This window comes from Podarcis raffonei, chromosome 1, assembly GCF_027172205.1.
Source record: "Podarcis raffonei isolate rPodRaf1 chromosome 1, rPodRaf1.pri, whole genome shotgun sequence".
NCBI classification, from domain to species: Eukaryota; Metazoa; Chordata; class Lepidosauria; order Squamata; family Lacertidae; genus Podarcis; species Podarcis raffonei.
In genome coordinates this window covers 82518608-82589852 of record NC_070602.1, presented here as the reverse complement: position 1 = coordinate 82589852, position 71245 = coordinate 82518608, and the positions used below count along the sequence as shown (strand labels likewise).

Sequence of the window (71245 nt, the reverse complement as noted above, 5' to 3'; positions counted from 1 at the left end):
ACTCTGTCTAATTGTAGGGCCACAGTCTTCATCTCCCAGGTTTCCAGAGCACCCTTTCCATTGTCAAGCAGACATAAGCCCCGTTCCATGCCCAATAAGCATGGGACCCTTTGGCCGGTGGGGCTGTGGCCAGGTTTTGCCCAGTATCTTCTCTGTGTGATGGGCTTGTGTGAAAAAGCTTCCTCATGGGTCCTTGCTGAAGAGGGGAGGGGAAAGCCTATATAAGGCTGCTTCCCCTGAAGCTCACAGCCATTTTGCTTTGAGAGCTTCCTACCTGCCTGCCCTTGGGTTAGAGCCTTCACATAGCAATTCTGGGTCATTGGTTGAAAGGACCAGAAAGGAATTTCTTTCCTTTTGATTGGCATTTGGTTGGGGCTTTTCTCACCTTTCCCTCAGTGAAATTATGGCTTTCCTTTGTTAGACAGAAGAATGTTGTTTGTATGAAGGCGGAAACGGCATTAGTCAGGATCAACATAGTATAGGGGCGGCCATAAGGGGCCTGAGAGGAGGATTGACCATGGCAATCCCAAGTGCAGGTTCAGTATCTGCCTGGTTGGAATCTGCACCCTGGTCTCCCAGTGAGACCCTGCCTGCGCCATGGCAGTTTCAACATCAGCTGACTCCCATCAAACAGGTTTGGAGCCATCCAAATCCAGCAGATCCAATCCATCAATACGGGGCTTGTGGAATGATGAACTGATCTTGGGACCCAATGCCATGGCAACCCTTGAACTGCCTGCTGCTTTCAATAAAGATTTGGCCTGATTTTATCCCATCACCACTGTACAGTCTGGTTATTTTGCTGTTCTCACGGGTCACATAATGCACCTGCCTGGGCAAGCGCAGGCCATTGTGGACCTCCAATCTCATCATTTGTTAAGACCATAATCATTGTTACCATTTGGAAGCATTGTTCCTAATACTAAATAAAGATTTGCCTTGAGTAATTATTGCTTCCATAAACTTAATGAGTCTCTAAGAGGAATCATATCTTTGTAAACATTCTACCTATAATAACCACTAGTGTATTAATAGATCATCATCACTAACTTACATATCCATCTGGAGCCTGTATCCGTAATAGGTGGATCACAGGGAATTCACCAGTGGAAAACCATGATAAATATAGCTCCCACACATAAGGCTTAATGGAGCTTTTGCTTCAGTTGGGTTTGTAATGCATATGTTAAAATTACATGGGCCAGAATGTTCAAGTACATTGCAGTCTTTATCCTTTCTAAATCTGGAGATCCATGTTTCACGTGTGAAAACCACATCAAATTGCATGTTTCTAGTTGGGTGTGTAGCTACTTGAACAAGCAATATTGTTTATAGTGGTTTATAGTGTTTATAGTGGTATCCACCGCAGCTCTTTTAGATAGGAGTAAATGTTGGATAAGAGAGGCATAGGCAAACTCGGCCCTCCAGATGTTTTGGGACTACAACTCCCATCATCCCTGACAACTAGTCCTGTTAGCTAGGGATGATGGGAGTTGTAGTCCCAAAACATCTGGAGGGCCGAGTTTGCCTATGCCTGGCATAAGAACATAAGAGGAATCTGCTGGATCAGCCAAATGACCCATCTAGTCCAGCATCCTGTTCTCACAGTGGCCAGCTACATGCCTGTGGCAGCATACAAGCAGGCACTTTCCTAGAGTTGCCATAACTCCAAGTGAAATTCAGAACAGAGTTTTTTGGGTGTTTCTTTTTTAGGGGAACAAAAGTTGTGCTTTTTTTTATTCCTGGAAAGTCAGGATGTATGGCAGCCCTAACTTTCCTCTCCTGCATTCAGTTTTTCCATCTAGGTTCAGAAGCTTCTAGCATTAGCATATAAACACTTATACGCAGATGCATTTCTGCTATATCTCTTTATATGAACAAATGCACATTCAGCTGTATTTGCTGCTAGCCTGTCTCTCCTTGAGCAGGTAAACCTATTCTTAGGCTGTACAACTCCAGATTCCATGACTTAAAGCCAGGGTGGTGGCTTACCCATTGTTAATCTGACAAAAATAAAGAGGATGAAGTAGGACACAGGTTCACATAACATTTGCAGGTGCTAATGTGTTTAGATGCAAATCTGGAAATAATTACTACAATTGAAATACAATACATCTCCCCATAGTAGCAAAGACTGTGATCAGGTGGCATCTGTGTCTACTTAGACTGCAGTGCAAGAGCTAACCATTGATAGGCAACCTCAAGGCCTCTGCTGCTTTTTCTTCTTGATTGTTCTTTATATACTAAGCATGTAATTGGTAGCCCTTCAGATTAGAGGGCTGTCCTGGGATAACTTTTCAAATGGAGAACTGTTCTCTGCAAAGTAGAGAATGGCTATCCTACTGACTGCTTTGGCATTTTAAAAAATGTAAAAACTTTAAGATGCCTCGGAGATGAATTTTGTCTGAATTTGTAAGTGAACAAACCTAATCCACGTCTCCCAGAATAATACATAGATCAGAGTGTAATTTTCTTTCTGCTTCTCTGAATTTCACAATACATTTCTTCATAGAAACAAAAACAGGAAAGAAATGTGTGTTTTAGGATAAAATATGCTTTAAAATGCACAACGTGAGATGAAAAAGGTATTTTAAATGCTCATTTTGGGATCAAATAATATTTATATACCGTATGTATTTTGTAATAAAAGTATGTGTATGTATTATATGCAAAAATTCTTTTGTATTTTTAAAAGTAAAAATTGCAAATTAATCTGGAAATGGGATGGGATGGACTTCTGAACCAACATGTAGATATGACTGATGCATCTGTCCTTGGTAGAGGGGGCTGCAACAGGGAGGTGAACATTTTGTGAACTGCCCTGAGATCTTTTAATGAAGAGTGGTATATAAATCTAATAAATAAATAAATAAATAAATGATAAACATTGGTTTGGGAAGGTTCCTTCTACTTGCACCACCATTAGAACAAGCCCTTAAAATAGAAATACAGCAACAATAATAAACTGAAATGCATAATGAATATTAGTAAACAGAATGAAAGTTGAATATCCTGTTCATTATTATATTGGTTTGTTATTCCATAATTGTCCTTTACAATGGCAGTGTCTTCCCAAGCAGTCTCCAAAATGCATCCTTAACCTCCTTGTTTCTCAGGCTGTAGATGAGGGGATTCAGCATGGGCATCACCACTGTGTAGAATAGCGAGGCCACTTTGTCTTGCTCTAGTGCGTACGTGGAGCTGGGTCTCAGATACATGAAGAAAATTGCCCCGTAGAATAAGCTGACAACTGTCAGATGGGATGTGCAGGTGGAAAAGGCCTTGCGCCTGCTCTCAGAAGAATGGATCTTCAAAATGGTGGCCAAGATACAGGCATAGGAGAGCAAGATGATTGCTGTCGTGCCGACGCAATTTATGCTAACCTGTGCAAATATCACTGTTTCGTTGGTGTGCGTATCCGAACAAGAAAGCTGTAGCAGTGGGGGAATGTCGCAGTAATAATGGTTGATCACATTTGGCCCACAAAAGGACAGAGTGAAGGTAAACACTGTATGTAGAACTGCATAAGAATTGCCAAGGAAATAGGAACCAGCTACTAGCCACATGCACCTTTTCCCTGACATTATGATGGGGTAACGCAGTGGGTTGCAGATAGCCACATACCGGTCGTACGCCATCACTGCCAACAAGAGGCATTCAGAACTCCCACATATAACAAACATAAACATCTGAGTTGCACATCCAATGACCCCAATGCGTTTGTTCTCTGTCAAGAGAGTGACTAACATGTTGGGTGTGATGGCTGAGGAATAGTTGACATCCACAAAAGCCAAGTTACTGAGAAAGAAGTGCATGGGGGTGTGGAGGCGAGGGTCTCTCCTGATGAGCAAGATCATCCCTATGTTCCCCACCAGGGTGACAATGTAGATCAGAAGGAACAGAAAGAAGAGGGGCAGTTTCAGCTCCATTCGGCTTGTGATTCCCAGGAGAATAAACTCAGTGGTGCTTGAATGATTCCACACAGACATGTTTTTTATTATAGATTAGCTGCTGGGACAGAAAGAAAGAAAAAGGCTGAGTATCTACTATCTATTTTGAGAGAGCGAAGAAGATGGGAGGAGGGGGTCAGACAATTTCCATCTCCTTAATCCTGCCAGTTGCATATGGTCATTAGGAGCAAATGATGTGCAAGAGGGAGATTTGTGGAACTACACCCTTTGTAAATTCAGGAGGAGATATTTCAGAATTCCCTTCAAATTACAGAATGTTCTATTTTCAGGAGATGCCCATTTATTCAGGGGTAAGCCACACTAGACTCAATGTTATTTACTTCTGAGGCCTGTAAAGATTTCATGTTTTATTTTACTTGGATATAAAGTGCTACTATCACAGAGCCTAGGACTTGCCAATCAGAAGGTTGGTGGTTTGAATCCCCGCGACGGGGTGAGCTGCCATTGCTTGGTCCCTGCTCCTGCCCACCTAGCAGTTCGAAAGCACGTCAAAGTGCAAGTAGATAAATAGGTACCACTCTGGCGGGAAGATAAACGGTGTTTCCATGGGCTGCTCTGGTTCGCCAGAAGCAGCTTAGTCATGCTGGCCACATGACCCAGAAACTGTACGCCGGCTCCCTCGGCCAATAAAGCAAGATGAGCACTGCAACCCCAGAGTCGGTCATGACTGGATCTAATGGTCAGGGGTCCCTTTACCTTTTTAAAGTGCTACTAATTTTTAAAATCCTACACATTTTGCATGAAAACACCTTTTGAAGGTAGATTTTAACTTAGTGCCCTCCTGTAATCTTTTCCAAATGTGGAAACTCTGGTGCCTGTATAATGCTATCTTCCCTACCAAATTACTTCTCTCTTTGTTTTCAGTGAAAAAACCTGATCCACTCACATATTCCTCAGAACACACAAATTGGCTCCCTTCCACCCACACGGAAGTTAACAGGAATTCCAATCTATGCAAGATATGTATTTGAGCATCCAAAAGCATGATCAGCTATGGATTGCAGCATTTTTAATTGTAGCAAATGAGCAAAATCCTAAACTCTCAGCACCATTCTGTCTACCACTAATATCTATTTTAAAGTACTCAATGAATTGCAGATAACAACAACAACAACCAGAGATTCCTAGGACATGTCTCCTGAACACCATTTTCATACTTTAGTAGCTCACCTATGGAATGGAGCCTCAGCAGCATTCAGAGGGTTGAGCTTGGATGAGGAGCGCACAGAGTATTTATTCATTCTCTTGTGAGGATTCCCTATAGGCTCTCAATCACCTTTATGTCTCTTGCTGCAGAGCAGAGAAAGTCACACTAGGTGTGGATGGCTCAGGATTAGTCTATCTGCCTCCGAACTTGGATGTCTGCAGCTGACTAAACTCATCAATTTCACCCGAGCCTTGGGAAAATTCCCCATAACATCAAGCAACACACACACACACACACAGAGAGAGAGAGAGAGAGAGAGAGAGAGAGAGAGAGAGAGAGAGAGAGATGAGAGACCCTCATCAGGGTCCAGACTTGCAAGGGCCTAGAGTCTAAGCTTTCATTTTTAAAAAAATAAAAAGTACAGTGGTAACTCGGTTTTTGAATGTCTGTTGACAAACATTTCAGTTTGCGAATGCCATAAACCCAGAAGTACAGTGGTACCTCGCAAGACGAATGCCTCGCAAGACAGAAAACTCGCAAGAAGAAAGAGTTTTCCATTTTTCGAGGTGCTTCGCCAGACGAATTTCCCTATGGGCTTCCTTCGCAAGACGAAAGCCCATAGGGAAATCTCCGCGGACAGCGGGGAAGCGCAGCGTGTCTTCCCCACTGTCCTCGGACCTCCTCCGAAGGCTGGCGGTGGGGCGGAGAGACCTTCTCCCCCCGCCAGCCTTCGGAATAATAATAATAATAATAATAATAATAATAATAATAATAATAATAATTTATTATTTATACCCCGCCCATCTGGCTGGGGCTCCCCAGCCACTCTGGGCGGCTTCCATAAAAACCAAAAATACAGTAAAATATCACACGTTAAAAACTTCCCTGAACAGGGCTGCCTTCAGATGTCTTCTGAATGTCAGGTAGTTGTTTATCTCTTTGACATCTGCTGGAAGGGCATTCCACAGGGCGGGCGCCACTACCGAGAAGGCCCTCTGCCTGGTTCCCTGTAGCTTTGCTTCTCGCAATGAGGGAACCGCCAGAAGGCCCTCGGCGCTAGACCTCAGCGTCCGGGCAGAATGATGGGGGTGGAGACGCTCCTTCAGGTATACTGGACCGAGGCCGTTTAGGGCTTTAAAGGTCAGCACCAACACTTTGAATTGTGCTCGGAAACGTACTGGGAGCCAATGTAGGTCTTTCAAGACCGGTGTTATATGGTCTCGGCGGCCGCCCCCAGTCACCAGTCTAGCTGCTGCATTCTGGATTAGTTGTAGTTTCCGAGTCACCTTCAAAGGTAGCCCCACGTAGAGCGCATTGCAGTAATCCAAGCGGGAGATAACCAGAGCATGCACCACTCTGGCGAGACAGTCCGCAGGCAGATAGGGTCTCAGCCTACGTACCAGATGGAGCTGGTAAACAGCTGCCCTGGACACAGATTTGACCTGTGCCTCCATGGACAGCTGTGAGTCCAAAATGACTCCCAGGCTGCGCACCTGGTCCTTCAGGGGCACAGTTACCCCATTCAGGACCAGGGAATCCTCCACACCTGCCCGCCTCCTGTCCCCCAAAAACAGTACTTCTGTCTTGTCAGGATTCAACCTCAATCTGTTAGCCGCCATCCATCCTCCAACCGCCTCCAGACACTCACACAGGACCTTCACCGCCCTCACTGGTTCTGATTTAAAAGAGAGGTAGAGCTGGGTATCATCCGCATACTGATGAACACCCAGCCCAAACCTCCTGATGATCTCTCCCAGCGGCTGCATGTAAATGTTGAAAAGCATGGGGGAGAGGACAGAACCCTGAGGCACCCCACAAGTGAGAGCCCAGGGGTCTGAACACTCATCCCCCACCACCACTTTCTGAACACGGCCCAGGAGGAAGGAGCGGAACCACTGTATGACAGTGCCCCCAGCTCCCAGCCCCTCAAGACGGTCCAGAAGGATGTTATGGTCAATGGTATCAAACGCCGCTGAGAGATCCAGCAGAACTAGGAAACAGCTCTCACCTTTGTCTCTAGCCCGCCGGAGATCATCAACCAGTGCGACCAAGGCAGTTTCAGTCCCATGATGAGGCCTGAATCCCGACTGGAAGGGATCCAAATGGTCCGCTTCTTCCAGGCGTGCCTGGAGTTGTTCGGCAACCGCTCGCTCAATCACCTTGCCCAAGAATGGAAGATTTGAGACTGGGCGATAGTTGGCCATCGTGGCCGCATCTAAAGATGGTTTTTTAAGAAGCGGTTTAATAACCGCCTCTTTCAGCGGGTCTGGGAAGGCTCCCTCACGGAGGGAAGCATTCACCACCCCACGAAGCCCATCGCCCAGTCCTTCCCGGCTAGCTTTTATAAGCCAGGATGGGCAAGGATCCAGGAGACAGGTGGTTGGTCTCACTCGTCCAAGCAGCCTGTCCACATCCTCGGAGGTAACAGATTGGAATTGATCCCACTCAACTTGACTAGACAGAACTCTAGCACTCTCCCGCCCCGGCCCTGCTCCCACGGTGGAGTCTACTTCTTCCCGAATCTGAGCGATTTTATCTGCAAAAAACTTTGCAAAATCATTGCAGGAGAACATGTGGCCCATACTGGGCCCCGATGTTGCAGGTGGTTCCGCTAAATTGTGAACCACCTGAAAAAGTCTCCTGCTGCTATTTTCTGCAGATGCAATAGAGGCGGTGAAGAAATTCTTCTTCGCCGTCGCTATCGCCACTTGGTAGGCTCGACGTTGAGCTCTAACCTGTGTCCGGTCAGATTCGGAATGAGTTATCCGCCACCGGCGCTCTAGCCGTCTCAACGATTGTTTCATTGCCCTCAGATCCGTGGAAAACCACGGGGCTGTCCGGGCTCCATGCAATTGGAGAGGGCGCTTCGGAGCCAAACAGTCAATAGCCCTGGTTAACTCCGCATTCCAGCGGGCCACCAGGGAATCAGCTGAAAGGCCATCAACATGGGATAAAGCATCCCCTACCACTCTCTGGAAACCATTTGGATCCATTAAGTGGCGGGGGCGGACCATCCGAATTGGTCCCACCTCCCTGCAGAGGGGATGGGTCGCAGAGAAGTCCAGTTGCACCAGGAAGTGATCTGACCATGGCACTTCTTTCGTTTCGCTTTTACTTAGTGTCAGATCACCAACATCCATAGAGGTAAACACCAGGTCCAAGGCATGTCCGCGGCTATGGGTTGGGCCAGATTTATTCAGGGACAGCCCCATGGAGGCCATGCTTTCCACGAAGTCCCGAGCGGCCCCTTGTAAGGTCGTGTCGGCATGGATGTTAAAATCCCCTAGGACGACCAAGCTAGGTGTCTCCAGGAGAACATCCGCCACGACCTGAAGCAGCTCGGGCAGGGAATCCTTGGTGCAGCGGGGAGGTCGGTACACCAAAAGGAATCCTGTACTGCCCCTATTGCCCAACTTCCAGAACATGCACTCGGAAAACTGGGTCTTCCCAATAGGACGCCTGGTGCAAACTAATGACTTCCTAAAAACCACTGCAACCCCCCCTCCCCGCCCACATGACCTGGGTTGCTGTGCGTAAGAGAAACCTGGTGGACAAGCAGCGGCAAGGACAGGCCCATCTGCTTCATCCAACCAAGTCTCTGTTACACATGCCAGGTCAAGTCCTCCATCCATGATCAAGTCATGGATGGCAGTGGTCTTATGAATCATTGACCTGGCATTGCACAGCAGCACCTTCAGGTCATGTGGGTATCCCTTGCTGATTCTAGTATCCATCCGGTCAGGACCAGACCCGGAGGCAGGAATAGTCCTCAGACAACGACTAAACCTGCCCCCTCTGTAATGACGTGGTCTAGTCTTAGCGTAACTCCTCCTCCTACCCGTGATCACTGAGATCGGTTGCCCCAGTGCATCCCCCCCTGTGGAACATGCCCCAGCCATTTTGTGGGCTGGGGCCCACTCCCCGGCAGCCCTGACCCCTCCCCCTAAGAACAAAATAACACCTTAAACAAACAAACAAACAAAAAACCAATAAAACAATACAAACAAAAAAATTAATAATGTAAAAATTACAAAAACATCAAAATAAATAAAAAATAATAATTCCCCAAGCCCAACCAAACATCCATCCCACCCCCACCCCCCACATACAAAAAATCCAAAAGAAAATTTTTAAAAACATTTTAAAAACACTCTGTGCCCCCCGGCAGTAACAACTGTCCTCGTGAGGCCTGTCAGGCCCTGCCCTGGGCCAGGTGGTAAGTGGCAAGAGCAGGGCCCTCAGGCACTCACTCAGGGGAGTCTTCCTGGGCAGCAGGCAGCAAGCCGCACGCAGTCCTTATGAGGCTTCAGGCCCCGCCCCAGGCCAGATGGTAAGTGGCAGGAAGGAGCAGGGCCCTCAGGCACTCACACAGGGGAGTCCTCCTGGGCAGCAGGCAGCAAGCACCACGCAGTCCTTATGAGGCCCCAGGCCCCGCCCCAGGCCAGATGGTAAGTGGCAAGAGCAGGGCCCTCAGGCACTCACACAGGGGAGTCTTCCTGGGCAGCAGGTAGCAAGCACCACGCAGTCCTTATGAGGCCCCAGGCCCCGCCCCAGGCCAGATGGTAAGTGGCAGGAAGGAGCAGGGCCCTCAGGCACTCACTCAGGGGAGTCTTCCTGGGCAGCAGGCAGCAAGCACCACGCAGTCCTTATGAGGCCCCAGGCCCCGCCCCAGGCCAGATGGTAAGTGGCAAGAGCAGGGCCCTCAGGCACTCACACAGGGGAGTCCTCCTGGGCAGCAGGTAGCAAGCACCACACAGTCCTTATGAGGCACCAGGCCCCGCCCCAGGCCAGATGGTAAGTGGCAGGAAGGAGCAGGGCCCTCAGGCACTCACTCAGGGGAGTCTTCCTGGGCAGCAGGCAGCAAGCACCACGCAGTCCTTATGAGGCCCCAGGCCCCGCCCCAGGCCAGATGGTAAGTGGCAAGAGCAGGGCCCTCAGGCACTCACACAGGGGAGTCCTCCTGGGCAGCAGGCAGCAAGCACCACGCAGTCCTTATGAGGCCCCAGGCCCCGCCCCAGGCCAGATGGTAAGTGGCAGGAAGGAGCAGGGCCCTCAGGCACTCACTCAGGGGAGTCCTCCTGGGCAGCTCCGAAGGCTGGCGGTGGGGCGGAGAGACCTCCTCCCCCCGCCAGGCTTCGGAAGGCTCCTCCGAAGGCTGGCGGTGGGGTGGAGAGACCTCCTCCCACCGCCAGCCTTCGGAAGGCTGCTCCGAAGGCTGGCGGTGGGGCGGAGAGACCTCCTCACTTCGCCAGGCTTCGGAAGGCTCCTCCGAAGGCTGGCGGTGGGGCGGAGAGACCTCCTCCCCCCGCCAGGCTTCGGAAGGCTCCTCCGAAGGCTGGCGGTGGGGCAGAGAGCCCTTCTCCCCACGCCAGCCCTCGGATGGCTGTTCTGAAGGCTGGCGGTGGACCGCCAGCCTTCAGAACAGGTCCGGGGACAGAGGAGAAGCGCAATGTGCCTTCCCCTCTGTTCCCAGACCTGTCCTGAAGACTTGCGGTGGGAGGAGGGTTTTCCTTCCCACCGCCAACATTCAGAATGCTGCTCTGAATGTTGGCGGTGGGGAGGAAAGCCCTTCTCCTCACCGCAAGCCCCGCAAGCTCCGGGAACAGAGGAGAAGCGCAGCGCGTCTTCCCCTCTGTTCCCGGACCTGTCCTGAAGGCTTGCGGTGGGGAGAAAAGCCCTTCTCCGCACCGCCAGCCCGGCAAGCGGTTTCCATAGGAACGCATTAATTGATTTTCAATGCATTCCTATGGGAAACCATGCTTCGCAAGACAAAAAACTCGCAAGAAGAAAAAACTCGCGGAACGAATTAATTTCGTCTTGCGAGGTACCACTGTAAATGCTTCAGTTTTCGAACACGCCTCAGAAGTTGAACATGCCACGCAGCCTCCACTGACTGCAAGATCCGGAGGCCTAGCTGTCGGCTGTCGAGTCCTCGGTTTTTGAACGTTTCAGAACTCAAACGGTCTTCCAGAACGGATTATGTTCAAAAACCGAGGTATCACTGTAAATACCAAGACCTTCTAGAATGTATATGCAACTTTCTAAGCAATTTCTATGAAATGAGTCACCAGGCTGCTCCTGCCTTTCAACGTTTTTAATCAATGTGTGAAGTCAGAGCTGTGATTGATGAATGAGTTATTTGGACACCAAGCTCTATAGCAGTGTTCCCCAAACTTTGGTCTCCAGCTGTTTTTGGACTACAATTCCCATCATCCCAGACCACTGGTCCTGCTAGCTAGGGATGATGGGAGATGTAGCCCAAAAACAGCTGGGGACCCAAGTTTGGGAAACACTGCTCTATAGGAATTCTTGTAGTCCAAAATGGCTGCTGTTTTCTACTTCCCTTTGGTGCACTTTGCTTTCCTGGTTCTGTCTCATTGTCTAAACCACAGAATCTCCAAAGTTTTCTTGGAATCTTAAAAGGGGGCTGCTGGATTGCTGCTCTGATTCATTATAAAGCAGCATCTCTTTTAATTTAAATGTTACAAAACTCTGCAATATATATATATAAATACATGCTCACCCCATTCATTGTATGTACAAAAAAGCGACAAGAAGCACTTAGGACCAAACATTCCCACCTAGCCTTGTCTTGTTTCAAAATAGAATGACAAGTCACATCTTATTATTTATTTATTGCAGCCATTATTGCACAGACTTACACAAACTCTGAATCTGCACCAGGGCCCTAATCTAGATTCCCTGGATTCAGCAGACCTGCCAAAGGATCATCCACCCAAAATCTGATCCCCGATCAATTCAAGGCAGCGGTGCCAGCTCCTGGGGGCTGAGCCCTTTTGCCCTCCCTATATTTTGGGAGTGGGGGCTTCCTCCAATGTCCAAAAAGTGCAGAGGTGAAGCACAGAGACAAGTGTTGCACAACTCCAGCGGTCGACTCATTCTTCTCCTGCTGCTGTTGCAGAGGGGAAGGAGGGTCGAAGTAGCCTCCCATCAGTGGTGGTACCAAGAGGAAGTGGAGGAGAAGCCACCAGCCACTGAAGCTGCATGATCACCATGTTTGGCTCCGCCCCTGACCTCTTGACATCACACATATGTCACACATGCAACACTGGCCTTGCAAGCTTGTGCCTCTGATTCAGAGCTACTTAGGGAGGGCTGTCTTTAAGGGGGTGCAAGGGGTGTGGGGCACCCAGGCGCCTAATTCTGGGGGGTGCCAAATGTATACCTACTGCATACTGGTCTCTCTTGATCGGCAGCAGTGAAAAGGTTGTTATAGGTGAGCTATTTCCCCCCTCCCCCCAAAAAAATTCAGTAACTTTGAGTTCACCCTCCCCCACAAGGTCATCAACTTTGGCTCCCCCCTCCCCAAAAAAGCTCAATAAAAGTTAATTTGGGGGCGGTTAAACTAAATTTGGGGGCGCTGGGCAGATCTTTGCACCCTGGTGGCGCATATGCTAAAGACAGCCCTATACTTAGGGTTTTTAAAAACCTAAGTAAACATATGGTTGGGCAGGGGAGTATCTGCATCTCCTTTTCCCCTCTCCTGACTGAATGAAAGGTCCTGCATGTTTGTTAGTGCAATATGCAGGGTTGAATCCTGCACTTACCATCTGATAAGCAAAACATTCCACTGCGCTCAGTGTTGCTCGTTCGCAAGCACCTGCCCTTAAGGGAAACCCCTTGGGAAGGAGCAATGCCATGCTGGGTTGAATTCTGCACTTACCAGTTGGTAAGAAGAGGATTCCATCATGCAAAGAAGCATGATTACATGGCACATGTTTATCTCAGCAACTCATTTGGAGATATCCCTAAGGATCAAAACTCCTACAGGTAGAATATGAGGCAGAATGCTAGAGGGACAGATACACACATAAAGAGCTTGGAAGCAGTCAGGGGGACCCATTCAGAGTGCATAAAAGAACAAGGAAATGGACACTCTGGTAGGTTGGGCAGCTGGCTACTTTAACCAAGAACCAAATCAGCATTGTTCTAAAAGGGGATAATTTCCATGTTTAAAAAAATGTGTATTCTGTTGTGAATGAGGAACACAGGAGGAGAGTATATTTTTATCCATGAGATGGGGAAGCAATCAGTGCAGAAGTGCCTCAGCATGGTTAGTGGTGGCAAAAAATGGACACTGTCACATTCTTCAGCCACAACTTTGCTCACCTTTCTTCCAGGAAGGGTAAATTTTACCTCTCTGCAGGAAGAGTGACAAGTGCAAAGTATCGCTCAGTTCATAACTATATTTCTTCTGGCACTTTGGGAGTGAATGTGCATTTCTTTATATGAGATATTAGTATTTAACATCTTCGTATATGTAGATAGATACATTTTTGATGTATAGATACAGAGTGATACATCCTTCAGACATTGAGCAGTGCCAGGTGGAATAGCAACCCTTATGGTGAAAAACGGGATTTGTCCAGGAAATAAGAATAGATGTATGATATATATGGAGATGGAAGAACCAGTGTGTTTCTCATTTGTGTCATCCATAAATCTGTTCCATAGGCTGATTCCATTAATCAGCCATTTCTTTTTGTAAAATTCCACACAAAAATGCATTTATATATGTTTTGGTGTATATTTCTATATGTATTCTCTCTCTCTCTCTCTCTCTCTCTCTCTCTCTCTCTCTCTCTCTCTGTGTGTGTGTGTGTGTGTGTTTCTAAATGTACTTTGATACCCTTAAATTGCAGAGAGCAGTGTTGCAAAATTCAGAGAAGTGCAAAAATTATCCAGTCTAAGAAATTCAGAGCAAGTCACAAAAGACGAAATTCCCCAAGCATCCGTTAACAATATGGCCAAGGATCTACTTGCCTAGAGATTCTTCATAAAAGTGTCAGGTGTGTTATGATTCAAGCAAAAACCTGATTGGGAGGTGGCGTTCATGGGGTATCAGCTTTGTTGGAAAGGCAGTTTGAAAAAGCTGCCCTGCTGGCAAGAATAAGGTGCTGCTAAGGAACCATTTCACACTTTATGTAGCAGCACGTCCAATTTTGTCACCTGTGCACTCAAAAGGTTGCTGCAACCAATTTAGTCTCTTCAGTGTACCTGTATGACCATGATGGTTGATGGGGAGGAGGGGTGGCGCTTACATGACCTCTCATCACTGACATCAGTATAGCTTACTGGGAAGGAGAGGTTGGCAAGATATAAATCCACCAACAGGAGTACCAGATTGGCTTCATAGCTGTGTTTGCACCACACCAATCTCCCCACCACCTCACCTCTCCCAGTAATCCACACCAGTCACAGAAGGTTAGGCAAGTGCCACTACTCCTCCACCCTGATCACTTTTGCTGTATGGTGTATTTACGTTTGAATATTTCCCTGCTGTGTACAATGGATATATTGCACACCTTATTCTAAGGAGGAAATACAGAAATGTATCAAAACGGGCAGCATTTCTATTGCCTTCCTGACTTCAAAATGACAAAAAACCCTATAAGGAGACAGAGTTTAAGCTACCCGTGTTCAGTCATAGGGTTTATCTGGTAAGAAGGTCAAGAAATGCTTTCTGAACCCAGGCAAACTCTTAGGGTTGAGGTGGTGGTGGTTATGCAGATCAGAAACACATAACACTTCTCAAACAATGATTTCAGCTGGTGGTGACATTGTGATTGCATGATAATGTTTACCACATCAGAACTGAAAACGGAACACCTACAGAAACAAGACAGTATTTTTAAAAAGTACCCACAAGAAAAATTTATCATCCACATATGCTGAGATAACACTACTGTATGTTTTCTGCCTGTCAGAGATAAGTGAAATTCTCCCCTAATTTAATCATGCCCTGTTTAACCAGATGATCTGATGCGGAATAAATGGCAGATGCCAATCACACCGTGACCACAGTGAAGGAGTTCATTCTGTTTGGACTCACCGACCGCTCGGACCTACAAGTCCCCCTTTTTGTCATCTTCCTCCTGATCTACGTTATCACTGTGATGGGGAATCTTGGGATTATCCTTCTAATCCAGACTGATAGCCACCTCCATAACCCCATGTACTTCTTCCTCAGCCACTTGGCTTTTGTTGACCTCTGCTATTCCTCTGTCATTGCCCCTAAGATGCTGGCAAACTTCTTAGCAGCTAAGAAAACCATCTCGTACTATGCATGCGCAGCACAGTTGGGCTGCTTCCTTACTTTCATGATCACAGAGTGCTTTCTCCTGGCGGTGATGGCATATGACCGTTACGTGGCCATCTGCAATCCACTGCTTTATCAGATCATCATGTCCCAGAGAGTCTGCATCCAGCTGGCAGCTGGCCCTTATGCATACAGCTTCTGTGTTGCCTTGTTCCACACCATAGTTACATTTCGTTTGTCCTTCTGCTCTGCTAATGTGATCAACCATTTCTACTGCGATGACCTTCCACTGTTAGCCCTTTCTTGCTCTGACACCAGCACCAAGCAGATACTGATCTATGCTTTTGCTGGTTTTGATATGCTGTGCTCCCTTCTCATTGTTCTCATCTCTTATACGTTTATCCTCTCAGCCATTCTGAGAATCAGCTCTGCTCAGGGACGACTCAAAGCCTTCTCCACGTGTGCTTCTCACTTGACTGCTGTCACCATCTTCTATGGCACTCTGATCTTTATGTATTTGCAACCTAGTACAAACCACTCTCTAGCAACGGATAAAATAGCTTCCGTTTTCTACACACTGGTGATTCCTATGCTCAATCCTCTGATCTATAGCCTGAGAAACAAGGAGGTGAAAGATGCTCTGAAGAGAACAACAGAGAGAATTGTTGTTGTCTGCTGATGGATATTTAGGACATTCTTCCTAATGTATTTTATTCAAGCCAAGAATGGAATGTGTTGTGTGTATGCTTGGAGTGGCCAAATGGAGGTGATGCTAGAAAGCAACACAGGAGATAAGACGGAAAAGCCTCAATGTAAGGATGGATAGATAAATCAATCTCTTTCTGGTCCATGTCACTTCCACATGTGCTCACTCAAAATGTCATTTAATTCCCTTTCCCCATTAATTTGCTAATATATTTCTTCTCGAAAATCTGCAAGAAAATGTTCAGTCAAATGTGTGCCTCTAAATATATTTTATCTTAAAGTGTACATTTTAATACATTTCAATCATTTCTTTTGAAATGAAATCCATTTCAATAAGGGTTTAGGCCCAGTTCTGACACAGAAACTGCTTTGGTTGCCCTGGATTATGACTTCTGTCAGGAGAGAGACAGGGGAATTGTGTCCCTGTCAGTTGTCCTTCACCTCTCAGTGGCTTTCAATACCTTTGACCATGGTATACTTCTGGAGCAGATGTCCGAGTTAGGGGTGGGTAGCACCATTTTGCAGTGGTTCTGGTACTACTTGGATGGTCGTTTCCAGAGAGGTCCAGAGGATGGCAACACAAGAACAGGCCTTTTCTTCAGTGGCTCCCTTTTGTGGCATGCTCTCCCCAGGGAGGCCCGCCTGGCATCTTCATTACATATCTTTAGGTGACAAGCGAAAACATTCCTCTACAACCAGACCTTTGGCTGATTAACATCCTGTGACCTTTTAAATGTGCTTTTAGAAGTGGGGTTATTGGTTTGGGTTTTTTTTTTTTATTATTATTATTATTATTATTATTATTATTATTATGTATTTTGTGTTCCCACTTTGTATTTTTATGTTTTGAACCACTCTGTGATCTTTGGATAAAGGGCAGTGTACAGATTTATTTATTTATTTTATTGAATTTATATACCACCCTATACCCAAAGGTCTCAGGGCAGTTCACATAACAAAATCAGAATATAAAACCACAAAATATATAAATATATACAGTGGAGCTATATTGACTCCACTGGTGAATTCATCAGTGTACCATCAGTGTATCTCTCATGGCAATGGCATAGCTGGTACTCTGTCAAATCCTACAGTTATTTAGTTTGTGGGTCTCTTTTGGCAATGTATTTATTTTTGAAAAGTATATTATTTTAAAAAGATTAATCAATTCTAAATCACCACATTTTTGGTTGAATCTGCTCCTGCTCGATTAAATGCCTTAGACCAAGGACTCAAGCCATATAAATAATTCAGTTATTGCCAACTTGAGCCCAGTCTTAGGCTGATAAACTATCATCTGGAGCTGAAGGTCTCAGTAACATAGAGGCAAAAGCCACACGTCTCCAATAATAGTATTCATTCAGAAACGTAATTCAGTTTCCACAATTTCCCTCCCTTTTCTTAGGCATTCCTTGATATCCTTCTTTCATTCTGGAAGCTCTTCCTTAATAATTTATAGGAGTTCACGATGAGCAGCTGACCCCAGTAAAATCTGAAGCAACAATAGGTTTACTGGTTGCAAAAATAAATCATGTGACCAGACATAACATATGTAGCATTTCCATTTAAAAATCCATTTATTTGTTTATAGAATTATTTCTACAACATCCTATCATGAACTACAGTGGTACCTCGGGTTGCATACACTTCATGTTACATACGCTTCAGGTTACAGACTCCGCTAACCCAGAAATAGTAACTTGGGTTAAGAACTTTGCTTCAGGATGAGAACAGAAATCGTGCAGAGGCGGCACAGTGGCAGCAGGAGGCCCCATTAGCTAAAGTGGTGCTTCAGGTTAAGAACAGTTTCAGGTTAAGAACAGACCTCCAGAACAAATTAAGTTCTTAAGCCGAGGTACCACTGTATATCAAGATGGAAATCTTCAGAAAGCTTGGGGAGGTTGTCCTTAGTATTGTGTTCTGGAAAGCTTTGTGCCTGACTTGTTTTATCTTTGCAAAAGTCCACCTTAAGGGTTTCTGTAATCTCTTTCTGGTTAGTCCACTGCCAGCAAGAGATAATCCAAGGAAGTGTACACTATGAAAATGCATTTCCCATTTCCTAGAGATTTTTCTGGAGATTTCCATCTTCAAGTGATGCTTTTATCTTTGAATGTAGGATGTGGGATTTTATTAGCCACGTGGTGCTCTTTGCATACGCAGGATCCAATTCTAAAAGGCAATCTGTGTGAAGATTCTGTTTTCATGTACAGATCATCCTTATTGTAATGAGGCATTTCTCTCCATCAGGAATTTGACATCTAAAGTAACCAGCTGCTTTTCAGTTATGTCAAATGGATTAAAATTTGGGAAATAAAAAGGGGAGTCATGAAAATGTAAAATAATAACTTTAAGAGACTAGAGGAGATATTAAATACAGTTGCAGTAGAGAGCTCAATTTCCCTGGAAAGAAAGTTAGTAGAGACTGTAGCATATTTAGGATATATGGTTTTATTTACACATGTGTATAACCTGAGCATAGGATGGAAAGGTTCAAAGCTAATAATAAGAATAAGAATAAGAATAAGAATAAGAATAAGAATAAGAATAATAAATTTATTTATACCCTGCCCATCTGGCTGGGTTTCCCCAGCCACTCTGGGTGGCTCCCAACAGAATATTAAAAACAGAATAAAACATCAAACATTAAAAACTTCCCTAAACAGGGCTGCCTTCAGATGTCTTCTAAAACTCAGATAGTTGTTTATTTCCTTGACATCTGATGGTAGGGCATTCCAAAGGGTGGGTGCTACTACCAAGAAGGTAGTAGTACTGGTTCCCTGTAACTTGGCTTCTTGCAGTGAGGGAACCACCAGAAGGCCCTCGACGCTGGACCTCAGTGTCCGGGCTGAACGATAGAGGTGGAGACGCTCCTTCAGGTATACTGGGCCGAAGCCATTTAGGGCTTTAAAGGTCACCACCAAGACTTTGAATTGTACTCGGAAACGTACCGGGAGCCAATGTAGGTCTTTCAGGACCGGTGTTATATGGTCTCGGTGGCCACTCCCAGTCACCAGTCTAGCTGCCGCATTCTGGATTAGTTGTAGTTTCCGGGTCACCTTCAAAGGTAGCCCCACATGGAGCGCATTGCAGTAGTCCAAGCGAGAGATAACTAGAGCATGCACCACTCTGGCGAGACAATCTGTGGGCAGGTAGGATCTCAGCCTACGTACCAGATGGAGCTGGTAGAAAGATTTTGCCTCCCCATTAGGTTCCCAGGAAGCCATAACTTTGGGTCCAGCACAGAGCAAGGCAAGCCTCAGTGTCTACAGCTTCACCAACCAACATTAATTCCCCTAGCCTACTATGCTCCTTCCTTGGATTGGATGGCATCCAGCCAGGTGAGAAGGGGAAAGTCTAAATGCTCCTGGACACATCTTCATTTGTCACTATGGCAACATATCTTTTCTTAGCAAAAATTTTGCAATGCTAACAAGGCCAGCCAAGGCCATTACCTTAAAAAAGTAACTAGTTTGACTGATTCACCAGGTTTCCTCTTGTAGATTCTAACCTCACAAAGAATGGCAGGTCTGAGAAGGACCAACTAATATCACCAAAACAATAACAATACATTTATCTCAAAGTTGTAATAAATGTTGAGTACAGTGCTGCATCCTGATGGCTCCACAACTGATAGAGAAGAAAACCTGAGAAGAAAACTGAAAATTCCCAAGAAGGATAAACCAAAGAACTAGTGAATTTGAGAATTAAATGCTGGTGATTCCTTAGGATTTTGAGGTACTAAGCTAAACTTTGGTCATATTGTCAGTATCTTCTGGAGATAAAAACCAATAACTAAATGGGAATCAGAAATTTTGTAAAGGACCGAAGAAACCAAACAGCAATAATAATGCATCTAGCATATAATAAACTTCACACATTCATAAGCTTTAAAATTTAATTTCCCTTCTACTTGGACATACTGTGGAGACAACCTCCTTATTTCTTCATTTTTTTGTTCATAGCAAGTGAATGAATAGACATCTAATGTAATAATACTTTCCTCTGCATTAATCTCTTCAGGGCACCTTTGACCTCCTTGTTCCTTAGGCTGTAGATCAACGGATTCAGCATGGGAATCACCACCACATAGAACACAGAAACTATTTTCCCCTGTTCTAGGGACACGCTAGAAGGACGCCTGATGTACATGACAAAGAGTGTCCCATAATAGAGAGTGACAACTGTCAGGTGGAAGCCACATGTAGAGAAAGCTTTGTATCTCGCCCCAGCATTTTTAATTTTCAGGATAGTGAAGAGAATGAAAACGTAGGAGATTAGAATAACAACGAGGGAGCTGATGAGGTTAAAACTGGCAGAAAGTAACATCAGGGTCAGTTTGACATGGGTGTCAGAGCAGGACAGTTTCATGAGAGGTGGGTCAGCACAGTAAAAGTGGTTGATGACATGGGAGCCACAGAAGGTCAGGCGGAAGGTGAATATGGTCTGTATTGTGGCATCTAGGAAAGCATATGCAGAGGGAACTGCCACCAGCCACGCGCAAACCTTCCAGGACATCTTTGTGGTATATGTCAGTGGATTGCAGATGGCAACATACCTATCATATGCCATGACGGCCAGGATGAAGGATTCAGTGAGATTCAGTGCAATGAACAGGTCACACTGTATCACACATCCAGTGAGGGAAATGACTTGGTAGTCTGCTACTAAATTTGCCAACATCCGAGGTGTGACATTGGAGGAATAACAAATGTCCACAAAGGATAAGCTGCTGAGAAAGAAGTACATGGGAGTGTGGAGTTGCGAATCCATCCTGATTAATGTGATCATTCCCAGATTCAACAGCAGGGTCATAATATAAACAAATAAAAACAGCATGAAGAATGGAAACTTCAGTTCTCTACGATTGGTGAACCCCAAAAGAATGAAGTCATACATCATTGTCTGATTACTATCAGCCATCTACACATGTATGATGTCTTCTGAGAAGAAAAAAGAACATACACACAAAGTGAATGCAGACTCATTATTGGATGTACTGATGAAACAATACTCTTCTCTGGTTTTATTCTGTTGTCTCAAACCTCTTCTATGATTGTGTGTAAATTGGGGAAGGAACTTGAGGTCCTATTTTTTAATGCCCCCACCTTTTAACACACAATAAAACTAGCTTGAAGACAACACATTTTGTTTTCTAATAGAACTGGTGCTATCAAAATCTCAGGGAATGCAAGACAGAAAGACAGAATGTATTTTCACACATGCACATAAACAAGCTGATACACTTTGGAAAGGAGAGAATAAGAACATAAGAAGTACTTTGTTGGTCACCCTGACGGATGACCTGTGCAGAGAGGGGAACAGGGAGACTGCGACCTTGCTCCTACTTCTTAATCTCTTGTTGACTTTTCATACTATCGACCATGGCATCCTCCTGGACCAACTCTGGGGAATGGGAATTGGGGACACTCTATTACTGTACACTGGTTCCAATCCTACTTTCAGGACTGAGTCCAGAGAGTAGCATTGGGAGAGTGCTTTTCAGTCCCCTGGCAGCTATGTTATGGGGTTCTGCTCTGTTATCCCCAGTACTATCAATATCTACACGTAGCCAGTGGGAGCAGTCATTCAATGTTTCAGGATGAGGGCCATCAGTATGCTGCTGACACTCACCTCTGTTTCTCCATAACATTAGAATCAGGAGAAGCTGTCCAGTCCCGGCCATTGCCTGGATACAGTGGTGAAATGGATAAGGAAAAACGAACTGATCTTGAATCCTGGCAAGACAGAGGCACTGTGAATGAGGCAGTGTGGTGTAGTGGTTAAGAGCAGTGGGCTCGTAATCTGGTGAACCAGGTTCGCGTCCCCGCTCCTCCACATGCAGCTGCTGGGTGACCTTGGGCTAGTCACACTTCTCTGAAGTCTCTCAGCCTCACTCACCTCACAGAGTGTTTGTTGGGGAGGAAGGGAAAGGAGAATGTTAGCTGCTTTGAGACTCCTTTGGGTAGTGATAAAGCGGGATATCAAATCCAAACTCTTCTTCTTCTTCGTCGTCTTCTTTTTCTTCTTCTGCTTCTTCTTCTGTCTGACAAATTGTTCAGTTGCCTACCCTGGATGGGTTCGTACTCCCCCTGAAGGAGCAGGTTTGTCGTTTGGGGGTGCTCAGTTCCTTTTACCAACTGCAACTGTTTCAACAGCTATGACCATCCCTGGACCAGGAAAGCCTTGCCACAGTAGTTCATGCATTGGGTTACTGAACTCTGTGTGGGGCTTCTCTTGTGCCTAATCCAGAAGCTGCAGTTGCTGGAGCACAAGTGCTGACAGGAGTGCGACCTTGTCAGCAGATAAAGCTGCAGGAAAACCATGGCAACCATTTTGAAATTTGCCAGTTTCCATGCCCTCATAAGGAGCGACTTTGCCAGCAGATTGCGCCCATTTCTAGCCCAAAATAAAAAGGCATAAATGCTTCTGAATGAATTGGCAAGCCTGCAAAGCACTTCACACTGAGGCAATCTGTTTTCTCAAAGTGTTGAATGGGAGAGGAATGAATCTTATCATTGGTGGATACACATCTAGTTGCAAGTGATTTGGAAATGAATGTGACCAGTGCACAACTGCAGTCTTAGTCAACATACCATGCTATAGAAATAAAATTTGCAGAGCCAAAGGCACATTTGGCTAAATGCCTGGATAGATATTAGACGTATCACACCTGAATATAGTTAATGGATGCTGGTAAAACCTACCTCAATGAGAGAAGAGACAGTCCCACAGATTCCTGATAGCACTGACAGCTGCATGAAACAGAAAATTTTATAGTCATCTGTGAGTCAAGGGACAGAATCTCCTCTGTTTCTCTTGTTGTTTTCTAGAACCTCGAGAGTAAAATTACTGCACTCCATAGGATACTTAGTGGCTGCTGTTGACAATGAACATGTGTCCATGCTTTTTCCTGTTTAATTAGACTATTGCATCTATTGATCTAGTATAATTTAGTAGTTAATTTTTTGGCTGAAGATATTAGACTTCCTGTTCTCTTTTACCATTGACGATGTCATTATTTCAGTTCATCACTCATGGAAAAGGAATGAAATGTGAAAGTTTGGTAATAATACCAGGAATAATTGCAGAAGAGAAATCCAGTATTTAAAATAAGAGCTAGTGTAATCATTTATATTAACTGTGAACTCATTCTGAGATTATCAACCCTTATGTGGCTAAAAGGAATCATCCATGCCCAAGAGAGAATTATTGGTAGCCTTGGGGTAACTCCATGATTTGCAGAAGTACAAAAAACAAAAACAAAAATCAGGGGAAGAAGGGACACAAATGTAGCCCAGGAAAGAATATGTTCAATGGACACAGGATGTAGAATCCTTTTAGTGATTAGGTTGACATAAATTCAGTTGGGACCTGTCCTTTTATGTTTTAATTCATGGTCTTGTATATCTGACTTGATTGGCATTTTTGTTAGAGGAATTCCTTTTGTTGATGTTGGTCCAGTCATTTCTTCAATGCATATGCCAAGTACTGTAGCCTTCATTGCACCCCAGAGAATATGAGGTTCGACATTGGGAGAGGCATTGCCAACAAAGTAATTTGTTATAACCATTTGGATTGCCTCTGCAATATCTTGTGGTACAGCAGGAATGTATGCAACCACCATATCGAGTCAGGGATAATGGGGCCCTGTATTTGTAAAGAGGCCTTAGTAGGGGGGTGATCAGATAGAGTCATGGGTTCTATGTTCAATAAAATCAAAATTAGGGAGACAAGAGATTAAAAAGAAAATTCATTCCTGAATAAGAATGAAATTTCAGAGATAAATATGTGTGATAGCTTGCTCTCTGATTTATCTGACACCATGCATTTTTTAGATTGTATCTGTTTAAGAGTGGGAATATACATTTATTTCCAGAATAGCTGCCAAGAGACACATTGGGAAGTCTATCCAAATGCTTACTACAGATAGCATTCAAATTGCCTGCAAAAATAGTTTTATTTTTTTTATTAAAGATTTTCTTGTTTTACAAAAGTGTTTGCAATGTCTGTCTCATATTTTTTTCCCCATGTAACATTTTTACAAATCAGTTTCATTTGTTGAGACATTGGGAAGAAAAGGGGGAAAGAGGTGGAGGGGGGAGATGGGTGGGGGTGGGGTCAGGTGACGGTGTTACTATTTTACTTACTATATGTAGGGTTTGGTGTCAGCGTTGCTTGTGCAGGTTCTTTGTTGTTCACTTGTGTTCCTTTGGTGGTGAGAGAGGTTGGGGTTGGCCTAGGGTGTGGTTGTTCATTTGTGGTTGGCTGTGGTGGTCTTTGTTTTCATGTGTGAGTGGTGTGGGTGGGAGTTTTGAAGGTAACACTCAGGTTCCATTTTACAAATGCTTGCTATGTGAAAATTCACTTTTCTGAACAAAATGAATTAGTATCCATTCCTCACTATATGCACTACGGATTGCATACTCAAGAGTGCATTAGAATTTTTCCAGTAGGAATCAGTGAAAATCATTGACTTGCTATGCAAACAATTGCCTAACAAATGATTTCCATTGTGTTCATAAAACAGGACCAGTGTTTAAACCAATGCAAATAAGAGTGAGGGTACCTAGCATTCCAGCCACACACGGAACCCTTCCCCGTAGGTCCTGAAAATTACAAGATTTGGACAGTGGTTCCCAACTGGTAGTCTGCAGACCCAGGGGGTCCATGTAACCCACCCAGGGGGTCCGTGGCACCATTCACATAACAAAAACTACCATAAAGATATCACAATTTTCAAAAGTAGGGGTCTGTGGCTTGGCTTTTGAAAAATACGGGGTCCACAGTACTTAGCTAACTGGGAAACATGAGATTAGGACATGGTTTTCACAACACCCCTGGACTGCTTATTACCTGGAGCCATATAATGTTTGCTAAGGTATGAGTAGGATAAGAGGCTACTGCTTGTAGCTGCATCATGTGTCTCCTGCAGAAAGAAACAATAAAGGGCTTCTGCCTCCTAATGTACTCAGAGTTCCTCCATTGCTTGATTACATCATCTAAGCCTTGTACCTTCAGTGAAACACTATAGACATCAGCCATGACAAAAGAGGAATCCCATAATGATACACAGGCCCAGGGCAATCACTAAAATCTAATGTGTGTATTCTATAACAAATTCCACATCCCCAAAACTCCCCACCCCAACTATTCCCTCCCCCTCCAGACCCTATCATGCCTAAGCAAGCATCCTCAGAAAGACTAAGGAACTTGTGGTGCAAACAAATGGTTTTCTGGCTTTCAAATGGTTTGTGTATGAGGCAGAGGGAAACACTACATCCACATGAATATAAGGAGCATTCTTTTCATTGTAAAATCCAATAAACCAATAGTAACATTAATACCACCTCACATTAACACCACAAGTTTAATTTCTTGGAGAGCCAAATAAAGAATAGTATATATACAACCAAAATGAGAGGTAACACCAATAGGATAAAGATACTCATTTCTTCATTGTAGTTGATGGTCTCGTGAAGTTGGGGGCTCATGGAGAAAAAGACACCAGGCTAGGTTTGGGCTTCGGTGTTTCTTTGCAGATGTAAGAAGGATTCCATACCTGGTGCTGACTCCAAGTTTCTCTTTTTTCCCAGGAGATTCACAATTTGAGGGTGAAAATGTAAGTCAGAAGTTTCGGAAGAGGCTGCAAAGAGCATCTCACCTACCCATTAGGTGCCATTGCAGTGTGTAAGCAATATGTCCACCCAAACACCCTGTTTCAATTTTGAAGAACTGGTGGATCTGAAAATTAGATGCTGAAGATGAGTGAGAGATACTATGTCGTATTTGGGCCATACTGTCAATATTTTATGGAAATGGAAACAAAAAACCAAAACTGAATTGGAAAAGTGGGGAGGGAAGGAAAAAACCAGACAGCAAGTTGCAAGAACTCATCTACCACATATTAAACACCATAAGCTGTAAAATTTCATATTCCCTCTTCTTCACCATATGGTGGACACATCTTCCTCATGGATCATTTCATTTCATAACTAGTGAATGAATAGACATTTAATGCAATAACACTTTCCTCTGCAATAATCTCTTCAGGGCACCCTTCACTTCCTTGTTCCTTAGGCTGTAGATCAACGGATTCAGCATAGGGATCACCACGGCATAGAACACAGAGACTATTTTGCCCTGTTCTAGGGACACGCTAGAAGGACGTCTGATGTACATGACAAAGAGTGTCCCATAGAAAAGGGTGACAGCTGTCAGGTGGGAGCCACATGTGGAGAAAGCTTTGTACCTCGCTCCGGTATTGCGAATTTTCAGAATAGTGAAGAGGATGAAGGTGTAGGACGTCAGAATAACAGCTAGGGAGCTGATGAGGTTGAAACTGGCAGAAAGTAACATCAGGGTCAATTTGACATGGGTGTCAGAGCAGGACAGTTTCATGAGAGGTGGATCAGCACAGTAAAAGTGGTTGATGACATGGGAGCCACAGAAGGTCAAGTGGAAAGTGAATATGGTCTGTATCATGGCATCTAGGAAAGCATATGCAGAGGGAATTGCCACCAGCCACATGCAAACCTTCCGGGACATCTTTGTGGTATATGTCAGTGGATTGCAGATGGCAACATACCTATCATATGCCATGACAGCCAGGATGAAGGACTCCATAAGCACCAGTGCAATGAAGAGATAACACTGTATCAGACATCCAGTAAAGGAAATGACTTTATAGTCTGCTACAAAATTGGCCAGCATCCGAGGTGTGACATTGGAGGAATAGCAGAGGTCTACAAAGGACAGGCTGCTGAGGAAGAAGTACATGGGAGTGTGGAGTTGGGAATCCATCCTGATTAATGTGATCATCCCCAGATTCCCCAGAAGGGTGATAATGTAAACGACTGAAAACAGCATGAAGAGAGGAAGCTGCAGCTCTCTACGATTTGTGACACCCAAAAGAATGAAGTCAAATACAATTGTGTTATTTCTTTCAGCCATCTACACATTTATAACGTCTTCTGAAAATGAAAGGAACATACATGCAAAGAATGTGAAATCAGACTTATTATTTGATGTGCTGGTGAAGAAATATTCTTCCCTAGTTTTATTATGTGGTCTCAAACCTCTACTGTTTTTGTGTGTGATTCAAGGGAGGATCTTGGGGTCCTTTTTATCTCCATTGTTTTAACACACAACAGAACTAGCTTGAAGACAACATATTTTGTTTCATAATAGACTTTGTGCTACCTGAATGAAAAGGGAATGAATAATAGAAACATAGTTAAAATGCACACATGCACAAACTTATAAATTTGAAAAAGGTTAGTATTATATGAGGGAGGAGACTACACAGAGAATAAGAACACAAAAAGCACCATCTAGTTCAGTATTTTCTTTCCCACGCCTGCCAAACAGATGCATTTAGAATGTGACAAAAAAGTGTGTGAATTTCAAAAAAGAGCCTGAAAGCATACACAACCATAGCACTCCACTCAATATTCCAGAGTCAGAAAAACTACTTTCAACCTAAAATCAAACAGCTTGTCAATAGCTCCAAATTAGATGAAAGGGGAGAAATGAAAACAAGATCGAATGAAAGCAAATGTAAAGTGATTCACACAATGGGGCAAAATATCAACAACTGACATATACAGGAAAGGGTCTGCTGATTATGATGATGACATGGCGTCTTGTGATCATGGTAGAAAGAATTTAGAATGGTAGCTGCATTTGGAATACTATCTACTGCTCTGGCCACACAGTATCAAAAGGGGTATTGTCGATCTGGAAAAGGTGCAGAAAATGCCAGTAAAATGATCACGGGATTAGCAAACCTTTCCTTTAAAAAGTAAGGTGTTCGAACCTCATAGAAAACAGAGAAGAGTGGTGTGGTTAAAGTTAATAAAAATATGCATACTGTGGAGATGGTGAACAGAGACAAGTTCCTAATGTTGTTGTGTAAATAATAATGCTAGCACTCAGGGTCATCCAATGAAAGTGATTGGCAAGAGATTCAGGACAATGACTGCCTTTGAGGATTTCAAAGGCCGTTTCAGTGGGAGATTCATTCATTCATTCATTCATTCGTTTATTGAATTTATATACTGCCCTATACACAGAGGTCTCAGGACGGTTCACAAAAAAAGATTAGACATGTTTGTAATTTTCAGACCAACTACTCATAAAACCCCAGGTGTGGTTGATTATTTTTTACCAACCTCCAAACTGTAAAGCTACAGGGAAAACCACAACAGCTATTCTAAAATTTGACAGGTTCTGTGCCCTCTTTAGCAGATGACTTTGCCTGCAAATCTCATCCATTCCTACCCTAAAATAATAATTAAAAGGTATATTTTTTCTGACTGATTCGCCAACTACTTCAGACTGAGGTCTGTTGTTTTCCCACAGTTCTGAATTGGGGTCCAAACTAAATCTTGCTGTTGTTGGACACATCTAGCTGCAGCTAATTCAGAAACAGATAAGACCACTGCACAGTGGCAGTCTTTCTCAACACACTATGCTATAGAAATAGAGCCCAATGGATGTTAGGTTGAATGCCTCAACTGATATAAGATGTCCCACACCCAAATATAGGCAATGGATGCTGGTAAAACCTACCTCAATGAGGAAATAGGCAATCCCACAGACTCCCAAGAGCACCGGCGGCTGAATGAAGCAGAAGGCTTTATATTCATCTATGAGCCCAGGGAGATTGTCTCTGAAATGGCTCTTCTGCTCTACTTGTTGTCCTCTAGAGCCCTGAGAGTAAAATTACTGCTCTCCATCGGATTCCTGGGAGCTGTTGTTGACAATGAAAATGTGCCCCCTTTCCTGTTTAATTAGATTATAGTGGTATGACCTTTTGAACTAATATGAATCAGAAGATCAGAGATTGCCATCCTGGAATGTGCAGGAGCCATGATGCTTTTGAAGGGTTTCACTGCTGTCTCTGAGCTTTCATACTTCATTTCTTGAAAAAGCAACCCTGTAACCCTCCAAAAATGAAAGTTATAGGACAAAATGTACAGTGAGTGGGTGTGGCTACATTGTATATATATTTTTTCCTACTGAAGAATGTCCCCTGTTGCCATTAGACAGCAACGGGATCAGTGTGTGTGTGTGTGTGTGTGTGTGTGTGTTTGTGTGTGTGTGTAAAACCAATATTGTGTGATTTCCAGAATCAAAACCAACACAACATGCAGTAGCTGATTTTCCATAATAAGCATAACTTTGTTGGGGGTAGCCATATCTCTTTTGCTTTTTCTGGCTACACTCCCCATGGCAGCCATTTTGTCTTATGCCATAACAGTTGTTTATTGACCGGTGCCTCCAGCACTCTCAACATTTGAAATGTACCCATTGGTTCAAAAGGGCTGGCAACCCCTGTAGCACATAATGTGTAGATTTGTTCTGAATTGTGGATGAGGAGCCAGAAGTGGAGTCTTGTGCCATATCCCTAGGAACGTACATCAAATAACCAAATGGTACAAATGATATCTGAGTGGCTATGAGGCATCTGATCATAGCCTGCATTTTTAATCAAGGCTTATATTTTGATCAGATTCCTGTATTCTAAAAATGACCTTAAAGAAATATATATTTGTAAATGTTTGTATCTCTCATGCCAGGCAGAAACCATACTCTGGCAGCTGTTTATCTTCTTGATCAAGGGCCCCCCTGATCTATAGCAGTGTCTCAGGGTTGTAAAAGGAAATTACAGGCTGGGAACAAAAGGTCACACTGACCATACAAATTATAGAATACAATCAAGGTTGCAAAAACACAAATAGTAATAATTATTGTGCCTCCCATTAAACTTGAGCCACATCTTCCCAAGGTTAAAAGGGCAAGAGCTAATACAAACAGCAGCTGGATAGGGAAGAGGCTTCTCTCTGAAGCTGCTTTGAAGCTTCAGAGAATTTAGAGAAAACTTAGAATTTAGCTTAGCTTTTACTAAGTTCCCTTTCTTCTAAAAAAACTATGTTATGAAATATTGGCTTAAATGTAATTATGCAAAGGATTTAGAAAGTAAGAAATCATAGAATCATAGAATCATAGAAGAGTTGGAAGAGACCACAAGGGCCATCGAGTCCAGACCCCTGCCAAGCAAGAAAAAACACCATCAGAGCACTCCTGACATATGGTTGTCAGTCTCTGCTTGATGACCTCCAAAGAAGGAGATCTTTCATTGATAATGTGTGGGAAGGTGAACAAAAAGATCTGTTCAGATAAAATTAGCCATCATCTGTTTTGGAGTGAATAGGGCAATAGGGCAAAAGATGAAATGTTAGTTAAGGCGCCTAGTCTAGGGCAAAAGGTTATCTGGTAATTAAGGTGCCTGGTCGAGGTAAATGTAAGATATATGACTACTTATTTGCCAATTATAAATAGAAGGAAATATAGCTCTTTGTCTCCCATAAAAGGTAATAGGAAATGGGTGTATCTTTTATGATTGGTTCTAGCAAACAGCCAATAGGAATTTTAACCAGGCTGATTGGACAGAGGCAGCCAAAGGAGGAGCAAGGGGGCTGAGCTGAGGGAATATAAGTGCTGGCCATAATGGCAGGAGGCCAGGCCAGAGCTTGGTAACCATATACCACTGTGCCTCTTATTTATTTGTCTGACAAATAAATTATTATTTTAATTTCTCTATTGCTGCGTTGAATATTTCATTCCAGCTAAGCGTTAACCACAAGCAGGGTGCTACAGCTATGGACCATAATGTTAACCGTAACTGCAGTACTGCACAACTAGGAGATAGAAAGTTAAGGTGAACATGAGCCTACATTCTTCCTAAGCTTGCTAATAATAAACAAATAAAGTAGAGATGGTATTTATTGTTATATGCTCCCTCCTTCCTCAGATGGTTAAAGATTCCAAGTGGAAGCGCTTACCTGAGTTTGGGAGATAAGACCACTGAAAACTTACGGCTTTTTGTAAAAAATTAATATTTTTTTTAAAAAAGTATGTGTGGAAATATGCAAATAGAACATAGCTGGAGGCAGACAGCTTTCATCCTTCAGGGCAGCGTTTCATTTCAGATCACCAGAGACATTTACAATACAAATGAGTTTCTAGAGCTCAAAGGTGAGTTTCTGCTTCTCTGTCCTGTGTCTCCCATTCCACATCTTCTGTTCCAAAAATGCTCCTATTGCCATTATACCCCCAAAGAAGACTCAGGGCACAATACTAAAGTGGGAGAATGTTATATTTATTAAAATATGAAAATAACAATGAGGATCTGCAATAACCAAATAGAAAATTGAACTGATCAGACAAATCAAATAATCCAAGCAGGAAAGTTCCTCACTGATGGAGAGATCATATCCCTTCTTGCTCCTAGGCAAGGTACAACCTATGACCCCCACAGCAAATATTGAAGTAACACTTCCTCCTTGCTACCAGGGCCTTGGGTTTTTGAGCCAAACAATGCATCACAGCCCACTGGTTTGACGTTCTCCCTAGTACATATGCTACATGACACCCGCAATAAGCCACAAAGCAATTGCAATGGAGGCTGACCAAGGAGTGCATTTAACAATAATGCCTTGCATAATACCTCAGGAATTTACTCAACAGATCTTAATTCCACTTTGCTGCCCAGACTAAGGGCCAGATTAAACCAAATAAGGAACTCCACTCCAAACAAGGAACTCCCAGGAGAGTAAAGTAGGTGAAAAAGAGGCCAAATTCCAGGGTAATTAGGTGCTCTACCAAGAACTTCTACTCAGTCCCTTCAACAAGCATCTAGCAAAGTTCACACTGTACAAAGGCAGGACGGGTGTGTACCACACAGTTTGGGGCAGTTTAGGGAGGAATTTCTGGTCTGTGACCATAAAAAATTAATTGATTGATTGATTGATTGATTGATCGATTCATTCATTCATTCATTCATTCAGTTTGGGGAGGAGCTGGTTTATAAGCTAACAATTATGCTTCTATCTCCATACCGTGAAGAAACTGTGTTTGTTCCCTGTTTAAGGAGAGACGCCACAGACCCTCCTCCCAAGACCCTGGAAGAACCTGAATGCTGTCTGTGTCAGCAAGTAAGGAGAAGAGAGATGGCGGGGCAGCAAATCCATCTCCACATCACTATCTGGTAGCCCTGCCAACCTGGAGGCTTGTGTTTTGTTAAATTGGAAATATTAATTTGCATTGTATTTTTGCTTGTTTAACTTACAATATGATCCTTGTATTTTTTGCTTTTCTCTGCTTATTTTTATTACTTTGTTTCCCCCTCTGGAATTGAAAGCATTCAACAAAGAGCACCCTATAGATAAATGTAAATAAATAAAGAAAACAAATAATTAAATGCCTCTTTTCAACCAGGCTATGACAGTTGTAGAAAGAATATGGATTTCACCCGCTCAAAACCCCACAGGAATCACAAACATAAATATGCTTTTCTGTTCTTAGCAACTCTGGGGGAAAGAAATTCTCAGAGTATTCTTAATTGACTTCCAAGGCTGCACTAAAGTAATGATTGTGTCATGTCTTTGGGGATCCATGCTAGTCAGGAAGTTCAGGAAAATGTTAGTGGTCACATGTCGTACAGCTAAGGATGACAGTATAAAACTATTCTTCTGCCTAGCTCCAGTGTCAGTGCTCTGGACAGCGCCAGATTTAGGGCAGTTTCCCTGCACAGGGGGCACAAAATTGAGAAGATCCATCATTGAGAAGATTCATTTCAGGGCCCCAAATTCTGGATTCACTCAGGGTGCCATACTACCAAAGATTACCAAAATCCACCCTTGCTCTGGACTCTGGGTGGAAATGTCTCCAACATTTCCTGAACTGGTAGGCTGAACATGGCTGTAAAAAGTATTCATTATTTGTCCCAGAAACAATGATTATTTGTAATCCCATACAGCACTGTATCTATGGGGGTGGGGTTGTTCCAATCTACAGAATGGCAAGACCATGCTGGCAAAATAATCCTGTGATTAGGGTAGCTACTCATTTGTCATCAAAAAAGAGGACATGGGTTGGCATGTAATTAGCACATCCTAATTTGCATGTATAGGTGCAAATGTTGAAAGAATTATGATAATTTAAGGAGAAATGCAATATATCTCACCCTAATGGGGAAGTATGTGACTGGATGACCTTTGTTTCTGCTCATTCTACAGTCCAGGGGCTAATTGCTGATGAGCAAGTTCAAGGCTTCTGCTATCTCTTCTTATGGCTCTTTATCTTAAAACTGGACTTGGACCACACAGCCCTTCAAACAGAAGATGTCTTCAAACTGAGGACTGTCATCTGGCAGCACTTCAAAGAGTGAACCATCCTCTGAAACGTCAGGCACATGGCACCTGACCCAGTGATTATGGCATAAACTTACACACGGAATTCCTACTTTCCTCTATACTTTCAATGGGAATTATCTGGGGCTTGTTTGTGCCTAGATGGGCTTGAAGGGTAGACTGGGAAAAGACTGGGAAAGATCCTGCAGAATCCAATTCCACAGTATGTTCTAGGCTAGCCTTCAGCAGCATGTTTCCATGTTTATTCTTCCATAGATATTCTACTCAATTGTCATGGCCTTCAGTTGAACAACAAACTTACTGATGATGATGATGTTCTGGGGCTGGGGAAACCCATCCAGATGGGCAGGGTACAAATAATAAATTATTATTATTATTATTATTATTATTATTATTATTATTATTATTATTATTATTATATCTCCTACAAGGGAAGTATATTGTGCCAATGTCTGCCCGAAGGAAGGAAGAAACATAAACTGGGTTGTTTTGTCTTTCAGGAAAAGCACTTAGACTGCCTGCATTTCAATTCTTGTATCTCAAAAGGCAAAATGCATAGCAGAATGGTGAAAGGAAATAATACATCAGGATCTGAATTTATTCTCTTGGGATTTGCAGAGTATCCTAAACTGCAGCTTCCACTCTCTGTTCTGTTCCTGCTGGTCTATATTATTACTGTTGTGGGAAATCTGGGGACAATCACAGTAATCAAGATGGACTCCCAACTCCACACACCCATGTACTTCTTCCTCAGCAGCTTGTCCTTTATAGACTTTTGCTATTCCTCCAATGTCACACCTCGGATGTTGGCAAATTTAGTTACAGGCCACAAATACATTTCTTTTACTGGATGTGTGATACAGTGTTATCTCTTCATTGCTCTGGGTCTCACAGAATGTTTCATCCTGGCCGTCATGGCATATGATCGGTATGCAGCTATCTGCAATCCACTGACATATACCATAAAGATGACACCAAAGGTTTGCATGTGGCTGGTGGCTGTTCCCTCTGCATATGCTTTCCTAGATGCCATGATACAGACCATATTCACCTTCCGCCTGACCTTCTGTGGCTCCCATGTCATCAACCACTTTTACTGTGCTGACCCACCTCTCATGAAACTGTCCTGCTCTGACACCCATGTCAAACAGACCCTAATGTTACTTTCTGCCAGTTTCAACCTCATCAGCTCCCTAGCTGTTATTCTAATCTCCTACATTTTCATTCTCTCTACGATCCTGAGGATACCCTCTGTTGAGGGTAGGTACAAAGCTTTCTCCACATGTGGCTTCCACCTGATGGCGGTTACCCTCTTTTATGGGACAGTTTTCGTCATGTATATCAGGCGTCCTTCTAGCCTGTCCCCAGAACGGGGCAAAATAGTATCTTTGTTTTATGCAGTGGTGATTCCCATGCTGAATCCACTGATCTATAGCCTAAGGAACAAGGAGGTCAAGGGTGCCATGAAGAGACTGGTAGGGAAGTACTTTACTAATATACACCGTAAACGATAATGTCCATTAATTCCTTATTTAAAGGTTAATATCCACTATTATTTATTTCCATAAATAGTGTGAAGTCTATGCTTATATAAAGAACTGTTGTGAGTGTTGTGTGTTTCTGTTCTGCTTGTAATGCCAAAGGCATTAGGCAACAAGTAACCATGTTGGTCAACTACTGCAGCAGAATGGGTTCAGCTCTTGATCATTTTTGATCAGAGCTAGTTTCAGATGAAATTAATATTGCAGTTTATGGCACCTGCACTTGCTGATACTTATAAAGTGGGAAGCTGGCTTGCTCTTACATTGTACATTTATATAGTCTAAAGACAGAAGTGGACATTACAAATGAAATGGAACTGCTACTGAAAAATAGCAGCCTCGTTGTTCAAATTAGAGCTGCCCATCCCATTATTATCTCTGATTTTAAGGACATGTGTTGTATAGAATGGTCATTATGATTTTGGAGCTGTGTGTAGCTATTCAAACATGACATCCAATGTATGCATGTCTGGCAGACTTGGGGATGGGAAGCCATGGGCAAAGGAAGGTGCTATCCAGAGCCTTCACTGCTCATAGACTTTTCACACATCTATGTAGGTTTGAGATCATAGCAAACTCTAATAACATGGTAGGCCCAGCATTGCCATTTCTTCCACTCCTCCTCACTTTCATCAATTTCTGAGTGGCTCTCAGAGCTTCCATCAAACTAAAAAATAAACACAATTGCCTCTGTCAAGAGTGGTGATGCAGTAAGGCTTTAAAGCAGCTACCACATTGTTAGTGGTTGTTTCTAACCCTAAGAAACACTGGGGAGGCTGACAAGGGAGAAAACAGAGGTTAGTGAAACCTCAATGCCCTTAGATAAGTCACTAATTTGGGGCTGAAACTTGTAAGTCTTCCAAGGATAAAGAAGTAAAACATTGCCTTTATAATAGACCCAGAGAAAACCGTTGGTTTCGCCCCCCACAAAAATATTGACAATGACAGCTCTATTTGTGCAGTGTTAGGCCTGATTCTTTTTATCTTAGAACAGCAAAGCTTGGGCACAAGGGCTGTGCACTGAATTCAGCCAACTCCCAGGCCAAAATGGGATGATAAGGGGGAAAATTGGCTTCAACGAAGTTGGGGTGAGAGTTAGACAGTCCTGGATCACTCCAGTTTGCCTTGGACTATGCAGAGTGACCTGGGCTGTCAAGGGGCAGGGTGTTTGGCAAGGAAGGCCGATGCACCTTTATAAGCCATTCCAAAGCAGGAAGAAGACCCCACCACCAGCAGCAGGTGGCCTCATTGATGTGCTCCAAAGGAAGGCAAAGCAATACTTTTGGCACCAGCTTTGCTGCAGAAGTTGCTGAAAGGAGGCATACAAGGCACTTTCCAACCACCTTAGGGACTCCACTCCAGATTTATGTAGGGTTTACTTTAGCCGGAAAATATTCCACAAGGCAGCAGAGGTTTAGGATCAGAGTTTTCCTTCCCCTAGATGGGCAGCCTTCCCAGGTTGATGAGCCCCATATGCCTCTACACCATGTGCAGAAACCGCCTTCTTGACCATTGGACCCACTATTGGTCTCGTCCACTCAATCCACTGGAGCCTACAGGGCTTCACTCTTCACCTACAGGGGACAGACTAGTCCCTAACACACTGAGGGTTTAAGACCCATTGGCTATCCTCACCTGGTTTAGCCGGCCAATTGAAGCAATTTCCCAGGTTGTGTTGCATGCTGTTGCATGCTGACAGCTTCTGGAAGCTACAGGTGAGAGCCAAATGCAGGGTGGGGATCAAAGGTGGATAAACTACCCCAGAAGGAGCATGACGTGCCCCCCACCAGAGGTGCTACCCCTCCCCTAAGACCCCAATATCTGTCTTAATTTACTAGAATAAAAGGACAAAGATGTGCAGGAGTTTCACAACAGCAATTGATTGGTTGTTAAACTACAAAGTGATTACAGTAGAAATAAAACTGAGCCAATACCCAAGAATGACATTGATACTGTCCAGTAAAGTTTTTAATCCTACAGTGATTCACCTTTTGTTCACCTTTTGTTACATATGTTACAGTGGCTTTGTAAAGTAAAGGTAAAGGACCTCTGGACAGTTAAGTCCAGTCAAAGGTGACTATGGGGTTGCGGCGCTCATCTCGCTTTCAGACCGAGGGAGCTGGCGTTTGTCCACAGACAGCTTTCCGGGTCATGTGGCCAGCATGATTAAACCACTGCTAGGAAGCTGTTTACCTTCCCACTGCAGTGGTACCTATTTATCTACTTGCACTGACGTGCTTTCAAACTGCTAGGTTGGCAGGAGCTGGGACAGAGCAGTGGGAGCTCACTCTGTTGCGGGGATTCGAACCACCGACCTTCCGATCGACAAGTCCAAGAGGCTTGGTGGTTTCGACCACAGCGCCACCCAGGCCCCAGTGGCTTTGTAAGTCTATATTTCAAAGAGGGTAAGAAGATCCTGTTAGCTCAGTTTCCTCCATACTGAAGTTCTGTTCAAAAGTATCCCTCACACATTGGGCCGGTGCATAAGAGACTGGGCCTGCTTTGACAGGCCTTGCACCTGCCATGTGCCTACACTCTAACATTGGCCTGTACAGTGCAAACGTCTACAAGGGGAGAACCTTTAATATATGTATGATTCCATACAGTGGTATGTGGGAATGCTTTCTCCTGCAAATGCTCAGATGGGGAGGAGGTAGTTGGTTCATGCAATCTCCAGGTGGGCTAGTCAGCATGACCCCACTCTTCACATGAGGGATATTTCTGAATTGGATTTGAGTTGCCAAATATTTGACTGCTGAGCATCATGGGTTTTTTTAAAGGACATTTATTGGTCTGAAGGAGCTCTGAATCACCCTGAACAGGCTTACATTCACAATGGAAAACAACATCTTCTTTTCCTTCCTTTTCTCAGAGCTCCATCTTTCGTCTGATGTCTGCAACAGCAACCTAAATGGGCAGGATCCCCTGTGTGTTTTCATAATACATTATGTATTCCAGGCCTACCAGCAGAATGATAAAATGGTGTAGCATTGTACCAAGGGATACTTTTTTCTGTGCAGTATGTATATTTGTCATACATTCAGTGTAAGGTATTTTATTGAATAAACCAGGTGTTTTGTGCAAATGAATTACATTTCCCCCTCTTGTCCCCACATTCTCAAGACTAACTCACCAAAACCTCACAAGGCCCTACAGTGTGGAGTACAATTTTACACCAGAAAACTTCCAGTGAGCATCCCTAACGTGGCATCACATGTGAATACAGTCTGTGTTGCATCTTTAATTCATCTTGCTCTGCTAAATTTATCTTTTTGTAAACCACTTTGAGGCTTTTTCTACAATCAAGCGGCATATAAATTTTATGAAATAATTATAATTATAAAATAAATTCTGCTACTATTTAGTTTCCACTGAAGGTCATGTTAGATCTGGAAATTGATAACATGGGGGGGGGGGAATAATACAATAGTGCTTTATCCAAAAATATTTTAATTATATTTCTAGAATTGAGAAAATAGATCATCTTTATGAAACCTTTAAATAGTTTGGATTTCAATTTGATATTTCTTTGGGGATGACTTCAGGGGTAATCACCTTGGTGCCCTCCAAACATTGTTGGACTGCAGCTCCTATTATTCCTGATTATTGATTATGCTGGCTGTGGCAAATTGGAAATATAGTTCAACAACACCCAGAGGATACTACATTGGCCTGTAATAAATTATTCAGCATATTTTAATTCAGCAAATGAATTAAATGCAGACAGAAGGGCTCCTTTCATTCATGTAGGGCTTTTGACTGGCTGAAGGATCAAAAGAAAGAGGTGCAGGGTTGCAGGGTTGGGGGGTTTTTTTGGCCAATTACACCCTCCCATTGAAGCCCCTCACACTGTTCTGGAAGGATCCAGAACCCTCCTGAGTAGGTTTCCAGGGGGGGAAGTGACTGCATGGGGAAATGGCAGAAATCACCTTCTCTGTTGCTGCTGATGGAACTTCACTCAGAGAAAGCTCCTGTTGAAAGAAAGGAAATTAGGATCCAAGCCTAGGGGTGGCATTCAATGCTAGCCCTACTCAGAGTAGTCCTGAGTTAATACACATTACTAACTTAGGTTCATAAATTTCAATAAGTCTACTCTGAGTAGAACTTAGTTGACTCTAGGTCCCCATAAGTTATTTCTGTGCAATCTGGATACCTGGCTGAATTACAAGTCATTAGGTTCCATTATAAGGGACGTGGGTGGCGCTGTGGGTTAAACCACAGAGCCTAGGACTTGCTGATCAGAAGGTTGGCGGTTCAAATCCCCACGACGGGGTGAGTTCCCGTTGCTCAGTCCCTGCTCCTGCCAATCTAGCAGTTCGAAAGCACGTCAAAGTGCAAGTAGATCAACAGGTACTGCTCCTGCGGGAAGGTAAACGGCGTTTCCGTGAGCTGCTCTGGTTCGCCAGAAGCGGCTTAGTCATGCTGGCCACATGACCCAGAAGCTGTACGCCGGCTCCCTCGGCCAATAAAGCGAGATGAGCGCTGCAACCCCAGAGTCGGTCACGACTGGACCTAATGGTCAGGGGTCCCTTTACCTTTACCTTTAGGTTCCATTATACAGTGGTACCTCTGGTTACGTACTTAATTCGTTCTGGAGGTCCGTTCTTAACCTAAAATGGTTCTTAACCTGAGGTACCACTTTAGCTAATGGGGAGTCCTGCTGCTGCCGTGCCACCGTGGTGCGATTTCTGTTCTCATCCTGAAGCAAAGTTCTTAACCCAAGGTACTATTTCTGGGTTAGCGGAGTCTGCAACCTAAAGCGTATGAAACCTGAAGCATATGTAACCCAAGGTACCACTGTAATGAAGTTAGGGATATAAGAAGCTGGCTTATACTGAATCAGATCATTAATCAATCTAGATCAATATTATTTACATTGACTGGCAGGGACTCTCCTGGGTTTCAGACTGGGGTCTCTCCCAGCCTACTTAGAGATGCTCGTGATTGAACCAGAGGACCTTCTGCAGGCAATGCAAATGCTCTTCCACTGAGCTGCAGCTCTACCCCAAACAGTCTGTTCTTCCCAACATAATGAAAATATGAGCTAAACAGTACTGGGTAAAAATCAACTGATAACATTTACATTTAACAATACATTTATAAAATTATGCTAAAGCCAGTTGACACGCCCAAAGCACACATTGATAGTCTTCCAGTAGGCAACATGTTAAAACACGGCTTTCCTACGCACAGCTTTTCTCAGAGCATCCTTTACCTCCCTGTTCCTCAGGCTGTAGATCAGTGGGTTCAGCATGGGAATCACCACAGTGTAGAAGACAGAGACTATTTTGTCCTGGTCCATAGAGTGGCTGGAGCTGGGTCTCAAATACATGAACAGGATCGTTCCAAAGAATATGGTGACTGCCAGTAAGTGGGAAGTGCACGTAGAGAAAGCTCTGCGTCTCCCTTCTGAGGAGCTGATCCGTAAGATGGCAGAGAGGATATAGATGTAGGAAATGAGAATTGTGATGAGGCAGCTTAATTCATTAAAACTGGCAAAGACAAAAATGATGATCAGGTTGATGTGTATGTCAGTGCAAGAGAGTGCGAGGAGAGGGGGCGTGTCACAGAAGAAGTGGTTGATGATGTTAGAATCACAGAAGTGCAGCTGGAACGTGAAATAAGTGTGAATTGCTGCATTTATAAATCCAGCTAGAAATGAAGCAATTACTAAGTAGCTGCAGACTTTCCATGACATAATCACCTTGTAGAGGAGTGGGTTGCAAATGGCATTGTACCTGTCATATGCCATTACCGCCAAAAGGAAACCTTCGATGCCCGCAAATGAGCCAAAGAAGTAGAACTGTGCTGCACATCCATGGAATGAAATGATGTTAGCATCAGCTACAAAGTTCACCAGCATCTTGGGAGTGATGACGGTGGAGTAACAGAAGTCAACAAAGGACAGGTAGCAAAGGAAAAAATACATGGGCGTGTGAAGTCGAGAGTCAATTCCTATTAAAACAATCATTCCTAGATTACCCATGATGCTGACAGCATAGATCCCTAGAAAGATCACAAAGAGGGGAATCTTCAGTTCTGGCTGATCTGTCAGTCCACGAAGGATGAACTCAGTCGTTGTGGTGTAATTCTCCATGGCCATTTCCTCCCCATGCGTAATTTTTCTCATCCTAGAATATTGGGGGAAAATGTGGACCTGAACTTGTTTATAAAAGTGAATACCAAACAGTTGATCAATTCCTCCCTTTCTTTCCTTTCCAGTCATGATATCAAGTCTATAGAACAGGCCTGGGGAACACGTGATCCTCTAGTGTTCTTGGGACTCAGTCATCTGTCATCTGGCTACTTCCCAATAGGTTTCTACCAATGGAAACAGTGCCTGCTGCTCTTGAAAAGCTATCTGAAAACCAACAGAGCTCAACAAGGTCTATGATGAGCACCTTACCTTTTGTTACTTGCCAATCCAAGGGATTAATCATGCAAAGCAGCCCCAAAGGCTTCTGGCTTTTTCAGGTACAGTATGTCCATGATGTAAAAAACTCCCGCAGATCCTGTGGTGATTCTCTTCTGATATAATCCTTCTTAATCTTTCAGTTTTAGATGGTTGGGACTAAAAATTAAAAGGAAACAAGGAGAAGTCTAATTTCCAGTGGAGAAACAAGGATCACTTTGCTGCCCGGCTGTGTATTGTTGAAGGCGGTGGTGGGCTTGCAATGCCCTAAAGAGATTCTTCTTCTAGTTTTAGAGAAGCAATTGTGATGGTTTCCCTGATTGCTTCTCTGCCTGTCTGCTACCCTGGGAAGGGTTTTGTAAGGGGGAGAGAGGTGTGTTCAGTTCTATGAGAGACAGAGAAATACTCTTGGGCCAACTGAGAGAGGGAAGGAGGTATGCATAGGCATGTGTTTCTGTATGTACATGGTGATTGCATGGCTGGATCTAGACACATCAAAAAAGCAATTCAGTTAAACACATTGTAAACTCATAAAGGGAAATCTGGTAGGGAAAGACGGGACTCCACAGCGCCATCGGGAGTCACAGTGCTATATCACATATACAACGCATATAAAACACTTTTTCTTTACCAATCTAGCTGAGCTGCATGTGTGAGCAACAGAAGGTGAGTCATGGATGGGCATTGTCAGCCTTGCTTGTGAGACATTGAATTCCCTCTCCATCCCTTCCTGCCATTTGTTTAGCCAAAGGTGGCTTGCTACTTTGTTCTCTCCCTGTCCTCCTTAAGTGAGATTCCCCTCCCACATTCAATCTTGTTAGCAGCAATCAGAATGCAATGCATCTGCTAGCCTGAGCCCAGTGCATGATCCTGTGCGCTTTGTTCCTCTGCTAGGTCTTTCGGTAGATCAGGTTCCTTCCTCAAGGCTTTTTTTGCTGGCTGCAACATGATATGTATCAGGAAGTCACACGCACATGGGCTAGGGAAGAAAAGCAAACTCTCTGCCTCTGCCATGTGTACTATCACTGTATAATTAGCTCTCTCCTTTTACTGCAGTAGGTTCAGTTAGGAAGATCCAAATAATGCAGCATGTTGCAATCCTCCTCTTCTTCTTTGCAGTTCTGACATCAAAGGTGCAAAGGAAAGAAGAGACTCCTCCCCACGCTCCAACATTTGTCCAATGAAAATAGGGATGTCCCATTCCATAATGATAATTTTACTATTTTTATCCTGCACATCTTATTGGGTTGTCCCAGCCTCTCTGGGCTTCTTCCAACATATATAAAGAAATAACAAAACATTAAACATTAAAAAAACCAAAAACCCTTCCCTATACAGGATTGCCTTCAGACAGCTCAGGGGTCAGATAACTCCATACCATCCAACATTTCTACAATGAAAATAGGGACATCCTAAGGAAAAGTGGGACACTGCGGGATCAAATCAGAAACTGGGGCGACTTCTCTAATCCAGGACGTATTTGGAAAATAGGGACATTGGAGGGTCTGCCACTCTCCTTTGCACCTCTGAGAGCAGTGCAATGCTGTAGGGGGTTTGTAGAAGATAGTCCATTCCATTCCCAGGATCTCTTCCCTGCTCCACTCGAGCACACAATGTTCTCTGGCCATGGACCACATGCTTCATTGAGCTGTTGTGGGGTTTCCCCCAAGTCACCTAGGTTTTTAAATTTATTTGTATTTCTACAAACCTTGGGGTTGCTGCATTGGAACGGCAGTAAGTTTTCTTCAATGGGCTTTTGGCCATTTAAACAGGTGCTGTCTGACAGCAAGACAGGAATTTGTCCCCTGGTTCGCCACTTGGAGCTTATCCATATACACCTCCTCTTCTCCCACTGCAATTCCCCTGGGGAAAACCACTTTAGTGCTCAGCTGGAGCAAAAGGCAATCAGGTTTTCTGCTGATTACTGTTTGTTCTGATTTAGAGCTAAAGAGCAGGTTTTCCCTGGGAAAGGAGTGAGGCAAGGGGAAAATCACTTGGATCCATGCCTAGAAAGCATTGGTCAAGTGGAAAACCACTCAGACATGTGCTTTCTAGTTATGGGACAAGCAGAATTGGTTAAAAAAACACACACACCCTAACAATCATTTGGCTATTTCCCAACAGGTTTTTATCAACTGAATCAGGGGCTGCTACTCATGTAAAGCTCTCAGAAAAATGAAGAGAGGTCTACAAAGGTCTAGGATCAGCACCTTACCTCTTGTTATCTGCCAAGCCAAGGGGTTAATCATGCAAAGCAGCCTCACAGAAATCTGGCTTTTGCAGTTAAGTTCATGTTGTTAAAAGAATAAATAAATCTGCAGGTCCTGCAGTGGTTCTCCTCTGATATGATCCATTTCCCTGGCTTAGTCTTTCAGTTTGAGATGGTTGAGGCTAAATATAAAGAGGAAACAAGGGGAACTCTGACTTCCAATGGAGAAACAAGGATTTTATAGTTAGTTTTGGAAGTCCTTTGAGATGCCATAACAATATACAAGCTCAGTGGACCTAATTAAAATCTGAGTTGTCAAATACTGAGAAAATTCAAAACAGTAAATAGAATACATTTCGTAAATAGAGCATGACACTGAGAACCACCTTCTCTTCTCTATCCAAGGAGTTAAAGTTTGTTTTTTATCTAAAGCTTTTTAGTTGTTGTTTTTACAGTTCTGTGTTCCACTTCATCTTGTCATGTGTGTGAATGTGTGTATGTGTGAATATTTGCAGTAGTACCCTGCTTAGCTTTCGTTAACATTAGTGGTTAATTCGTTAGTAGTTATTTATATTAATTATTTTGTCTTGTTCTCCCATCCAGTGCCTATTGGTATCCAGCCTATTATCTGTTCATTTCTCTGTCCTTTGCCAATTAATCATTCCCTTCCTTAAAGTCAGTAAATCGGCAAATAAATAAGTAGACATTGTTTGTTGCCCGTGTTTTATCTTAGTTGGCTAGTGCACCCTCCACCCTCCATTTTGGCCGCAGTCTTAGTTGTTTGTTTCTTGTGTTTGTTCCATGTAAGTCTCACGAGGCCTCAGATGTGACCTCGGAGACCCTGCGAGGTCTCAGAAGCAATGTCCAAGGCCCTGCCAGCATCTGAACATGACTTCCAGTAGAAACAGGAAATCTCATCGGAGGTCTCATGAGGCCTCGGATGTAACCTCCGAGAGTCCGCAAGGCCTCGGAAGCACTGCTGTGCCACCAACACAACATGAAGTCATGCCGTCGTGACATCATGACGTCATGTTACATCACAGGCATCATTGGGCACTCATAACCTGGGGCCCAGGTCAGCACTCCTGTGTGTAGCTATGGTGCACAGTCAAAGGGGGCAGAGGGAGGTGCTGGCAATAGCAGCACCACTGACCAGATTGGTATGCCTCCAGTCAAAGCTAATCCATCCTTCTCATTGTGGTGGTGGGAGCAAGCCACAGCCACAGTTGGAATGGCCAATGATCAATGATAATGGGAGTTGTAGTCCAATAATATCTGGGCATTTTCCATCCCTGCTTTACAATTATTCCTCAAAAACAGTCCTCAAACTCAAAATTCCAAAAGAGCAATAAATGAAAAGGTTCGCTATTCAAAAAATAAATAAATCAGATTGCATCCTGAAATTCTGCCAGATGTTGAAGACTGATAGCGTTGTATAGACAGTAAAATACATGCAATATATAGGATCGGAGTGTGCACAAATAGCCTCTCAAATTTCTCCGCCATATTTCTGGATAGACAAATTGGTGGGCTATTTTACTAAATTTCTGCAGGGACTGTCAGGGGCAGGGATCACAGTATCTCAGAAGTGGGGCTCACCATTAGCAGTGGCAGCAGCAGAGCTTCTTTAAAAAAAAGAATTTTAAAATTGCTGCCACTGGAAATGGCAAAAGCAATTGCAGCAGGCAATGAGGCAGCACAGGCATCGTGGCACTGCTCACATGCCTTCCCAATGCCAAGTGTCACTGCCAGTGCCAGAGAGGGAGAGGGAGAGGGAGAAGATGACTCAGGCATGGTGCTCAGTGCTTTGATGCCTCAGCACAGAGACAATTCAATGCTTTTGCCACTGTGGCTGCATCACCCCTTTTCTCTTCACCCTGAACAGCAGAAGCAATACTCCATTAATGCCCAGTATTTGGAAAGCAGTAATTGTGCTGGCAGGACGCAGGTGGCTCTGTGGGTTAAACCACAGAGCCTAGGATTTGCCAATTAGATCAGAAGGTCGGCGGTTCGAATCCCCGTGACGGGGTGAGCTCCCGCTGCTCGGTCCCTGCTCCTGCCAAACTAGCAGTTCGAAAGCACGTCAAGTGCAAGTAGATAAATAGGTACCACTCCAGCAGGAAGGTAAACGGCATTTCCGTGCGCTGCTCTGGTTCGCCAGAAGTGGCTTAGTCATGCTGGCCACATGACCCGGAGGCTGTACGCCGGCTCCCTTGGCCAATAAAGCGAGATGAGCGCCGCAACCCCAGAGTTGGTCACGACTGGACCTAATGGTCAGGGGTCCCCTTTACCTTTAATTGTGCTGGCAGCCTGACCAACATCCCCACCACCACCACAACACCTACCCACCCAGTGCTTCAAACCTACCTGGATTTGTCATTTATTTATTTATTTCACCAAGCTTTTATACCACTCAAAAAAGAAAAAGAGTATCAGAAATTGCCTTAGAAAAATCACATCTCAGAAATTTAGGCTCAGCTCCAATCACCCATAGATAGGTTGTGAGAGGGCAGACAATTGCGCAGGACTGAGCAAAATCATAATAATCCACACCACATGAATGTTTGCTACTGTGGCCTCTGGTGAAAGATTTTCTTACTCAGTCTTTTCTTCAGGGCTCTTTTCACCTCCTCGTTCCTCAGACTGTAGATGACGGGGTTCACGATTGGGATCACAATGGTGTAGAAGACGGACACAATCTTGTCTTGCTCCACTGCCTCAATGCCTCCAGGCTGCACATACATGAAGGTCAAGGACCCGTAATACAGTACAACGGCAGTCAGGTGTGAAGCACAGGTTGAGAACGTCTTCTGTCTGCCTGCGGATGACCGCATCCTCAAAATGGTGGAAATGATGTAACCATAGGAGATAAGAACAATAATTGCATTCCCTACCACGACAAAAGTGGAAAGGACGAAGAGTACAACCTTGGAAACATAGTTGTTTGAGCAGGAGAGCCGCAACAAAGGAGGGATGTCACAGTAGAAGGAGCTGATTTCATTGGGACCACAGAAGGAGAGCCTAAAGACACCACTTGTGTGGACAATGGCAATAAAAAGTCCCACCAGGTAGCTCCCAGCCACAAGCTGAAGACACACATTTCTGGTCATGGCAATAGGATAAACCAGTGGTTTGCAGATGGCAACAAAACGGTCATAAGCCATAGCAGCCAGAAGGTAGCACTCTGTTGTAGCATAGAGGGTGAAGCACCACATCTGGGTTGCACATGCGTTGTACGAAATCACCTTCCTATTTGTAAGGAGGTCCCACAACAGCCTGGGAATGATAGTGGAGGAATAGCAAATGTCAATGAAGGACAGGTTGCTGAGGAAAAAGTACATTGGAGATTGCAAAACGGGATCTGTCTGGATTAACACAATCATACCCAGATTTCCCATCACTGTTAGGAGGTAGATTAGTAGAAAGAGCAAAAACAAGGGTATCTCCACTTCAGAACGATCTGTGAATCCTAAAAGAATGAACTCAGACACCTGGGTTCTGTTCACCTCTTGCATTTCTCCAATATGATTAACTTTCAGTCAGGAATGACAGCTAAAATTAGGATAGATAAGGGGAAGGATTGGAAAGCAAAGTGAAAAGCTGAGGTAATACAAGGGGGTGCATTGCAAACCATCTTTTTTCTTTTTTTCTTTTTAAGTCCCCCCCCCATTTTGTTAAATTTGCTTAGTAACATAATATTATTATATATATTCTATAAAACAAAGAATCATTGCAAACCATCTTTTAAAATTGTGATTTCAATTATTGGCAATATACTTTTCAAAAACATTTGTTCCTGTTACATAATGACCAAAGTGTTGGAGAAGCAGTTGAGATGGTTGCCCTAATTGTTTCTCCAACTGTCTGCAAGCCTGGGTAGGCTTTTATAAGGGAGGGAGAAAGTCATATGTGTGTTCTGTGAGCAACAGAGAAATGGAGAGAGGTAGGGTGGTGTGTGTATGTGCATGTACATGATTGCAGCTCCAACAAAGCATGGCGCAAAGGAGAAGGGGGGAGGATCACAAAGGGCTTTGTTCTCCTGCTGCTCTCCTTCCCACCTCTGAAAGCAGTGCAGCCCTGTAGGCACCTGGTGAGCAAGTGGGAAGTTAAGATGGGTTAGAGTAGACAGGGTTAGTCAGTGAAGAGAGCAAGTTCACAGCCCAGAGTATTTTATCAATGTATGCCCCACTTTCAGCCATAGCTCTCTTAATGGATGACTATGTCCCTTTGAAACTGTATGGAGCAGGATACTCCATTCCATTCCCACTGTCTCTTTCCCACTCTTCCCTGAATAAACAGTGTTCTCTGGCCACTGAGCATGCTCAGTCTTCATTGGTCTGTTTTTGTATATTTCCCCAAGTTAACCAGGTTTTGCTATGTCTACAAATCTTTCAGTTCCCCCAAAGTCTGCTGGCACCTCTCTCATGGCTCCATAAGGATTGACGCTTGAAGAATGAGTTCTGGGCTGGTATAGATTGGGGTGGGAAATGGAGGGAAAGTGTCCCCAAAAGATGAATATCACCGACCAATTTCATATGTAATGTCTGGTCCATTCACTAAATAGTTTGCCTAGTTTGATAGCCTGTTTTGTTATTTGAGCAAGAAGACAAAAGAGCACTCTTTACACTCAGCAAATTTCTGCAGCGGGTACAAGGACACACAAACTGCATTGAAATTGCAATAAGTCTCTTTCAATAGATATTTGGCCAAATTAAACAAGTGCTTGTCTGATGGTAAGATAAGAATTTGTCTCTTATCTTGGTGTGTTTAAAGCAAAAGCCTTAACTCAATCCTTTGGCTATTTCCCAATGGAATCAGGGGCTGCTACTAATTTATAGCTCTCAGAAAACCAAGAGAGCTCTACAGAGGTCTATGATTAGCACCTTACCTTTTGGTTTACCTTTTGGCTTTAGCAGTGACGTGCATGAAATAAAAAAGTTTTGTAGATCATTCAGTGACTCTCCTCTGATATGGTCCATGTTTCTGGTTTAATCTTTCAGTTTTAGCAGGTCAAGGCTTAATATTAAAAGGAGTCAAGGGGAAGTGTGACTTCCAATGGAGAAACAAGGATTTTATAGTTGGTTTTGGAAGTCCTTTTCGATATCATAACAATATAAATGCTCTGTGGACCTAATTAAAACATCTTGTTGCCACATCTTGAGAAAATTCAAATTAGACACTGAGAACAACCCTCTATCACCATCCAAGTTTATTTATTTAGAGCTTTTTGACCCCATTCTTCAACTGACAAAAGTCTCTGTGAGCAGCTTACAAATATCAGTGGTAAGACAGTCTTTAACCCCAGGCTCGCAGACTGAAGCAACAGCAAAAAAGGAAAAGGGGGTGTAAGGCAAACACTTGGAAAGGTCGTATTAGAAGGTTGTCTGCAAGTCTTTGACTTCAACAGCCTCACCCACCTGTTCAGTGAAATGGATGTTAACATCTAGAAAAAGAAAACATTAAATATGGATAAATCCACATACGTATATAGGAACAGTAGTATTCCCCCATTTTTTTCAAGCTACACCCGCTCATGGCAGTTATTTTGTGTCAAGAACCATCCCTACCACCAGGAGCCCACCTCACTCACTCACTCAAAATCCCAAATTTACCATTGGGCTCAGTCTGGCATAAAAGGTTGGTCACCACTAATTTAAAGAATTGGGAGGTGCAAGGGCTGGGGGAGTGGAGTGGTGCCAAGATGCAAAGGAGAAGAGCAGAGAGGATAATGAACAGTGTATTCCAGCCACTGACCATGTTCTTCATTGGTCTGTTTTTGTGTCTTCCCCAAGCCACCCAGGTTTGTTGTCTTTTGGATACTTCTACAATCCTTTGGGTTTTCCCACCCAAAGCCTGCTGATACATATTTGCAACATAAGGATTGACAGTTGACAAATGGGTTCTCTGCTGGTATATATTGGACTGGAGAATGCAGTTAATGGATTCCAAAACGATGACTACCAGAAACCAATGTCCTAAATAAAGTTTGATTCCTTTGCCAAGTATATTGCACAGGTATACAGCCTATGTTTTGACATTCTAACTAGAAAACAAAAGAGAACTCTTTGCGTGGCGAGTTCCCGCCCCCCACCAGGATAAATAAAGACATGAGACACCATAGTTTAAGGTTAAATGGGCGAATTAGGCCACAACTTTATTGAATTCAGGAATGAGAGGCATTGGCTTAGGCATTGGTCCTAGCGACTATCCGGCTCCAGCCCATTTGCTGGAGACACGGGGAAGGGTTAACACTATATTGGGGGAGTCTCCTGCCGAGGCACGTCGACTAGGAGCTCCCCCGGGTCACCGCTCTGGGGCGTGCCTTTGGCCCACACCTCCATAGGCTTCGGACAGGGCCACGCCCCCCGGAGTCCTTTAATGGACCACCCTTCGCTCACTGGGGGGAGGTGATGGCGTTCCTCCCCCCCACATCCTCTTAACCCCTTCTTACCAATGCCTACCGCCAATGCCGAAAAGTTGTGATGAGTTGCTATGAGGTAGGCGAAAAACCCAATGGCTGAAATTGCCAATTGGGAAAAATTCCTACCATGCCCCTTGCGGTGACAGACCGAAGTCCATAGCAAAGTCAGAGACCTACCTAAAGCCTACCTAAAGGGAGGGAGGGTGGGAAAACGTGGGGGCTAGCCGGTGAAAAGAGGGCGAGCCCCCTCTGCGTCGGCCCTAAATAGGGCAGGTCATGCACACCCCCCAGCCAGCCGATTGGCTGGCTGGGGGGGCAGACACGGCCGGGATTCCCCTGCTCTCGCAGGGGCTGAAACCAGCCCCCGCTCACGTGGGGGGTGGGCGTGAAGCCCGCAACCCCACCTCCTGGGCAGGCCGGAAGTGGCTTTACAATCAATCAGTTTCCTCAATGTGTACAAGAACACATTGAAACTGCAGTAAATTTCCTTCAGTAGGCTTTTGGCCAATTAAACAAGTGTTTTATCTGAGGGCAAGACAAGAATTTTTCCTGTTCTTTGTGTTTTTAATTACCCTAACTAACTTCATCATTTGGCTATTTCCCAGCAGGTTTCTACCATTGGAAACAAGGGCTGCTACTTCTTTAAAGCTTTCAGAAAACCAAAAGAGCTCTACAAAGGTCTATGACCAGAACCTTACCATTTGTTATTTGCCAAGTCAAGGGATTAATCATGCAGACCACACATTGAATTAGATGTTACAACAAAAACCAAACTGATACAGAACTGGTACAAAACAAATGTTATGAATACCAAATAGAGTCATATTTCATTGAGACTTGCCACCCCCATGATTGGCGTATTATATACGGTAAGTAACAATGACCGCTCCCCGCTTAAAAACGGGGGGCGCCCTTTGCGTGGACGCGTGCAGCCCCTGGATCTCGAGCGGCTCCAATAGCTTAGGCTTGGCCTTGCCTTCCCTCAGGTGGGGTACCTGGAGGTCTCCGCCTACCTCAGTCATTTGCCCAATCCCACCTGGGGGAAGCGTTGCCAAGGAGACCAGTCCAGGTAGGGGAGGGATTACCTGCCCACACAATAGAGGGAGGATCTTACCTGGGAATCCTCACTTGGCTCCAGAGCTTCTCCCACCCTACCCACCCTCAGTTAATGCCTTATTTTGCAGGTTAACTTTTCTTCACAGGTTTCGCAGGTTAACTTTTCTTCACAGGTATGCGGGCGCTGCTACGTAAGGTCGCTGTTAAAGGGCCGGAAAGGAATTTCCCTGCATTGGCAGGTTTCGCCTTTCCCGTAGCAAAACGTCACAACTTTGGCAGTATCAGGCCTTGGGCGGAATCCTTTAGTCCATCTTCCTCTTTGCGGCGGCGATACCAGGGTTCCCCGTTAAAGGGGTTTCTGAAGGGAGGCTTTGGCCGTGCGCCGAAAGGTTGTCATTGCTCTCCCCTGCGGCGGCGGCGTAACGGGGGCGGCTGTCTCTGCTTGAACATATGTTCTCCAGAGCCGGCCCATCCCCCACACACACACTGAAAAACCCTGATGCTCCCTAGATCCCCGGCTGGGGACTGGGGAGGGAGAACGCCCAATGCCTGAGCCAAGGTCTACCCACATTTGAAATTCAATAAAGTTGTGGCCAATTTAATCCCATAGCACGTTGTCTCGAGTCGTTATTCCGCATGACGGGGGGACCGCGGGGGATCTGGGGACTCCGCCTGTCCACGCAAATGGCCACAAAATGGAAGCAAGATCCATAGGTTTACCTAGATCTGGATATACCCTTAATGTATAAGTCAATTTCTCAAAAATGGGAACAAGCATTATTTTATAGAACCAAATATGTAAAGAAAAACCTGAGGACACCTTCCAGCCCTGTGATATTGTCAAATGAGCAGCTCCTATTAGGAAAAAAATGTAAGTGGCTTGTTTATTTATTTATTGAATTTATATACCACCCTATACCCAGGGGTCTTAGGGCAGTTCACAGAATTACATATTAAGTGTGTATTAAACGAATAAAAAATGGATAAAAGTCATAGTTGCGGGTTTAAAGGCAACAGTTCACCTATTATTTCAGAAATTTCTTCCATTAACTCTTCTCAAAATTCGTATACATGTTTGCAAGACCACCACATGTGCTCTTTCGATACAAACCTTCCAACACATAGGGGACCCAAATTTAGATATATGTGCAAGATGGGCTGGGGTCAAGACCCATCAATGGGCTATTTTTAAGGAGTTTTCTCATATATTTCTGGAGACAAATCAAAAGGAGTAGGAAGCCATAGTTCAATTCCTGGCATGTTGCAGCAGAGCTGGGAATATACCCAGCCTGAAATTGGAAAACAGTGATATTTTCTCTCTCTCCAGAAAAATGACTTCTGATATATTTTGGCTCAAATCCAATATTGTGTGAGACAAAGGTGCAAGATAGGACAACATTTTAACAACAAGAACCACATGAATATTCACTGCTTTTGCTGTGGGAGTAAGATATTATTGCTTAGTCTTTTCTTCAGGGCTCTTTTCACCTCCTCATTCCTCAGACTGTAGATCATGGGGTTGACCAAGGGGATCACAATGGTGTAGAAGACGGACACAATCTTGTCTTGCTCCACTGCCTCAATGCCTCCAGGCTGCACATACATGAAGGTCAAGGACCCGTAATACAGTACAACGGCAGTCAGGTGTGAGGCACAGGTTGAGAAGGTCTTCTGTCTGCCTGTGGATGACCGCATCCTCAAAATGGCTGAGATGACATAAGCATAGGACACAAGAACAATAATTGCATTCCCTACCACAACAAAAGTGGAAAGGACGAAGAGTACAACCTTGGAAACATAGTTGTCTGAGCAGGAGAGTCGCAACAAAGGAGGGATGTCACAATAGAAGGAGCTAATTACATTGGGACCACAGAAAGACAAACTAAAGGTTCCACAGGTGTGAACAATAGCATTCACAAGCCCCACCAGGTAGCACCCGGCCACAAGCTGAAGACAGATGTTTCTGGCCATGGCAATAGGATAAATCAGTGGTTTGCAGATGGCAACAAAACGGTCATAAGCCATAGCAGCCAGAACGTAGCACTCTGTTGTAGCATAGAGGGTGAAGCACCACATCTGGGTTGCACATTCATTGTATGAAATCACTTTCCTCTCTGTAAGGAGATCATACAGCAGCCTGGGAATGATGATGGAGGAGTAGCAAATGTCAATGAAGGACAGGTTGCTGAGGAAAAAATACATTGGAGACTGCAAAAGGGAGTCTGTCTGGATCAACACAATCATACCCAGATTTCCCATCACTGTCAGTAGGTAAATTAATAGGAAGAGCAAAAACAAGGGTATCTCCACTTCAGAACGATCTGTGAATCCTGAGAGAATGAACTCAGACACCTGGGTCCTGTTCCCCTCTTGCATTCTTCCAGTATGATTAACCATCAATCAGTAATGAGGGCTAAAATTAGGATAGATAAGAGAAAACATTGAATATCATAGTGAAAACCTGAGATAATATAAGAGTGTGCATTGGAAACATTTTATTTTTTTTAAAAAAAGAAACCGATTTTCTTTTATATAATTTGGAAAAACATTTTTCAAAAATATTTTTCATGTTGCACTATGAAGCAAACTCCACTTACGTTAGGCAAATGCATGGCCACTCCAGAGTTAATTTTATATTTGTGTACATTCATAAAAATAAGAAAGACAGGAGGGGCTTTAATGAGTGTGTGCCATCATTTCAGATTTTCTTTACCACTTTTAACTCTTCAGGGACCAACTGGCCATGCCTTCCCTTCATCATGCAGCCCCCACTGGAGGATTTGTAGTGCCTCATCACAAGCCTGGGCTTGCATGAAATTACCATGGTGTATGGGAGCAAAAGAGAATGGAGGTTGCACACCAGCCATGACCATGACCTGGGAATGAGAAGGCAAAGGCACTGAGAAGGGTAAGGTGGTGGTTTTAAAGAAAGACAGACATTTGAGTAAAGCATGGATAGAGGAAACAGAGAAGGAAGAGGTGGATTTAAACAATTGTTGCTGTTGTTCTTTAGTCGTTTAGTCGTGTCCGACTCTTCGTGACCCCATGGACCGGAGCACGCCAGGCACTCCTGTCTTCCACTGCCTCCCGCAGTTTGGTCAAACTCATGCTGGTAGCTTCGAGAACACTATCCAACCATCTCATCCTCTGTCGTCCCCTTCTCCTTGTGCCCTCCATCTTTCCCAACATCAGGGACTTTTCCATGAGGAGTCTTCTCTTCTCATGAGGTGGCCAAAGTATTGGAGCCACAGCTTCAGGATCTGTCCTTCCAGTGAGCACTCAGGGCTGATTTCCTTAAGAATGGATAGGTTTGATCTTCTTGCAGTCCATGGGACTCTCAAGAGTCTCCTCCAGCACCTTAATTCAAAAGCATCAATTCTCCAGTAATCATACTGGAAGAATTTAAACAATAGCAGAGGTTTAAGTAAAGTACCTTCTTACAATGGAATATATGAGGGCTCCACACCCTTTATATCTCACACATGAGATATGTGTGAGATAATGAAATAAAAAATAGTGACTATTTTTAAACAATGACAGAACTTTGAGTGAAGCAGGGGTGGAGAAACACTGAGAGGAAAATTGTGGTTTTAAACAAGAACAGATGTTTGAGTAAAGCAGGAATGGAAAGACAGAGGGAATTGCCCATTTTAAAACAACAACTGGGGTTTAAGTAAAGCAGAGATTGAATGATACAGAGGAAAGTTGTGGTTTTAAGCAAAGATGGAAAAATGCCAAATTTAAAACAACAGAGGCTTGAATAAAGCAGGCATGTAGAAAAATTGAGAGAGGGAAAGGAGCGATCTTGAACAATGACAGAGGTATGAGTAGAGTAAGCAGGGGTAGGTGACACTGAGGGTGGGGAAAAGCAGTTTTAAGCCAAAATTAAAGCCGTTTACTCCATTCAGTGTGTTCCCCCCCCCCAAATTCAGAAATCACAGTTTAGTAAGCCCTGCATCCTCAACTAGATACCCATTGGTTTCCAGCTACTCAAACTAACTGAAAACAAAAGATTCAAAGTTCATTAAAATGGATATTTACCTGATTTTTTAAAAAACCCATTAAGTGTGGATAAATACTTTCAGTAATGGCAACTACTATTCTTGCAGAAGAAAGATTATTCCTTCCCCATAAAAACTCAGCATGCATATTATAGGATCTGATTGCATCACCTCAGCCTTACCTGTAGTCAAACAGAATTTTCTTCATATTGTGCACTGATTCTAGAGGCTATGAGTGTACATGTGTTTTAAAGAACTGATTCTAGAGGTGATGAGAGTATATGTGCTTATTGAACAACAGAGAGCCTTGGGGGCAGCTTCCCATGACACTCATCCTAGAGAGACTACGCAGTAATAATCACCATCTTGTTAGTCTCATCAGGTAATTGTAATGTGTGACACAATGCTGTTTCCTTCCTTGCTCTGAAGCAGGGATGGGGTCCTGAGGCCCTTCAGATGTCGCTAGACTCTCAATCTTCTCCAGCAATCATGACCAATAGTCAGGGATGATGGGAGTTGTATTCCAGGTAACATCTTTGGCCCCCTTCAGAGATTACACACTGACTTTGCAGTTATGCCTCCATGCCAGGGCTATGGGCATCTTTTGAGTAAAGCATGGATAGAGGAAACTGAGAAGGAAGTGGTAGATTTAATAATTTGTACATTTTTGAAATGGGTCAAGGCTTTCCTGACCAGAAAGGCAGGTGCTGCTTCAGTAGTCAAAGCTCTACTGAAGGATATCATCCCCCAGTTTGGAGGTCCTCAAATAACAGAGCCAGATTTGGGATCCCACTTCAATAATCAAGCTGTTTAAACAGTGCTTACATCCTTGGGAATAACCCAGCAACTGCATCCACTGCATTGCCCACAGTTATCAAGGGCTTGTTGAGAAAACTACTGGGAAAATTAAGGTGGTGAAATCGCAAAGTGATTTCATGCTCTTTATTCATCTCATAGTGGTGAGGAGGAATGAAAGTCCCCTCAAAGTATCTGCTTTATATACATTATTTACACAATGGGCTGCACGTGATTGGCTAATTCCGGACTTCTCCTGTAGGCCAATCAGGTTGTGGATTCACTTCTATCTGGAGCTAGATTGGGTGGCTCCTGCCGACCAATCATACTGCTGCATTGTTCTAGGACCAATCAGACTGCTGCATTCTGAATCCTATTGTTCTAGGACCAATCAGACTGATGCAGTTTGGATCCTATTGTTCTAGGACCAATCAGACTGATGCAGTTTGGATCCTATTCAACTCAGTACGTAACAGGTGGGATTGGGAAAACTTGGTGAAGAAACTTAGCTTAGAATCACCTCAATGGTAGGTACAAGCCTGTGCCCTGATGAAGTCCTCTTTGGAAGATTATTTCAGTTAACTGGGCCATCATGCATTCTATATGCTTCACTAATGGGAGGAGATTAAAAATTGGCTAAACATGTTGAAGAACTCCAGAATGCATTGACTCTCGCTCTTACGCTCTTTAGGAATACTCAGTCCTGGCCTCTGGATGTGGCCCTGTATGATCTGCAACCTTGTGATTGGGTCCTGGTAAAGTAGGTAATAAGAAAGAATTGCCTAGAGTCACAGTGGGATATCCCTCATCAGGAACTTCTGGCCATTCATCCCTCTGTAAAATGAGAAGGAAACAACCCCTGGATTCGCTGCATGCAAGTTAAAATGAGTTCCTGACCTGTTGCAGTTCTTACCCTGGAGGTTAGGGGAACACCGGGTGCCTCGGGGGAGCACAACTGAGGGACTGACCTAGAAAAGGTTGCTCCAGAACCAGACCATAAAATTACAAGAACGAGAAGCACAAATGGAGTTGGCGGAATCACAGATATTCCCCTTGAGGTTATTCTGATGCAGATGACCAGACTGAAGCATTTTTCCAGAAAGACTGGTAAACTGAAACGAACAGTTTCCCTTTTGGAAGGCCAACTATTGATAGAGAAAATACTAAGATAGAAGATTTTTCAAACTTTCCATCTGAATGGTCTGGACCTGAACATCACCAGGGAGTTTCTCGCCCTTGGTGGAATCATAGTCTTTGGTGGGTGGTTGCATTATTATTTGTGGTACTTACTCCTTTGTTTTTCATATTTCTTTTTGGTTGGACTTAACATGTACTATAAATTTGTTGTTGCTTTTAGGTCTTTTTAGTTGTTGTTTTTTAAATCTTATACCTATGAACTGCCTTGAGATGAAGGGTGGTATACAAATTTAATAAATGAAATTTATTGAAATGTTTAATTCTTTGGCAGAAAACTATATCTCAACAAAATGAAAGGTGGGGTTTATTGCAAATACAGAGTATTGCAATGCAGCCTTTCTTCTGTACAGAGGATGATGGGAAGGACTTCAACTAATTTAAAGAAAATTTGGATGAAACCACTACAGTGGTACCTCGGGTTAAGAACTTAATTCGTTCCAGAGGTCCGTTCTTAACCTGAAACTGCTCTTAACCCGAAGCACCACTTTAGCTAATGGGGCCTCCTGCTGCCACTGCGCCACCACTGCATGATTTCTGTTCTCATCCTCAAGCAAAGATCTTAACCCGAGGTACTATTTCTGGGTTAGCGGAGTCTGTAACCTGAAGCATCTGTAACCTGAAACATCTGTAACCCGAGGTACCACTGTATGTGGCAAGGGTTGGAAAGATTTAGACCTGTTCCCCGGTATGATTTGTCACCAAGCATTGGGGTGTTAGTGTATTTCTGTTTTGCTTGGAGTCAGCAAATGCAACCGGCCCTATAGTTGGCATGTTATTGGCATGTTATTGCAGGCTGCCTGTGAAAATGTGTTAAAATGGTGGGAATGGATGGTGGGAAATAAATGAATCAAACCCTCTAGGAAGTTGCAAGGAACAGGAAACAATTCCAAAGGGCCATGCAACCACAATAATAGCAGAGGACAAGAATGGATACTGTATGGTTTCCCAGAATCCAATTTGACTATTTGATTAAGCCCTGAGAAAGGTTGGGTATTTAAAGATAAAATAAGTGCAAACTTCTCAATTCCTCAGTCCCTTTCTTTATATTTTTTGCAAGAGGCCATGTGTTGTGCTATGGATAACTCAGGTTTTAATATTTTAGGCTGGGAGCAAAATTGTAACTGGTATAGGAATACAGTGGTACCTCAGGTTAAGAATTTAATTTGTTCTGGAGGTCTGTTCTTACCCTGAAACTGTTCTTAACCTGAGGTACCACTTTAGCTAATGGGGCCTCCGGCTGCCACGTCACCAGAGCACAAGTTCTGTTCTCATCCTGAAGCAGTTCTTAACCCGAGGTACTACTTCAGGGTTAGCGGAGTCTGTAACCTGAAGCATCTGTAACCCAAAGTACCACTGTAGTAAGTATCGGGGAAATTCACACGGCTTACCCCTCCACATGAATATTCGTTCTCTATATTTTATTTGTGGACAAATAACATATAGAAGGTTATTTATGGTATGGAGGAGAAGGGTGCACAAGGCACTCGTTCTAAGGGATCCATGACATCACTGAAAAAGAGAGGTACCATTGCTTTCAAAACAGTGCTGGTTGATGGGTTTCCCCTAGCAGCAGGTTGAGTGTGGCTAGTCCAAAGGCAGGTAAATGATTGAGCAATAGGGGAGGAGAAGACAAAGAAAGAACAAGATAACCACAAAACCAGTGAAGTTGAGAATCAGTCAAGTCTCATTCTAAAGCATTTTCTAGGGGATCTCATAACCTTGGTTGGCTTCAGGAATTTCATGAAAGAATAATTTATTAATTCATACAGGAAGACTCATCTTTCTATATTGTTCGACTTCCATTTTGTTGCTTTTACACTTGCCAAATTTTATAAATTAAGAAAAAGCATTGCAGGGAGAGCAAAGAACTTCCTTATACATTATTTTCTGGAAGCAACAAACAACCAACTAGTGTGAACCATGGAAAGCAGTAATGATGACGGTTGTGTAAAGGACTGCAGGCCTTCCTGGGCCATCTGCCAGGCTGCCTGTTCACTCACCCCACCCACCTACTCACTCAGCTAAGCCGTCTGCTCGTTCAGACCCCAGGCTTCCCTCTGTTGTGCAATCATGGAAGCAGACAGGCGGGTGGCAGCATCACAGGGAACAGGTCAAAGCCCACCTGGACTGCCTGCCCGCCAGTGTGTTTGCTCATTCTGCTGGCCTGCTCATTCACATAGTCATCCTATCGGTTTTGCTCGTTCCATCCACTGTTGTCATGCTGCAGTTCACATGGTCACCTATTGGCGGCCACACAAACTGCAGCATGATGACTTTTTCCCTTCTAAAAATATTTAAATATAAACACAGTTATGGCCTATCGCTTCTAATTATTGGCAGCCACTTTATCAATAACCCAACCAGGTGTTCGTATTCCCATGTTGCCTCTGGATGGCAGATAGGCTCTCCTACAATTATTAACTTTTCACTCTCCCAGTAGTGTTACATCAGTGTTTCTCAAACTCGGGTCTCCAGCTAGCAGGACAAGTGGTCAGGGATGATGGGAGTTGTAGTCCAAAAACAGCTGGAGACCCAAGTCTGGGAAAGACTCTCCTCCCTGGAAGAGAGGGGAGTGGTTGTGGGCGGGAGCCCGAGCTCCGCCCCTGGCCGGGGGCCTTAGCCCCCGCCCCTCCTCACCTGGCTGGTGCCCACGCCCACCGGAGGCAGCCAACCAGGTGTCTCCGGGGGGCGTGTTTAGCAGCTTAATGCTGCGGCTCCAGCTCCGCCTCCTCCTCAGTCGTCGTCGTCCTGCAGCGAGTCATCAGCTAGCAGAGAAGAGCCATGAGGTTTGGAGTCGGGGGGGGGTCTGGTTCCTTGCATGCCTTTTAACTTTAAGAGGCTTGCATGCGCTCATTGCTTTACTGCTTTTAAAAACCCAGGCATCCAGGTTTGCCTTGCTGTGTGCTCTTTTCCGTGTAAAAACCTACATTTAACCTTCTATTTCCCCCCACTCCTGGTGCTTGATTTGTTTGTGCCCAGCACGTGCCCCCAGCGAGGTCTGAGTGTGAGTGTGGCTCCATCTTTCTTTCTCCCTCGTCTCCTCACTTTCCTTCCATTTTGGCCAGGATGCTTGTATGTTTTCCCCTCTATTGCCCTTGCCTGTCCAATTGCATGGCTGGTCTGGGTGACTGAGTGGGTTTGCCTTACATTTAATTTGTTGGCCAGGGTGCTTATGTGTTTTTCCCCTCCATTGTCCTTGAGAGCCTGTATGGGACAGCTAAATATTTCTGCATTGCTTGGGTTGGACTAGATGATCCTCAGGGCTCCTCTCCAATTTTAAGTCGTGTGTGTGTGTTTGCAGCGTGTGTTTGTGCCTGCCGTTTATTGATTATTACTCTGCTAGCGTGGGTTTAATTTACCCTGCCATCCCTTCCATTGGTACCACTTAAATCGGGAGCCCACTGTAAAATTTAAAGGCTGCTGGGGCTTGGAATACATTGTGCACTTAAACCTCACCCCTCTTGGTTTCTCTAAGCCACCCCTCTAAGCCATCGCTTGATGTTTGGGGGAAGAAATAAGGCAGGGCTTGGGGTGGACAATTCAGGGTTTATGATCAGGAAACCATTCCTCAGCACTGCATGTTTATACGTTTAGAACCTTTGAAGGTGTGCCTTTGCCTGGTTCTTGTCATTGGCTGCATTTGCCAGTACAGGCTCCCTAAAGAAAACTGCTTTTAAACAACAACAAAAAAAAAGGTTTTGGCTTATAGTACCTTACTAAAAAGTCCAGGTTAACTCACGGTTTATATTTCCACTTCAGTTTGGCTCACTGTAAAGGACAGCTATTTTCCTTTTCTTCAAACTTTTTCCTTCATTTTACTCCCTCCACCCCTCCTCCCTCCAAACTCCCCCCCCCACGCTTTCCTTCTCCTCACTCCACCCCTCCTCCCTCCCTACACCCCCCACCCTTTCAGGAAAGATACATCACATTCACCTTAATAAATAAATAAATAAATAAAAAATAAGGCATCTTTGGATTTCCCTTTGCTTCTTGCCTGAGTCATCACAGTTACCAGACAGGTTTTTTCAAATGCTGGGCAGGCTTGATTGTTCTTTGAGTGACCGGCAGATTGTGAGGCATTGTCTTTAAGCACCGGGCAGTTCAGCAGCTCTAGTTGCATTGTCAGTTTAACTAACCAGCAGTTTGACCAATTACAGTCTTTTGTCTATTTAAGCACCTTTATTTCCATCAACTGGTCTTGAGCCGACCTTGTGGGCAAAAAATTTACTTTCTTTGTTTGGCAAAGTTTCTTTTGTTTGGTGTAAGTTTCCCCAGATAAACCCCTTAAGAGCAACCTCACCCCTCCTTTTCAGAGGGCCGCTGGTGTGGGCCTGGAATCTTATTGATTTCCTTTTCTCTTAATTTGGCTGCAGCTTCTGAGCATCCCCTTGTAAGCAGTTATTTTCAATTCTGTTTGATTACTTGGCAATGCTTTGCACCTAGATTTGCCTATCATTTAAAAGGGGCAACTTTTTATTGTAGGCAATTATCTTCTAATTCTGTTTGACTGCAGTTGGGGTTGCTTTGTGTATGGGATTGTTCCTTGGAGCCAGGTGCTAATATGTAGCTGAGCGCTGCTGCTTGAACTCTTGCTGGGTTGTGATTTAACAAATATAAATAAATACAAGCGGTGCAGTTAAGTGACGTATAGCTTGTTCATTTTGTCAGCAGTTACGTGGAGCAATTGATAATAGTAATTTCTACTCATAGCTATAAATACATTGGCTATTAATTGAGATACTATCGATTAATAATTAATTCATCAACCGTGCTTTGAACTTTATTGATGCACAATAATTGTATACTGACATTTAATTACAGTCAAGCTATTAATTGATTGGTGATATTAATACTAATTAAAAATAACCACAACAATAATAAAATAAAATAAAATAAAATTGAAAAATAAATAATAATAAATAATAATAATAAATAATTATAATTATAAAAAATAAAAAATTATAATAATTAATATTAAAAATATAGATAAATAAATAAATAAATGAAAATTAAATTTAAAATAAAATAAAATAATTAGTGACGAAATAAATAGGAGGCACATTTTACAAGAGGAAGCGCACGGGTGCAGTACCAGCACACATTGCAGATGGCAACCGTCGTAATAATAAACCCAAACCCATTTTGCAGTTCCTCAATGCCTTCAGATCATTCAATTTATTGTATTAAGTAAGCTTCTGAGCACATCTGCCTCAGTGGCAATTTATATACAGTATAAATAAAGGAGGGAGGAAGCAAATACAATTTATTATATTTTAAATAGCTTCAACAGTGCAGTTCACTGACATTCAGCTTAATCATTTGCCTCCAGTGGCGGCGAGCTATTGATAACAGTAATATTAAAACTAAGTTATAGATACAATTTCATTGGGGGTTACTTGAGGAACTAATAACAATTGTTTAATATTGAATTCATCTACCTTGCTGTGGACGCTATTGGTTGTACAGTAATTACATATTAACATTACAATCAAGTGATTAATTGATTGCTGGTAATAATATTGATCATTTTAACGATAGTAATAATAAAATAAATAAATAATAGAACAAATAATAATAACAAAAGTAATAAATAAATATTAATAATGATAAATAACAATAATAAGTAATAAATATTAATGAATAATAATAAAATAAATAATAAAATAACAAAAAAGTAAAATAAATAAATAAATATTAAATAACAACCCAACTCGTTAAATAACAACTACACTTTATCACAGCACAACACAGCTCATGGTGCCCTAAAGAAAGCACGCATCAGAAACAGCACGTAATGCGACGGGAAATCCATCACGGGGGGCTACGTGGAAGGAATTATAACCAAAAGCCCATTTCCCATTTTCTCAAGGCATTTAGGTCAATTATGGATGATTATGAGCAACGTTTTCCCGATTAAAAGCCCAGCCCACCCCCATCCGCTGATGCCATTCCTGATACAATCCAGAGAGTGGAGCCTATTCTCAGGTTGTTCCAGAGAGCCCTCCTCCTTCTCAGTGGGATGACCTTCCCGGCACCTCGGTTGCACTCTCTGGTGACTCTCAACCAACAAGGGCGGGTGTAAGCACCAGGGCAGAGCCAGTCCGGACTAGGTCCCAGTTACTTTTCGCAGCATCCACTCCTCGGTTTGTTACTTTGCGGCAAGAATTATATAGTGCTTCGGAAACCAAGTGGCTGCTCATACATCTATCATTTCATAGTAGCCAACTGACGTTTCATACAGCTTATTTAAGTTTTTGGGTATATTAGTAAAAGGCGGCGTGCCCCTTTATAGTAACCTCGTGACCTCGTGACCAGTGGGGGGGGGGATTGTATATTTGAACTAGGAACCTTGTCTTCGTGAGTTTTCACAGCTTTTCTGTACTTTTTGGCTTTATTGCACTGAAGTTACACTGGTCTGGGTACAGCTGAGCACAGCACAAGTGTTGCTTGGTGCATTATTTCATTGCAATTCAAAGCAATCACTAACCAAAGCTAATCTAATACATTCATTAATTGATGTTGGCACGGTCATTTTAATTAGCTTGTTTTCTACAATTTATTTCCGAAGTTGGGCGTAGTCATTAGGGGCAAGTCTATTGAACCAAACGCAGTTGACTGCACACCAAAAATAAATAAATAAATAAATAAATAAATAAATAAATAAATAAATAATAAATAAATAAATAGAATAGAATAGAATAAATTGAATTCAATAATAATAATAATAATAATAATAATAATAATAATAATAATAATTTAATTATTTCATTGCAATTTTGTTGCCTTACGCCCAGCACAGTTTACTTGAATACATTAATTCATGGTAAGTGATTTGGGTTATTTGTTCATAAAGGCCGGTGTTTGTTTAGTATCTTTCACGTCCTTTTTTGGGGCGGAAAGGTAATACAACTCTGTCCATTATTGAGTTGTTATAGATTTGAAACAGCTGGGTTAACTCAGTTAGTAGAGCATCAGGCTCTTAATCTCTCAGTTGTGGGTTCGAGCCCCACATTGGGGAAAAGATTCCTGCCTTGTAGGGGGCTGGACTAGAGGACCCCTTTTAAAATACATAAATAATAAACAATTGATCCCAGTTTCATTTGCCATTAGGGATTAGTGGTTTGAATCTGATTTCTTTCCAAGTGTGGTCGGTTTAATCAATACGGAACTAGGCCGGCTGGGCTAAAGTGTCCTCTGGTAATAAAGGCTTAAGTTAAAAGGGAAAGACACAGGCTGGCGGTTCTAAACAGTGCCTGGCCTGCTTGACCAATTTGCTCAATTGAAGTGATATAGAATCGGCTTTTCGCCTTTTGCCAGTGCACCCCAAGGACTTTTGGCTGCTGGGTTTCAAATTCCAAGAGAAGTATTACATTGACAAGGCTATGCCAATGGGCTGCTCAGTAGCTTGCTCGGCATTTGAATCATTTAGCACCTTCTTGGATTGGGCCCTACGATTCCGAACTAACGCCAATGGGGTCACACACTTCTTTTCGTGGGGAAACCAAACACTGGGGAATGCGCCTCTCTGCTTGGGGCCTTTTCAGGACCAGGGTGTTCCCCTAGCAGCCGGAAAAAAATGGAAGGTCCGACTACGTGCCTCACGTATTTGGGTATTGAGCTGGATACAGTTGCCCAATCATTCCGCTTACCGGAAGAGAAGATTGACACCCTTAAGGAATTAATTCATGCTACCCTCACACTTAGGAAAGATACAATCCCTGTTAGGCCATTTCAGACAGATACAATCAGACAGATACAACCCCTGTTAGGCCGTTTCAATTTTGCTTGTAGAGGGGTTTCCCCTGGACGCCCTTTCTGTGCCCGCCTAGCCAGGCTCTCGGTGGGTCTCAAGCACCCACACCACAGAGTCCGTCTTTCAAAGACAGTTAAGGCCGACCTGGAGGTTTGGGCGACATTTTTGGGAACACTATAATGGAGTGTCCCTATGGCAGGATGTCCTTAACTTGTCCTCAGATTTTCAGGTCCAATTGGATGCAGCAGGCTCTCTGGGATTTGGCTTGTATTTCAAGGGTCGATGATGCGCCCAACATTGGCCAACGGGGTGGCAGGGCAAGGGCATCACGCGGGATCTCACTTTTCTCGAGTTTTTTCCAATAGTAGTGGCCGTGCATATCTGGACGGAGGAGTTCCAAAATCGCAGAGTGTGCTTCAGAACCAACAACCTGGCAGTGATGTCTCGCTTCCGGTCGCTGGCACCTCGAGCACAGCTGTTGCCCAAACCCTTTCCGGAGCACCTGTGGAACGTTGGAGACGCAAAGTGATTAAGGGAGTATTAGCGTCTGTCGCACCCTCCACCCTCAGGTTTTACAAGAAGGCCTGGCGCGATTTCTTGGGCTTCAGGTCTGGGACATCTGGGCTTTCGCCTAACGTGTCGCCCACCACTGACTACGTTCTGCAATACCTTTCACACCTCGATGACTTAGGACGTGCGCCTAAAACCTCAAAAATACATGTAGCTGCCATTAGCTTCTTCGCTAAGGCCACGTTCTCCTCCGATCCATGCAGTGACTTCCTGATCCGCAGAGCTATTACAACCGGCCGAGGGCCGTAAGCCAGTTTCTTACGGGTTGCTCTCTCAAATACGCAAAAACAAAACAAAACAAAACAAAAACTTAGGTCAATCTGTTGGTCCCAGTTTGAGGCCCGCCTCTTTTCCTCGGCATATGCCATCGCTCTTTTGCCGCCCTAAGAGTGGGCGAGGTTGTAGTTGAAGGTGGCGCAAATGGTTTAATGCGTGGCCTCCTTATGGAAGACATGCAGCTGTCCGAGACGAGCATGATGGTACGGAAATGTCAATCCAAAGCTGATCAGGCCGGTAGGGGTGTCCTTCTTAAACTCACAATGTCTGGGGGAGCAGGGCCCATGCCCGGTAAAGGACACTAGGCGGTATCTTTGCCTCAGACCGCCTGGCCTAGGTCCGCTTTTGATTCACGAAGACGGGTCCCTCTTATTGAGACACCAATTCACAAGAGTACTCCGCAAAGCTATTGATGCTTGCGGTTTAGCTTCCCGGGATTGTGCTGCCCACTCCTTTAGGACGGCGCTGCCTCAACTGCTGCGCGCTTGGGCTCGCCTGCGGACAAGTTTAAAGAAATGGGCCGATGGAAATCCAATGCTTATAAAGGGTATATCCGCTAGTATATCCTCCGCTATGTTGAATCTACTTACCCGTTTTCCCCTTTTCCTTTCGTCCTCAGCTGTTCCCAGGTGAAGTGTGTGGATTTGTGGCCACAGTATAGTCCATTGGGCCCGCGTTCGGGCGGTCAGCTGCGGCCTTACCCATCATTTTGGTTTGCCACCTGGGATGCGAGTTTCCTGGTTTTCGAGACGCGGCATGCGTTGGGAAGAGCTTATACCATTGCGGATTGACAGAGTAGCCACGTTTGGCCCTCCTGACATCCTTATCATTCACTTGTGAGAGAATGACCTTGCTAATAGGAGAAGCGTGGACTTGTTGTGGAATATAAAGAGAGACTTGGAGGCGATCGCGGCCTGGTGCCCCAGAACAATGGTGTTCTGGTCCTCCTTCTTGGCGCGGTGCGCAGAGCTGTATGGCCATTGAAAAAACCAGGAAACTCTTGAACTGGGCGGTAGCCCGTTGTGTACGCTTTATGTATGGCCAAGTCATTTATCATGACCGTATCCGGATCGGCGAACAAGCCATGTACCGGAATGACTGAGTTCATCTAACAGACATTGGGAATGACATCTGGTTGGACAGCGTCATTAGTAGCATTAGGGATTGGTTGCAGCTGTGAGGGTATTGGCGGCGAGCCCCTTTGCGGCTCGGGTGGCGGTTAGGCATTGGATTCATGTGTGTCAAGGGCTAGGTGTGGCCATCGCCTATGCTATCTACCGTGGGTTATTCCGTTAAAGGAATCTGGCGGTCGTGTATTCCGTCCGATGCCTGCTTGGCGGGAGGCCATGGCACGACCCTCGGTGACATCAGGGGGTGAGCCTATAGTTGGATTAGCATCAACAGGCTCCACCTACTGTTGAATAAACCCACCTCCTATAGTCATCCAATGCCTAAGCCAATACCTTTTCACTGCTGTAATCAATAAAGTTGTGGCCTTTTCTTGCCCATTAACCTTATATCACGTGTCCTTGTGTGTTTATTTCACATAGCGGGGGTCGGGCCCTCGATCCACAAACACTGTGTTACATTCTCTTTGCCACACTAATGAACGGAAACAACTATAAACCACTGGTGTTATGCCACTTTGATGTACAGTTTCCATACAGATTTAGGAGATGTGTGTGATGTCAGAGTACAGGCAATGGCATGTAGACAGAACATGATGTATTGACAATATTCAGGATACAGAGGTTGACAAATATAGTAAATTGATTAGCTACAGCTCTGGCCTTGGTTCACTTGTAGGATTAAATGATCCTCATTTACTTAACAATCTTGATTCTAATTAGTAACATCTTCAATGACTTGTGGCTTGCCCTGTGAGTCTTTATTAAAACAAACATTTCCTGGATTCTGCACCCCAGAGAAGACAAGCAAATGAATAAATAATTGTGTACAAAGGACATTATTAGGAGGATATTAGTGTTGGCATTCTTTGCTGATAAAGTCCTATTATTTTTAATTGCAACATACAGAACTCTGTAGCACAGTCTATAATTATTCCCTATGTGCTTTGCTTGTCCCATAACAAAATAACCCTTAGAGTATTTATCACACTATGGAATGATATGATGCAAAATACATCTTAAAAGTGTACATGTGGAGTTTGGATGAGTATTGAAAATGCATTGAAAATCAACTGGAATCAGTATTTATGAAAGGCAGTATATAAAGACCTCAAATAATAAATAGATTAATAAGTAGTTAATGGTATGGACCATAACAAGGGAAAAGTTGTTGCTCAGATAATTTCCTAGCATATTTTGATGAAATAAAAACCCATCTAAATGATACGTATTTTTTACCTGAAGGGAAAATTTTCCCCATGATTCTCAACTTTCAACTTTGTACATTAATTGAAGGTTAGGTATTCTCACCTCCATGGCATTAAAATAATTTCACAGACCTCTGTTTTTAATGCAGATTTTGTTTCAAGTCTTTATCATGCTTATTTTTGAAGATATTCACTTCAGAATTGGTGAGGGAACATGTTAGTGACTTTTTCTGAAGTAGAGTTACTATCTTGAAATCAGACCATGTGATCTGACCATGTGGCCAGCATGACTAAGCCGCTTCTGGCGAACCAGAGCAGCACATGGAAACGCTGTTTACCTTACCGCTGGAGCAGTACCTATTTATCTACTTGCACTTGGATGTGCTTTCGAACTGCTAGGTTGGCAGGAGCAGGGACCGAGCAACGGGAGCTCACCCCGTCGCGGGGATTCGAACCGCCGAACTTTTGATCGGCAAGTCCTAGGCTCTGTGGTTTAACCCACAGTGCCACCCGCGTTCACTTTGTAGTTGTGTCTTAATTAATGTGGCCTTGTAGTGGGTCAGTGAAGTGCACTTACTGTTCCTCTTTCTTCCCTGAATCACACAGGCAAAAAATATCCAAGGGTGGGAATGGCAGCCTTCTACTGCCAAGGGTTGCATTCCTTTGGTGGAAATTTGTTGGCATGGAGGGCACATGCCCAGGGTGGATAGAGGCAGAGCAAATGATAAGCAAAGTTTTCTGAATGAATTAATTGAACATAAAGAGTGTCCCACTCCAGTTTTCAACATGGCTGCCTCAGGTATGGAGCTGACAGGCTGTCTGTGTAAGATGGCTGCCTGATTCCCCCTAGCTTGCCCTACCCACCTCACCTTCGCAGTTCCCCTCTTTCAGCCAGCACTAGCAGATGGAGGGGGAGAAAGGGGAGAAATTTGTTGCTTTGGGGATGCTCTGACCCAGTGAGTTTTTATATTTTTTACTGCATTCATTCTCTGCGCCATTGTAATTATTTGAAAGAGTAACTTTTACCCCTAGAGAAGACACAAGTTTTAATAGATTGTGTTCCTTTCTAAGCATACATCAGTTGAGAAGCATTTTCTCAGTTTTATAGAGAAGGCTAAAGAAGCAGTATCTGGCAATGCAGACTAATTCTCCACTTTTCTGAAGCAGGTTACAATGTTACTATTTTCTGGAACTGGCAGTGCAGGCTTTGCCTTTCCTCACTTCTCCTCTTCATCTCCTGTTCTGAAATTGTCTGGTGATGTCTGAGGGCAATCACACCACCGTGACAGAGTTCATTTTTGTAGGCTTCACAGATGATCCATGCCTAGAGGTTATCCTCTTTGTGGTGTTCTTATTGATCTACCTGGCAAATTTGGTTGGGAATGTGGGCATGATCCTCTTGATCCTCCTGGCTGAGCAGCTTCACACACCCATATACTTCTTCATCTGCCAGCTCTCAGTAATGGACCTGGGCTACTCCACTGCCATTGCCCCACGCATGCTGGCTGACTTCCTGTGCCAACGTAAGGTCATCTCCTTCTCCAGTTGTGTCATTCAGTTTGTGTTTTTTGTGATATTTGTGGATGCTGAATGTTACACCTTGGCTGCCATGGCATATGACCGCTATGCTGCTATCTGCCGCCCTCTCCATTACTCCTCAGTCATGTCAAATAAGGTGTGTGTGGTGCTAGGGATTAGACTTTGCAGGTCTGATGTGTATGGTGGCCCACACCAGTCTCACATTCAGCTTAGATTTCTGTGGGCCCAACGTTATCAACCACTTCTTCCGTGAGATCCCTCCTCTCATAGCGTTGTCTTGTTCTGACACTTTCATCAGTGAAATCCTCCTCTTCTTCTTCTGTGGAGTCAACGAGTTCAGCACCATCATTGTCATCCTTATCTCCTACTTTTTCATCTTTGCTGCCATCTTGAGGATCCGCTCTGCTGAGGGCAGACGTAAAGCCTTCTCTACCTGTGCTTCCCACCTCACCGGGGTCACCCTCTTTTATGGGACAGTTATGTTTATGTATCTGAGGCCACCATCAAGCTACTCATTAGATCAGGACAAATGGGCCTCTGTGTTCTACACACTCGTGAACCCCACACTGAACCCTCTAATCTACAGCCTGAGGAACAAGGATGTGAAGGAAGCATTTAGAAGAATCATCAGCAAGAAAATGTTTTCACACTAACTCTGGTTATAACTATGAGGCGGTTCATAGAGATTGATGAGGAAAGGGATGCACGGTGTACCTAGTAGAGCAGAGTTATTCTGTGAAGTCCTGGTTATCTATACAGCTGTACCTTGGTTTTCGAACAGAATGTGTTCCAGAAGTCCGTTCAGCTTCCGAAATGTTCAGAAACCAAGGTGCGACTTCCGATTGGCTGCAGGAGCATCCTGAAGCCAATTGGAAGCTGCAGAAGCTGCACGGGACATTCAGCTTCCGAGGCAAAGTTTGCAAACCAGAACACCTACTTCCGGGTTTGCAGTGTTCGAGTTCCAAGTTGTTTGTGAACTAAGCTGTTCGAAAACCAAGGTATGACTGTATACCAAATAAGTCTATTTAAAGGAGGAAATGTATAAGGAATGATACATAGGCTGGCTAATAAAGAACTGTTGTCATAATGTCTTTCAATATGAGTGTATGTATGTTGCCTGATGGAGCCTTTGGATGCAGAGGCAGCATACAACTAAATACCAGCTGCTAGGGACAAATAATAAGGGAAGCTGTTGTCTTCATGTCCCACTTGTGAACTTTCCAGAGGCATCCAATTAGGCACTTTTGAAGCAGAATACTGCACACAATGGACTGCTGATCCAATTCAGCGTGGGAAGTGTATGTGTGTGTTTGTGTGTGGGGTGTTTCTATGTTGCTTTTCATTCAAATGAATCCCAAAGCGGCTTAAGAACAATAACATGATAGAACATCACAAATACAACATAAATCGTATAGTATAATTAACAAATAATCAGTGAAACAATTACAATCTATAAAACACTGTCAACCAAGCAATGACGTAAAAATAAACTAAACATCACAATTAAAGCAAATGTCATATTTTATGATTACCAAATAATATAATCTATAAAATAATATTCGGAACACTTAACAAAATAGCAACCAGAAAATAAACTAAGCACTGTTATGTTCATACACACACTCTCCCACCCCTATGACTCATAATCTTGCACTCTGTTCAGCTCATTAGAATACACATACACATAATGCCTGCAGCAACAACTCCTTTCTGAAGGTTCCTCAGGCTAGAGGTGGGGTGGCAAAGGTGAAACCAACCAACTCCTGATAGCAAACAGGGTGTGTCTCCCCTAACAGTACTTCTTCTTCTTCTTCTTCTTCTTCTTCTTCTTCTTCTTCTTCTTCTTCTTCTTCTTCTTCTTCTTCTTCTTCCTCCTGCTCCTCCTCCTCCTCCTCCTCTTCTTCTTCTTCTTCTTCTTCTTCTTCTTCTTCTGGAAACAGCTCCCTTATGAAGGTTCCTAGCGCTTTAGGATGGGGTAAAGAAGGTGGAAAAGCCATTACCTTCTGGCCAACACAGAGTCTCTCACCCCTCAATGGATACA

The 71245-nt window shown here is 43.8% G+C and overlaps 7 protein-coding genes and 1 pseudogene across 7 annotated transcripts; 2 read left to right on the top strand and 6 right to left on the bottom strand.

Annotated features, from left to right (window-relative positions):
- Window positions 1-28: 28 nt before the first annotated feature.
- LOC128420970 (olfactory receptor 1020-like) lies at window positions 29-3989 on the bottom strand. The gene is made up of 2 exons (XM_053403503.1): window positions 3089-3989; window positions 29-186 (listed from the first exon to the last, which is right to left on the bottom strand). Exons 1-2 carry the CDS (start codon window positions 3987-3989, stop codon window positions 29-31), a joined length of 1059 nt encoding a protein of 352 aa, XP_053259478.1.
- A 10923-nt stretch (window positions 3990-14912) lies between these two features.
- Window positions 14913-21365, top strand: LOC128420303 (olfactory receptor 1038-like). The gene is made up of 2 exons (XM_053402239.1): window positions 14913-15826; window positions 21314-21365. The coding sequence occupies exons 1-2, from the start codon at window positions 14913-14915 to the stop codon at window positions 21363-21365; spliced, it is 966 nt and encodes a 321-aa protein (XP_053258214.1).
- On the bottom strand, window positions 19865-20803 carry LOC128418811 (olfactory receptor 1030-like). Its single transcript, XM_053398870.1, has one exon. It carries the CDS (start codon window positions 20801-20803, stop codon window positions 19865-19867), a length of 939 nt encoding a protein of 312 aa, XP_053254845.1.
- Window positions 21366-25894: 4529 nt separating the features above from the next.
- Window positions 25895-26833, bottom strand: LOC128418818 (olfactory receptor 1030-like). The gene has a single exon (XM_053398883.1). It carries the CDS (start codon window positions 26831-26833, stop codon window positions 25895-25897), a length of 939 nt encoding a protein of 312 aa, XP_053254858.1.
- Window positions 26834-33662: 6829 nt separating this feature from the next.
- LOC128418782 (olfactory receptor 1019-like) lies at window positions 33663-69857 on the top strand (annotated as a pseudogene).
- LOC128418788 (olfactory receptor 1020-like) lies at window positions 39808-40770 on the bottom strand. The gene has a single exon (XM_053398838.1). The coding sequence runs from the start codon at window positions 40768-40770 to the stop codon at window positions 39808-39810; it is 963 nt and encodes a 320-aa protein (XP_053254813.1).
- On the bottom strand, window positions 45829-46776 carry LOC128418794 (olfactory receptor 8U9-like). Its single transcript, XM_053398849.1, has one exon. It carries the CDS (start codon window positions 46774-46776, stop codon window positions 45829-45831), a length of 948 nt encoding a protein of 315 aa, XP_053254824.1.
- On the bottom strand, window positions 52164-53114 carry LOC128415871 (olfactory receptor 1019-like). Its single transcript, XM_053392641.1, has one exon. The coding sequence runs from the start codon at window positions 53112-53114 to the stop codon at window positions 52164-52166; it is 951 nt and encodes a 316-aa protein (XP_053248616.1).
- Window positions 69858-71245: the final 1388 nt, after the last annotated feature.

Excerpts from the sequence above, each read along its gene's own strand:
- LOC128420303 (XM_053402239.1), top strand. The coding sequence starts at position 14,913 with ATGGCAGATGCCAATCACACCGTGACCACAGTGAAGGAGTTCATTCTG. Across the intron at positions 15,827-21,313 it reads GTGAAAGATGCTCTGAAGAG|ATTACTGTACACTGGTTCCA; the intron begins AACAACAGAGAG and ends TGGGGACACTCT.
- LOC128418811 (XM_053398870.1), bottom strand. The coding sequence starts at position 20,803 with ATGGCTGATAGTAATCAGACAATGATGTATGACTTCATTCTTTTGGGG.
- LOC128420970 (XM_053403503.1), bottom strand. The coding sequence starts at position 3,989 with ATGTCTGTGTGGAATCATTCAAGCACCACTGAGTTTATTCTCCTGGGA. Across the intron at positions 187-3,088 it reads CAAGGAGGTTAAGGATGCAT|TGAGGAAGCTTTTTCACACA; the intron begins TTTGGAGACTGC and ends AGCAAGGACCCA.
- LOC128418794 (XM_053398849.1), bottom strand. The coding sequence starts at position 46,776 with ATGCAAGAGGTGAACAGAACCCAGGTGTCTGAGTTCATTCTTTTAGGA.
- LOC128418818 (XM_053398883.1), bottom strand. The coding sequence starts at position 26,833 with ATGGCTGAAAGAAATAACACAATTGTATTTGACTTCATTCTTTTGGGT.
- LOC128415871 (XM_053392641.1), bottom strand. The coding sequence starts at position 53,114 with ATGCAAGAGGGGAACAGGACCCAGGTGTCTGAGTTCATTCTCTCAGGA.
- LOC128418788 (XM_053398838.1), bottom strand. The coding sequence starts at position 40,770 with ATGAGAAAAATTACGCATGGGGAGGAAATGGCCATGGAGAATTACACC.